The sequence below is a fragment of the Rhinatrema bivittatum genome, chromosome 4 (assembly GCF_901001135.1).
Source record: "Rhinatrema bivittatum chromosome 4, aRhiBiv1.1, whole genome shotgun sequence".
NCBI lineage: Eukaryota > Metazoa > Chordata > Amphibia > Gymnophiona > Rhinatrematidae > Rhinatrema > Rhinatrema bivittatum.
This window is the reverse complement of record NC_042618.1, coordinates 431,161,128-431,233,216: the sequence shown is the minus strand read 5'-3', so window position 1 is coordinate 431,233,216 and position 72,089 is coordinate 431,161,128. Positions and strand designations below refer to the sequence as shown.

Below are 72,089 nucleotides of genomic sequence, written 5' to 3'. Positions count from 1 at the left end.
GCAGCACCCCCTGCTAGTCTAATACTGAGACCTCGCACACCCAGCTCTGCCAATGCACCTCACTCCTCCCCTGCAGCATGCCCTTCTAGTCTAATACTGAGACCTCGCATACCCAGCTCTGCCAATGGACCTCACTCCCCCTGCAGCATCAACTGCTAGTCTAATACTGAGACCTCGCACACCCAGCTCTGCCAATGCACCTCACTCCTCCCCTGCAGCATGCCCTTCTAGTCTAATACTGAGACCTCGCACACCCAGCTCTGCCAATGCACCTCACTCCTTCACTGCAGCATGCCCTTCTAGTCTAATACTGAGACCTCTCACACCCACCTCTGCCAATGGACCTCACTCCTCCCCTGCAGCATCAACTGCTAGTCTAATACTGAGACCTCGCACACCCAGCTCTGCCAATGCACCTCACTCCTTCCCTGCAGCACCCCCTGCTAGTCTAATACTGAGACCTCTCACACCCAGCTCTGCCAATGCACCTCACTCCTTCCCTGCAGCACGTCCTGCTAGTCTAATACTGAGACCTCTCACACCCAGCTCTGCCAATGCACCTCACTCCTTCCCTGCAGCACCCCTCTCCCCACAGCTCTGTCAGTGCACTTCACTCCTGCCTTGCAGTACCCCCTACTTTTCCAGTACTAAGAACATCATAAACAGCTGAGCCAGCGAGTCTCACTCCTGACCTGCAAGTTTAGTATTCTGTTACATTAACAAATTAGTAAACATTCATATATACACAATACAATTATATACAAGTATTATACACAAATATACTGAAAATTAAGAGGTCAATACTCAAAACGCCATTTAGACGGATAACTTAAAAGTTATCCGTCTAAATGGCTACCTGGCTATAATCAAAGCTGTAAGCGGCTAGAATTTAGCCACATAAGTCAGGAGCATTCCAGGGGCAGGTGGGAGGCATTTCCGTAAGGAGCAGAGTTAGTCGCATAAGTTATTCAGAGTTAGCTGCTTAATTTATGCGGCTAACTGTTCACCGTTGAATGTCCCCATAAAGTTAGCCGGATAGCTATTTCTAGCTAACTTTATTAGCTGTTCTACAGCTGAATATCGGCCCCCACCCATATACTGAAATAAACTAGTCTTTTTCCTCAGCACCAGGACCCTCCCCCCTCTTTCAGCAATGCAAGTAGCTGATTGCACCTAGTGGAGCCTCCTAGGAATATGAGACGAGAGAGCAGCAAATGAAGTGGCCAAGAGGCCCAGAGCAGGACAGGGAAACCCTTGGGAGGGTCGGGGTAGGAGGATTTGAAGCACGGCAGTGACTACCATGAAGATTTCAGGAAGGGGAGCGGGCTGAGGCTGGGGTCAGGGCGGCACAGACAGGGTGTGCTCGGCTCCTCTTGGCTTCTTTTCATGGTCTCACCCAGCTCTGACCTGCTTCAGCTGCTGACACAATGTCACGTTTCCGCCTGCAACCTCGCATGTGTAGCCAGAGGCTAAATACAGCTGCCGGTTCCTGGAAGCAGACGTGCCTGGCACCAGTTCAGAACAGCAGAAACCCGAGCTTCCCTGCTCCACAGCCTTTGGCACAGCGCACAGCAATAACTCTTCCAGCCCCACAAGACCCCCTCAATACCACAGGCAGAAAGGACGTGAAGCTGAGGCTGAGGTGAACCAAGCCTGCTGCCTATTTCAGCAGAAGGAAAGAAGGGCTCGGTACAAGAAAATCAGATGTTATGGAGCAAGATATCAGAAAACACACTTAGATCGAATCCCAGAAATACAGACTGGCGATTGGAAGGAGTAGGCAGTCAGAGGGAAGGTGCCCCAGCGATGGCACAGTCCTTTTCTGTGCCACTCACATCCTAATCGGTGCTTTCTCTCAGAGTCAGTGATGGCAGATAAAGACCAGCTGGCACATCCAGTCTGCCCAGTCTAGATTCCTCTGATCTTTGGGTAGATTACATATGTTTCCCACACGTAAATGAATGCCAGCTTCTCCTGCCACCCAATGCCTGTTGCTCAACCTCTCGACCCAGTTCCTATCATTGCTCTAGAGTAGAGGAGTATCCTAGTGGTTAGAGCAACGGGCTGCAGACCATGGACAGCAGGGTTCAAACTCCCACTGACACTACTACAGCTTTGGGCAAGTTTCTTCACCCTTCATTACCTCAAGTTCCAAACTCAGGGCCTCATTTACTAAGCATTTTTCCCCACAGACACAGAAATACCTACAGTACCTGAATGTAATCCGCTTTGAAGTGGCTGACCAGTCACAAAAGGTGGGATGTATTTTAAAAGGTTTAAATGTAATATCTGTCCAAAGCATATCCAAATTCAGTTACAGTGCTGACCTCCACCACCCCCACTGGTGGCTATTCTAGGTCTTGTCGTCTTCCTCTTTCATTCTTACAAGACATTTGTACTTAGCCCAGCACTCAGGTTATCCCAGTGCTGGGAGGGTGGTGACCATTGTACTGTGCAAGTTACACTAGCCTCCTTGTAAATTCCATTTAATTTCATTTTACTATCCTATCTCTCAGTATAAACATTTAAAATGGGTTACAAAAATACCACATACAAATGCAAATACAGTTTCTATTAAAATAAAAAAACAACAAATATACAAAAAAAAAAAAAAAAAGATAAAAAAGCACAAACTTGTGTGCAAGGTATAAAAAAAACCTGAGGGAACAGTACACGGTGGGTGGGGGTCTGAGATCCTAATGTGCGCTCACCAGGACAGACACTTTGGGGTGATTATCTCTGATGATGTAAAGTAGCAAAACAGTGTAACAAGATGGTGGCCACAGCCAGAGGGATAAAAGGAGATGACAAGGTATAAACAGCAGAAACAAGAGGCAATGATGCCTCTGCACAAGGCATTAATAAGACCCCCATCTAGAATATCATGTTCATTTCTGGAGATTGCACCTCGAAAAGGATAGACAGCCTGGAGTTGGTCCAGAAAAAAGTAACCAAAATGGTGCTGGATCTACACCAAGCCATATGAGACTCAAGGACTTAAATATCTGTACTTTAGAACAGGGATCCCCAGACTTTTCATACTGAGGGCCACATATCATGTTTCAAATCACTGAGAAGGCCAGGAAGGAGTTTAGATAGCCAGACTTATTCAGCTAACTAGCGGTTGCTGAATATCCGGTTATACTCAGTGGTCACTAGATAGCCAGATACGTCACTTATCTGGCTAGTACACATTCAGGTACTATCTGGTTAGCGGCTAAACAGTGGTTAACTTAGACCTACCACAGAGCAGGTCTAACTTAGTCAGATATAACTTATCCGGCTAAATAACAAATTGTAGTGTTGCCTTTTCATAGGTAAGGTTCTTACTGTTTTGAATCTGGCAGTTGTGTGTTATGGTATGGCAGTTTTTCTATAGGCTCTGAGTACATCCCCCACCAGTTGCGCTCTCTCTCCACCAGCCCATCTCCACCATTCTCTCTCTCTCTCTCACCAGTCCCCCATCAGCCTCTCCCCCCCTCTCTCTCTCCCCACAAGTCCATCTCTGCCAGTCTGTCTTTCTCTCTCCCATCCTGCCAATCATTCTGTCTCTTTATCCTCCTACACCAGTCCATTCCAGATCCAGCTACATAAGTTACTGAATATAAGTACATTCTTCCACATTTACTGCTGGTGCTTTGCAATTACATGTTTTCCGTTTATATCAGCAATAAGTTTTATTTATTACAAATGTCTGGTGTGCATATAATTATTTCTTGGTTATTACATTAATAACCTTTCTATGTACAACACATAACTGCAGGTAAAAATGAAAGAGAAGCATGTAGGGAGCCGCAAAAAATTTTGGATCTTGAAAAGGGGTCCACGCTCCCAAAAAAAGTTGGGAACCCTTGCTCTAGAAGAAGAGGTCACAGTATGTGGTTCCAAGGAGGCAGACTCAAGAGCAACATCAGAAAATATTTCCTCCCAAGGAATGCAAGGCATGGACTCCTAGTGGAGGTGGTAATGAGTTTAAGAAAATTTGGCATAAGCACCCAAGAATCTTTAATTGCAAAGATGTGAGGGGAAAGGCAGAGACAGATCTAGGCCTAGAGCTAGGGCACTGCAACAGGAGTAAAACTGACTGTAAGGACCATCTATGTCTGCTGTCATATTCTGTGCGTCTATGCCAAAGCACCAGAATTAAACCATCTGTTAAAAATACATAAATAATTATCTAGCTTTGAAAGAAGGCATGCCACCAGATATAAGAAGCACCTTGGTAATCCCTGAAGAGCTGGGCACTTCAGTAGAGGTCAGCAGATTTGGTGGCCCTATGCTAGTGGTTCAGTCACATCACTGAGACTCCCTGAAGCAGACATACAATCAGGCCGATACAGAAAAATGCGCGGGAGAGCCGGCGAGCGCCCGCTCTCCCAGCGCGTGCACAGGCCACTCTCCTGGGCGCGCGATTCAGGAGGGTGGCCTATGCAAATTAGGGCTCACGGTAAAAGGAGCGGGGCTGTCAGCGGGTTTGACAGCTGACGCTCAATTTTGCCGGCTTCAGTTCTCAAACCCGCTGACAGCCACGGGTTCGGAAAACGGACGCCAACATAATTGAGCATCCATCTTCCGACCCGCGGGCTGCGGGCCGATTTTTAATTATTTTTTTTAATTTTTACTTTTTTTTTTACTTTTGGGGCCTCCGACTTAATATCGCTATGATATTAAGTCGGAGGGTGTACAGAAAAGCAGTTTTTTCTGAGGCTTGGCTGCACATTTTATTTTCTGTATCGCGTGGGAATAACTAATAGGGCCATCAGCATGCATTTGCATGTTGCGGGCGCTATTAGTTTCGGGGGGGGGGGGGAGGTTGGATGCACATTTTCGACACGCTATTACCCCTTGCTGTATAAGGGGTAAAGCTAGCGCGTCCAAAACGCGCCTCCAAACCTGGGCTAACAGTGCGCTTCACCGGAGCACACTGTACTGTATCAGCCTCAATGTGATTACAACAACAGAGAAGAGAAGGTGTGAAAGACAAAGAAAGATTATTGAAGCGTGCTGGAAGATGTTGCCACCATGGAGATCGCATGCATTGGATTCAAACCCCTGCCCAAGATCCACACACCACTACTGCTACGTAAACCTTCTTATATGAAGACAAACCAGCTGTAAGAAATATGCTCAATCTACCATCTCTGAGAAAAGCTGTGAGTCTAGCTCCGAATAACAATGGCTCAGTGCTCTGTGGGAGAAACTGTGGGCCTAACTCTGAGCGCAGCTGTCTACAGACTTCGAGAGAGAACCTGTGGGCCTAGTACTGAGCACTGATGGCATGGGCTCTGACAGAACCTGCAAGTCTAGCTCCAATTACTAAAAGGCTTGGGGGCTCTGTGGGAGAAGCTATGGGCCTAGCTCCGAGCACTAATATCTCAGCCTTCTGTTGGAGAAGCTGTGGGTCTATTCCTGAACACTGATGGCTCTGTGGAAGAAGTTGGGTCTCCATGCTATGCAAGAGAAGCTGTGGACATATCTCTAATCACTTGGAATCTGTGGAAGATGCTGTGGGCCTAGTTCTGTGCACTGCTCGCTTGAAGATTTGTGGGAGAAACTGTAGATTTAGTTCTGTGCACTGCTGGCTCAGGGCTCAGTGGGAGATTCTGTGGGCCTAGTTCTGAGCACTGTTGGCTTGGGGCTTGGTGGGAGAAGTTGTGGGTTTAGCTGTGAGCAGTGAGCATCACTGGCTTGGGACTTGGTAGAAGAAGCTGTGGGCCTAGATCTGAGCACTTCTGGTTCAGGCTTGGTGGGAGAAGCTGTGGGCCTAGTTCTGAGCACTGATAGCTTGGGGCTCTGTGGGAGAAGCTGTGGGCCTAGTTCTGAGCACTGATAGCTTGGGGCTCTGTGGGAGAAGCTGTGGGCCTAGTTCTGAGCACTGATAGCTTGGGGCTCTGTGGGAGAAGCTGTGGGCCTAGTTCTGAGCACTGATAGCTTGGGGCTCTGTGGGAGAAGCTGTGGGCCTTGCTCTGAGCAGTAGCAATTCTGAAATGTGACACTGACTCTGTGCTCTGAGACTGGCACTTTGTGGTAATCATATATAAGACATTTTAGCTTCCATTGCCTCAGGTTACTGAAGTGAAGCTGGGTATTGGTAATAGTAACATTTGGTCTCTTCACCCCACTGGAAGCTGTAACACCAGCTATGCACCAGAAATGTGTTCAGAGGCCAATCTTCCCCAATTTGACTGCATGTATCCTTCTGCACAGCTCTGACTGTAAAATGTCTTGGGATCCTGTGTGGGAGAAAGGCAAATGATGATAAGTATTCTGAAGAGAGGGCCTTCAAGTTTGCTTTTCATTGTACATCAGTCACAGCAATCTCGAGGACAGTCCCTCTCCCCTAGTCAGTCAGAGAACCTGTTTCTAAGAGCACTGCTTCTCCCCAACGTGCGCATGTGAGACTTACTATCCATACATTGCCTGGATCAGTGACGGATTTAGAATTTTGACGCCCATAGGCACTGTTGGTGCTGACGCCCCTTTTCCCCCTTTTCCCCCATCCCAACAAGGGACAATAGAGCAGAAGGTGTAAGGCTTACCTCCTCCCCTCATGTCCCTGTGGGGGGTGGAGCGGGATTAGGGAGCAGAGTGGCTTTTCTTTGCTCCCTTCTGTTTCTTCCTTTTCCCTGTAGAGACCAGGAGGGGATGGGATGGAATAGACCAGTTTGTCTTTGCTCTGTCTCTTCCAGCCTCACCCCTCCCTTCCAATTCTCTGCATTGGGGGGCTGCAGCAGGAAGCGGAAGGCTGTTCTCTGATGAGTGAGATTCGGCACAGATGGGAGACAGAAAATCTTATGTTTTTTACTCTTTCGGATAATAGAAGGACTAGGGGGCACTTCATGAAGTTAGCATGTGGCACATTTAAAACTAATCGGAGAAAGTTCTTTTTCACTCAACGCACAATTAAACTCTGGAATTTGTTGCCAGAGGATGTGGTTAGTGCAGTTAGTATAGCTGTGTTTAAAAAAGGATTGGATAAGTTCTTGGAGGAGAAGTCCATTACCTGCTATTAATTAAGTTGACTTAGATAATAACCACCGCTATTACTAGCAACAGTAACATGGAATAGACTTAGTTTTTGGATACTTGCCAAGTTCTTATGGCCTGGATTGGCCACTGTTGGAAACAGGATGCTGGGCTTGATGGACCCTTGGTCTGACCCAGTATGGCATGTTCTTATGTGGGCCTCCTGCCCCCCCCCCCCCCCCAAGATTTTTGCCACCCTAGGCACTAAGCCTGGCCTGGATGGATTTCTATCACACACGCTGGTTAGATCGTTATTTTTGAATGAGAAAGACGATGGTTTTTTTCTGTTTGCCCAGTACTCTGCTGGGGAGGGAGAAGCAGGTGTGATTCTTACCAAGGCTGATGCAAGGGTCTGTAGCGCCTTAGACAGACCAATGTAACAGCGACCTCCCCAAAGCCTACCCTGAGTTCAAAGTGGCCCTCATACAGTGATAGATATATATTGTCCTGTTCTCTCGTTCTCTCTCTCTCTCCCTCTCCTCCCTCCCTCCTGCCATATCGTGCCTGCCGCTTCTTTCTTGCTCCATGACTGCTCTCAGACCTCCTTTGGCCCTAGGCGGCCACCTAGTCTAGCCTAATGGTCGCGCCGGCCCTGACTCTTACTCTCTGCAAAGTAACAGTTGTACTGAATGGTTGGTGCAGGTTTAAACAGCTCTTGGTGGTAGTTATTTTAAGACCTGACAGCTTTCTGAATATTGGGATAATTTCTCCACGGCCACATTCTGGATGATGCTAGAATTTCCAGTCTCACTGCATCGGTAAGAGAAGTCTTGTTACAGATCCTTTTATTTAAAAAGTATCAGCCTAGGCAGACCCTCACTCAGGGCTGGTACAGGCCTCCTACAAGCCTTCAGCTGCTGATTTCGGTTTTGGTGCCTACGTGCAGAGGGTACAGTGGAGACGATCTGCGGTTAGGGATCTGATGGTGTAATTCAGGGAATTTAATTTAATTATCTTACTTCTGGTGGAATGCCAGACATGGCAAGAAGAGACATATCACCACCGGAAAGTGCTGACTGACAGCTCCGTGCTGAAATGTGGAAACTTTCCCCCAGCTCCCAGCAGACATGGTAGGATTTGAATATATTTACAGTTGCTCGCTATGTGTAGAGGCTGAGCGGAGGAGGCAGTGCTGGCAGGTCTCTGGGAAGCTCAGCTTTGATTCGAGTCAGAGACTTATGTCTCTAATTAAAGGCCAGATTTGCTAAAGGGTTTTCCCATTTTTGTATCTATGGGAAAAATGCTTCATTGCATCAGATCTAGAGTTCAGCGTCCTAGGCAAAGCGTTTCATCCACTCTTTAGGAGGGAGCAGGTGACCTAGTGGCTAGATCACAGAATGAAGAGATCTGGGTTCTACTTCTGCTTTCATTGTGATCTTGGACAAGGCCTTAGGGCCTAATGAATGCATAGTCCATAGGCCTTTTAGAGTATGAGCTCTCTGGGGCAGGGATTCAGAGTATCTGTGTGTAATTTGTGGCACAGAGACGGTTATGGTGCATATACACGCTGAAATCATCATCTTGAGGATGTTTATAAGCCTTCTGCCTCTAAGAGACTCACTGCTGTATGGCACCCTGCTCTGCGTTCTGTGGCACAAGCAGAGAAACCGTTCCTGGCCAACCTTACCACTCAACATCCATATGACAAGTAGCAGGTAACCACTGGGGGTTCCTCCTGTTTGCTTAAGCATTTTGGTACTTTTAATATCCAGACTCTCTTAGTGAGGCCTGCTGATTCTTAAATTCAGAACTTCTGAGACCAAACTCCCGCAACGCTTTCTGCACCCGTTTTTAATTGAAATGTTAAAATCCTTGGACAAAAGATGTGCTATTTCCTAGCTGGGCAGGAATCTGACTTGCAGACACTTTTGCTTTAATTTTCTGCTACTTCACCCATTTCTTAAACCTGACTTCGTATTTCCTGGATATGGAAAGTACAGTGCAGGAGTTGTTCCTACACGGCCATGAATCCCTAGACAAGAAACCCTTTGATCGCGTCTCCTTCCTTTCTACTCTATTCCTTTCATAGAGGGAAAAGCTTAATCCAGCAGCTTCAAGGACAGAAATCCTCACATGGCTTGCAGTGGAATTCTTAAACCACCATAATAGCCCATGTAAGACACTGAGCTCCCACATTCAAATGGAAATCCGGAGACATGTTTGTGTCTAGGTCTCTATAGCGATGTGCAGGCTTGTGTATACAGTGTGCATTCATGTGTCTCTTAACTGCAAAGATGCAAAAAGCAAAACTGCTGAAGGGCATTGCCAAAGCTAGAATTCTGAGCTCATTTTCATAGTAACATGGAGACTACCGACATATGCAGGCTCAGTGCGGTGCACCCATATGGGGGTTATATTGAAATGTATTTTGCATATTGTGTATTTTTCTTTTACTGATATTGTATACTGTTAGAGTGTATTTTATGGTTATATATTTTAACAGTACAAACGCAGGGCCCTAATTCGTAAGCACTTTCCCCGGAGACATAAAATGGAAGAAAGCCCTTGGTAAATGATCTCTTAGATTGTGAGTCCTCTGGGGCAGGAAAATACCTCCTGTACCTGAATGTAACTCGCTTTCAGCTACCAATGAAAAGGCGCGAGCTAAACTAAATAAAACAAAAGCATATGACTGTATATCATATTGTATTCTGTTTTCATGGTTATGTATTGAAACAGGCATTGGGTCCATTTTGTGCACAGAAAGCTGTGACTGAAACCTTGATTAGATTAGGCTAGCTTTGTCTCTCTTTCTCTCTCCCCCTGTCTTTCAGATTCAGGAAACTTTATTGGCATGGCAGTTAGCACACGTGTTACCAAAGTAATACATGAAGTCATTAAAAAACGTTCCTTGCCTTGCTGTGCTTATCTGCACATACAGCGAGGGAGGAAGGGAGCAGTTATGATTGCAGTGTTATCTTGAGCCTTGTCTGTCTATGGTTGAACCTTAGCAGACCTCAGGGGATGCCACTTGGTGCATCAATCTTTCTCCCACTCGGGCCCACGGCCACAGACCCAAAAAGGGTTTGAATCAGCACAAATTTGGAATTTGTCAGCAGCGGTGCCAACGTCAAGTCTTCCAACTCGGGGCAATGCTGCCACACCCTCCCCATCAGCAGGGAAAGCTGACATGCTTCCTGCCTGCATGGGAAGCATTAAGACTTTGCAGGATGCAGCTGGTAGAGTGAGTCAGCAGAGAGGAGGTGTAGCAGATTACTTAGAAACCACTCCCTAGGCCACACCGAAAGGGTCAGCAGCCAAGGTGCACTGCAGAGCTGCAGTACACAGATGGCTCATCGCCTGCTTTCCAGCTGCTAGCAAAAACCCATCCCTCACCTTGCCAACTGTGGAAGAGGTAGAACAAGGAGCCTCAAATTAGAGTCCACAATTTCAGTAGAGTCCAACCTTTCTGTAGTATTAGCCTAACTGGGAGGCCACAACCCACCCTCCGTCCTCACCTGCTTGTGCAATAAATTTGAGTGAAAAGGACATCAGACAGTAATGTGAAAACAGCAATGAGGGAACAGAACAGGCATGCAATACTTACTGGATATATATTCAGAGACCTTTGTGCATATTACTATTATGAATTATTTTGGCAAGATCTGTGTTCCTGTCATATTAATAAAATAACCTGAAATATACTCTTGGCTTGTTGTGTATTGCTCTTTCTGTTATATATTGGCAGAATGTTAATGAAAATGAACTTCTTTAGCAAGATGGGTTTCAGTTTAAACTCATCAATACCCCTGAGCACCTCACTCATGCTACTGAATACACTCTCTGTACATACGTTACATGGATGTCAACACCGGAGGGCTAGAGTCCCACAGGATGAGTCACTGACTGAGGCGTGTCAGGTGCAGCCATAGTGCCGGCTGGCACTGTTTCAGGACAGCAATGCCTTGCACGTTCCCATGGCACCTGGGGAGTCAGCAGAAAACATGGTTTACCCTGAGCTGGAAGGGCAGCAGTGTGTATAATTCCAGTTAGAAGCAGGCTTTGGTTGCCTTGCCACGAGATGGGGCAGCTGTGTGCACAATCCTATAGCAATCTAGGGAGTAAGGAGCAAGCACTGTTTATCCTGATCTGAGGTGAGGCAGTAATATGCACAAGCTCACAGTGCCCTGGAGATCCATAGCTTATCTTGCCCGAAGAGGGGGAAAAGAGCAACTGTATATGCAATTCAACAACATGGGGATTTAGAAGCAGGTATGGCTTTCTCTGCCATGAAGCAGAGACCCATGTGGCCGTTAAAGCTCAGGCAACATAACATTATTTTTCTGTAGGACTAATGAGAGGATGGCAAGGCCTATTCCTTGATTGTAACGTTCTGCTTCCAGCTTTGAGTTTCTATTACAACCAATGACAATGCTTTTCATCTGATCAGTTTTCAAATCATGGATTGAGATCCAAAAACAGAAACCCACCTAAAATCCCCACATGAGGACTCACCCTATGATCCAAAAATCAACTCACTGCAGGCTTAATGTGGGAGCCAGATTATCTAATTTTGGGGGGAAGGGTGTCTGCTCCAAAAAGCAAAAACAGGACCCAAGCAGAGTATCTTGCTCCCCTCCTACTGCTTTTAAAACTCAGCAGCAGCACAGTAATCAGGAAGAAATCCAAAATATCTAGGGATAATCTTTGCATCTCACTTTACCCATTCTTTGTCCCCTCCCTCTAATGCTTTCATAGCATCCTTCCAAGGTTCCCCATCGGGGAGCCGCTTATGCTTCCTTAGGGCTCTCATTCCCTACCGCATAGCACCACCAAGAGCTTGCGTAGGAATCTGCAGCCCAATCCACAGCTGGTTTATTCCAGAAACAGATGCAAACTTGTGAGTAATTTTGTTTTGAGAATAGCTTCTCTCATTTTGCCCAGGACAGATGTCAGGCAGAAAAACTGAATTAATTATTTGTCTCTGTCTTTATTGAGGAAGATATTGGGGAAATAGCCATGCTGGAAACATTCTCCGATGGTGATGATTCTGAGCAACTAAAACAAATCTCATTGATAATGGAGGGTGTAATTAAATTGACAAACTAAACAGTAACAAATCACCAGGACTCAAACATTAAATTGTAAACCTGTTATTAGTAATCTGTAACTTATCATTTAAAAAAGGCCACAATACCTGGAGGGTGGCAAATATAATGCCAATTTTTATAAAGGGCTCCAAGGTGATCTGGGAAACCATAGACCGATGAGCCCAATGTTGGTGCTAGGCAAAATAGTAGAAACTATACTTAAGAAAAAAATTATTGGCCATATAGACAGGCACGGTTTAATGGCGAAGAGTCAACATGGTTTTAACAAAGGGAAATCTTCCCTTACAAAACTATAGTTTTTTTAAAAGTGTAAATAAATATGTAGATAAAGGTGAGGAGGTTGATATAGTTTATTTGGATTTTCAGAAGGCACAGAGTCCTATTGTAAATTAGTAATTGGTTAAAAGACAGGAAACATAAGAACATAAGAACATGCCATACTGGGTCAGACCACGGGTCCATCAAGCCCAGCATCCTGTTTCCAACAGTGGCCAATCCAGGCCATAAGAACCTGGCAAGTACCCAAACACTAAGTCTATTCCATGTTACCATTGCTAATGGCAGTGGCTATTCTCTAAGTGAACTTAATAGCAGGTAATGGACTTCTCCTCCAAGAACTTATCCAATCCTTTTTTAAACACAGCTATACTAACTGCACTAACCACATCCTCTGGCAACAAATTCCAGAGTTTAATTGTGTGTTGAGTAAAAAAGAACTTTCTCTGATTAGTTTTAAATGTGCCCCATGCTAACTTCATGGAGTGCCCCCTAGTCTTTCTACTATCCAAAAGAGTAAATAACCAATTCACTTCTACCCGTTCTAGACCTCTCATGATTTTAAACACTTCTATCATATCCCCCCTCAGTCGTCTCTTCTCCAAGCTGAAAAGTCCTAACCTCTTTAGTCTTTCCTCATAGGGGAGTTGTTCCATTCCCCTTATCATTTAGGTAGCCCTTCTCTGTACCTTCTCCATCACAATTATATCATTTTTGAGATGCGGCGACCAGAATTGTACACAGTATTCAAGGTGCGGTCTCACCATGGAATGATACAGAGGCATTATGACATTTTCTGTTTTATTCACCATTCCCTTTCTAATAATTCCCAACATTCTGTTTGCTTTTTTGACTGCCGCAGCACACTGAACCGATGATTTCAATGTGTTATCCACTATGACACCTAGAAAAAGAGGGGAGGTCTAAATGGTCAGTTTTCTAAATGGAGAAAAATCATCAGTAGAGTACTACAAGGGATAGGTACTGAGCCTTGTGCTGTTTAATATTTATTTATTTATTTAGGGGTTTTTTTATACCGGCATTCATGAACTCGTTCACATCATGTCGGTTTACAGAAAACAGGGGTGCGAAGAATACAACCTAAAACATGATAACGTGATGAAGAGAAGCAGTTACAATTAACAAGGGCTAATGAACTGGGATTGTAAGAAATAAAGAGAGATAGTAGAGGTTAATTATATACAGGTATACAATATAAATATGGAGTCCAATATATACGGCTTCTGAGCAGAGAAATTATTGATGGCGCATGTTAGGTGGAGTTCGGGAAGGCTTGCCTGAAAAGCCATGTCTTGAGTCTTTTCCTAAAGGTTAGGAGGCATGGTTCGTTTCTGAGATCTGGAGGGATGGAGTTCCATAACGGTGGACCTGCTGTGGAAAGGGCTCGGTCTCTTAAGGTGCTGTGATTAGTGGTTTTCGTGGGTGGAACAATGAGGCATCCTTTGTGGGCTTCCCTGGTCGGTCTTGTGGATTTGTGTAAACGGGGAGGAATTTGAAGGTCTATTATGGTATGTTGGTGAATGATTTTGTATATCAAGGTGATGGATTTATAAATGACTCTGAAATGAATTGGTAGCCAGTGGAGGTCTTGTAGAACTGGGGAGATGTGGTCTCTTTTCCTAGTGTTTGTCAGTAGACGGGCTGCTGCGTTTTGAACCATTTGGAGCGGTTTTGTGTATGAGGAGGGGAGGCCAAGTAAAGTAGAGCTGCAGTAGTCCAATTTTGAGAAAATGAGGGCTTGGAGGATGGTTCTGAAGTCTTTGGCGTGGAAGAGTGGTCTTATCCTTTTTAAAACTTGCAGTTTATAGAAGCAGTCTTTGGTGGTTTTATTGATGTGGGCTTTGAAGTTCAGTTTATTGTCGATTAGCACACCTAGATCTCTCACATGAGTGGTTTGTAGTTTGGTTGGCAGACAGGCTGTGAGGTTGTTATCAGGAGTTATGAGTAATACTTCAGTTTTGGCGGAGTTTAGTACCAGATTTAGGCTGTTGAGGAGGCTTTTGATTTCTTGGTGACAGGATTCCCAGTATTCGAGGGTTTTTGAGTATGATTCTTTGATGGGGATCAGGATCTGGATGTCGTCTGCATAGAGAAAGTGTATTAAATTGAGGTTGATAAGGAGTCGGCAGAGTGGTAGGAGGAAAATATTAAAGAGTGTAGGGGATAAAGAGGAACCTTGTGGGACTCCGATGGTCAAGGTGTGGCGTGATGATTCTTTATTCTGGATTTTTACCTTGTAGCCTCTGTTGGTTAGAAATATATTCATAAATGATCTGGAAAAGGGAACGATGAGTAAGGTGATCAGATTTGAGGACGACATTAAATTATTCAAAGTTGTTAAAAGAGCAGCAGACTACAAGGTACTGCATAGGGATATTGTGAGACTAGGCAACTGAATGGCAAATGAAATTTAATGTGGAAAAGTGATGCGTATAGGGCTAAATAATTCCAGTTACAGGTACATGATGCTGGGTTCTGTATTGTGAGTCACCCCGTGGAAAAGGATCTGTGAGTCCTTGTGGACAATACATTGAAATGCTTGGTTCAATGAATGGTGGTAGTTAGAAAAGCAAACAATGTTAGGAATGATCTGACAAGGAATGGAGAATGAAACAGAAAATGCCATATTGGTTCTTTATCAAGCCAATGTGCGACCACACCTCGTGTACTGTGTGCAATTCTGGTCGCCCTTTCTCAAAAATGAAATAGCAGAACTAGAAAAGGTACTGATGAGGATGACAAAAATGATAAAGTGGATAGAACATCTCTCATCTTATGAGAACGTCACAGGCTTGGGCTCTTCAGCTTGGAAAAAATTCAGCTGAGAGAGAATAATATAAGAGTGTACAAAATTATGAGTGGGTTGCAATGGGTATATAAAGGATGGTTATTTATCCTTTCAAATAATACTAAAACAAGGGGATTCTCCATGAAACAGCAGATTCAAAACAAATCATATAATGTACTTTTTCAATCCGTGCACTGTCAAGCTGTGGAATCTGTTGCCAGAGAACGTGATCTAGCATAAGCAGGGTTTAAAAGAGGAATGGACAGGTTCTTGGAGGAAAAGGCCACAAAACATTATTAGCCAGGTAGACTAAAGAAACCTATTGCTATTCCTGGGAGTGAGTAACAGGAATTAAGTTTACTTTCAGCCATGCTAACAATCGTTTAGCCTTGTGGCTGGGTCCGGCTCCATTTACATATATATATTTTCTATTTTTTGTTTGATGTTATATTTATAATTTTATAACTGTTCATTGTATGAATTTGTTGTTACACTGTAAACCGGAATGAAGGCATTATGCTATATTTCGGTATAAAAAAAGAATATAAATAAATAAATAAACATGTGTTTAATTCAGGATTAATTACTCCTAGAATAACCAATCCAACAGTAGAATTAGTTACTCGAGTCTGAGTTACTGATAAACTCTTTATCCTTCTCCAGCCCGCTCTTTGTTTCGGTGGAGTCGGGGGAGGGAGCGTGCTAACGGCGCGCTTTCTTTCTCCAGCTCGCTCTATGCTCCTGGGCTAGGGGCGCTCTGTCCTTCGCCCCGCTCTATGCTCCTGAGATGGGGACCGCTCTTTGCTTCTGGGCGAGGGGCACTCTGTCCTTCGCCCCGCTCTTTGCTTCTGGGCGAGGGGCACTCTGTCCTTCGCCCGCGCTCTATGCTCCTGAGACAGAGGCGCTCTGTCCTTCCCCAGCCCGCTCTTTGCTTCTGGGCGAGGGGCGCTCTGTCCTTCGCCCCGCTCTATGCTCCTGAGACAGGGCCGCTCTGTCCTTCCCCAGCCCGCTCTATGCTTCTGGGCCAGGGGCGCTCTGTCCTTCGCCCCGCTCTATGCTTCTGGGTTGACGGCGCTCTGTCCTCCCCCGCACTGCTCTATGCTTCTGGGCCAGGGGCGCTCTGTCCTTCGCCCCGCTCTATGCTTCTGGGTTGACGGCGCTCTGTCCTCCCCCGCCCCGCTCTATGCTCCGGAGCCGCCGCCTGGGGGCGCTGCTCGGCTCGGTCCAGCTCTGCTGCCTCTCTGTCCTTGCTGACGGCTCGGAGGCCCCGGGTGCGCTGTCATATGACCGGCGCCGCCGCTGGAGAGGGAGATTGAGAGACCGGTACCGCAGCATTGTTCTGCTTCCTCGTCGCCATGTTGGCCCTCATTAATCGGTTGCTGGACTGGTTCCGTTCGCTCTTCTGGAAGGAGGAGATGGAACTAACGCTGGTCGGCCTGCAATACTCTGGCAAGACCACCTTTGTCAATGTCATCGCGGTGAGGACCGGAGCTCCCGAGCAGGGGCGAGAGGCATCCCGAGGCCTGGGGTGGGGAGAGGAGGGGAGTGTGCGCGCTTAACCTGGGGTGGAAAACATGAGTGTGTGTGGAGTGGCTCTGCTTAGGCTGGTGGGGGGCGAAGGAGCTCTCCAGCCCTTTCGCCAGCTCGGAATTGATGTCTGTAAATGGGTTAACTGTACGTATATCTTGGCAGGAATGAACCTCATTCGTAAACCAGAGTAAACTTTGTCTGATCTCTTTCTGATACTTACCTCTAATGCCCTTCTTAATACCTGCATTGCTCAAAATAGAGCCGCCTCCTGGAATTCACAGACAAGATATCAAGATGTGCCTAGAAGTTCTTTTTAATAAGACTGGTGGCACCCAATATATTTGGGACCATTTTTGTATTTGCCACATTTTCTTGGTCTCTGCATCATTTGGTACTTGAGGATATTCTCTCATCAAACGATCCGCAAAATAATTTCTTGGTACTTGCACGTCTATTAGCAATGCTGTCCTTGTTCTTTTTGTCTTTTACCACAATTTCTGTTTTTCTTGCATCTAGCTTTTTATCTGTTGGAATGAAAAATGTCCCAGATGACCACAACTTTTTCATTCTGTATAGTTTTGCAATAGTTGTAATCCTAGTGACTTTCTAATATAGAGATGTTAATGTTCACACAGTAAATTTTCCAGTGCATGAGCTGTGCCACCTTATTATGCCCTTCTGTATACAGTCCTTCTGACACTAGTACTTGATATCTAAGGATGAGGCTTGTAACAGTTTTGATTTGCTTTACAGAATCTGAATATCTGTTCTAATATACTTTTTTTTATGCTGATTGTGAAGCATCTTGTTTGTAATCCACTGTCCTGTATTGCAATTATTGATCTTTCATTCTGAGATTTAAGCTCTACTCTCATGGCCATTCCTGAGTCAGGTTTTGATCCATGTGGGGTTTCTAAAGCAGCTCTTTATTTCCCAATTGACTTGCCAATTGACTTTCCTTGTCTGTTGGTCAAATACATTAAATAGCTGCTTTTTTTTTTTTTTTTGTCTTATTTTGCAAATTCCTTTGCTTTTTTTTTCCCCTTTGTGTTCTGGGAAATTCTCACTAATTCCTTCCACTTGTTGAAACAATCATCCAAGCTTAAAGATGGAGCCTGATTTGAACCATTTACTTTTGATGCTGTTGGGTATCATTGAAAGCCTATAATAATTCTGTATGCATAACCTTTCTATAAGGTTTATGCTACCTTCAGTTCTCACCATACACTGATTCTTGAAGGTTACCTGGTGTGCATAAAAACATTTTCTTCCTACATCCAGCTGTTTTAAGATCCTTATTGGGCCCGTCTGCTATTCTAAAAGTAGGAGAGTGCAGGAATTGCAAGTTGATAGCTTGTAACTTATCTTCTGTTAAGCCCCTTTTGAAATTGATTTTGAAATCTCCTATAATAATCTTTACTAGTATTCTTCTCTCAGCCACTTGTGGGAGAAAGTGTAAGAGGAGGGTGACTAGTGGCTAAGGAGCTCTCCAGCCTTTTCACCAACTCTGGTAGGTGATTGCTGGTATTCTGTGACCTGTGAGAGTATGCTGTTGGTGTAAGGTGTCTCCCTGCTATCATCTTCTTTCTGTTTTATAAAATGGAAACTACAGTGCTTCTACACTGGGAGTATTAGCAGTGCAGGAGCAGGCTCCTGAAACAGTGTTTGGTATTTGCTTGAGGTTTTGGTAGGGAAGATTTGGCCCTTGCTTCTCCAGGTCTTCATGAGAGCTCCTCACAGTATATTTGAAAACTAGTAGTAAAAGCCCATCCAAAGACAGGGAATAGTGTGAAATTGAGATGTGGTAGTAAAATCACAACCCCATCCTTCTTTCCTATATCCCCCTTTCCAAAGCCTCTTTGATCCTCTCATTCTCCCTTTCACTAGTCCTGGCTCTTTTCCCCCAATGAACCTCTCATTCACCCTGGTTTGCTCTCCTCTTCCCACTCTTGATCACTCTACCTCTCACTTCCTCCACCCACCTGATGCCATCCTGGGTTCACTACCCCTCCACACCTCTCCCCAATTCTCTGTTCACTCAGTCCCCCATCTCCGGTTGGTTTGTTCTCTCTTTTGCCCTGAACCCCCCTCCCATATGGGCTGTTATCAGTAAAACAGGAGGAGAAGGATGGCAGCCTTGCAGTATCTCTGGCACATCCTCCCAGCTCGGCTTGGGCATTGTGCTTTGAACCATGAACCTTCATTGCAACTACCTGGATTTATTTATTTCTTATAAACCATCCCAACTCACTTGGCCCTACCACTGAAGTGATGGAACATGGTAACGGCTTATTAAATTTAGCTGTATCTGCAGAGAATGATTACTTGAGATGTTCTGCTCCACAGTGAACAACCAGATTTCAACTAGAAGATAACCAGTATGGTATAACAGGAGCCTTTAGCAAGCTGCTTTGTTTTTCTTTATAAAGAGGCACAAGATTGGTTGCACAATCAGATTACTTGTTTGGTTGATATGCCTATGCTCTTACCCTCCCCCCCCCCCCCCCCCCTAAATCTTATACTGACATGTCTAGCTTACATGTTACTATGGGCTTAATTGGATACATTTTGAGATTTTATTTTTTTTCCCCACAGACATAGTTTTGGGTTTCTTATGGGTTTGGGTGATAAACCAATACTACAATCGGGAATGACTCAAACAGCTATACAGTGTCCTAAAAGGTTCCTGTCAATATAAATCTGCCATGTGTAACCTTTCTGCCTTATTCTTTTCTAATGAATACATTTTTTATTGTAAAGCATCCAGAAATGTCGACTTGCTTGAGATTGCTGCTTGGCTTGCACAGAATGTGTAAATATATGTATGTCTTTGTGCTGTTTTACATCTCTGCTATGCTGAGGTGTTTACTGGATGCTCTACTCCAGCAATTCCCCACTGGCCTCCTGGTTTCAGTTTGCTGTCTTATGTGTCTTGTCTCTTGAACTGACCATTCCACTCCTTATTGCTGGTGACTCCGTATTCGATAGCAAGGCTGAAGTTGTTTTCTGAGTGGAGCTTCCTTCCGAACAGGATTTCAGTATCCTCCTTTCGTTCATTTTACAGATGTTTAATGTTGAGAAGGAAGGGCTCTATAAACTGAAGGAAACCTGTATCTGATTTTTTTTATGGGCATTATTCTGGCAGCTTTGAGTTGCATAATCACGCCTGCCTTTCATAGTTTAGCTTTTTGTACAGTTGGGATTCTGTAATAGTGATATTAGGTAATCCTTTCCTTTTTAACTGTTTGCTCTTTCTTTGCTAGATAGTCTTTAGTGGTTTCTTGTTGTATGCTAGGTGGTTTGGAATTTTAAGAACTTTTATCCTGCTTTTGTCTCGAGGGGGGGCTTACAAGACTGCACACCCCAAGAAATAACGTCTGAGAAGTTCCTGATTTATTTTATGTATCCTATTTAAGACTTGTTACCTGCTCATATCCATGGTAATCTATATACGCTTGGAGGCTCCATTCGTTCTGCATGGAGCTGCTTGTGTTATGCTGTACCTGTACATGCGGGTATTAACTGGCAAGTGTCACAACCGTTTTTGGAAGTGAGTTCTATTCTCTAGTAATTCCTCATTTCAGACTTGTTCACATTCTGTTCTTAGACTTCTACCACTCTTTTTTTTTTTTTTTTTTTTTTTTATTAAGACCCAGAGTAGTTTACAGTGCAAACTCAATAACAATTACATCAACATGAGCTGCAATATAAAATAAAAATATTACCCTAAAATAACAAATTCCTTCTTACATGCATGTCTTTCTGCTTGGTGTTCTGGGTTCACAATGTAGTTCTAGTGATACCATATATCAAAATACAGAAGGCATGACTTAGCAATCAAAAAACATAGCTCTGATGGGGGTTCAAAGAAATATAAACACAACTGATCTGACATCTTTCAGAAAGACACTTGGTATGTATCAATATTCTGATCAGTATCCTATGTAGCTTTCTTAAAGAAATTGGTGAGTTGCTAATTTAAAAAATCTGTTAATACTGTTGCTATAAGATGCAGACTGACAGTGATGAATCTAGTGTGACACCATAAAGAAATAAGAACATAAGAAAATGCCATACTGGGTCAGACCAAGGGTCCATCAAGCCCAGCATCCTGTTTCCAACAGTGGCCAATCCAGGCCATAAGAACCTGGCAAGTACCCAAAAACTGTCTATTCCATGTTACCATTGCTAATGGCAGTGGCTATTCTCTAAGTGAACTTAATAGCAGGTAATGGACTTCTCTTCCAAGAACTTATCCAATCCTTTTTTAAACACAGCTATACTAACTGCACTAACCACATCCTCTGGCAACAAATTCCAGAGTTTAATTGTGCGTTGAGTAAAAAAGAACTTTCTCCGATTATAAGAATTGTGCAAAATGTCAAACAGGGCATCCAGTGTATTGCTTAAGAACTGGAAATGGAAGTGCTGATGTTTCTTCAGGAAATGAGGAAAAGTCAGTCTCTATGCCTGGAGTTGCATGATCTTTGCAGATGAACAAGGGTAGATATGAAATGTCAAGTTAATGCGGTGTACAAGGCATGAGGTTTTTCTCTGTAGTCTTCTCAGTTCAGCCAGTGACTTACATCAGGAATCCATGGTCAGCTGATACTGACCCCTGAGCACAAGTAGTTCAAACATAGTCCTATTCCTGACCAGAGCTGAGGCAAACTCACAGAAGATCTTCTCTCCATGTATGCGCCTTTGCAAATATTTACAGTCCTGAAAGCCCCTCATATTCTGCTTGTTAAGTCTTTGCTGCGTTTCATGTTCATTCCCTTTCCTCTGGTTTTCCTGCTGCTTTTCTCTATGCATAAGCAGTGCAGATTAGCAAGTTTATGCCAGCTCTGTAAGGAGCTAATATAATAAACCCATGCTAAAATTGGAATTACATTTTAATGTGGGTTTTATTTAACACACATGTTAAACAGGGGTCCCCCATGGGATGCAAATTGAATAGTAGCGTAAAACAAAAAGCACTCAAATCAGAGAACCTGAAAAATCCACACTAATGCAGAAAAATGCTTTAAAACAGGCATAAAGAGGAAAGTGCTTGAAGTTAGGAGTATAACCAAAATGGTCTTGCATGCAAGATGATGCCCAATGCCAGTTTTGCATGCATGGTCATCTTGATCGCACTCCTTCCAACTTCAAGCACTTGCCTCGTTATGCCTGTGCCTTTTGTTAACTTCTTGACTTGAGGCAAGGCACCAGTCACAAGTTTTCCTGAACAGCTGGACAGTACATGCACAGTATTAAGTGTGCACTGTTCAGCTGTTGGTGCCCATCCAGACAGCCTATGCTTTGGATTTCTAGAAGATGAACAATCTGTTCATTCAGCCCATCTCACCATGACTAGGAAACATGCGTTCTCTATTCATGATCCTACCCTCTGGAATTTCCTGCCACTCAATCAATAGCTGCCTTTCTCAAGATAGCAAAGTATTTAAAAAAAAAAAAAAAACCTCTTGAAAACATACCTGTTCAATAAAGCCTTTCCCATCTCATACTAAATTGCCTTTTTTTCCTCTTTCCAGTATATTAAATGTTAAATGTGAACTGGAGTGATATGTATTGTATACAGGAACTTCCGGTATATAAGAACAAAAAATAAATAAATATATTGCCTCAACTTATTAATTAGTCCTATATTCAGCAATTTCAATACAAGTTCAACAGATTACAAATGTAAACATACATAGTAAGACAACTCTAAGAGTTAATTAAAATTATAGTTAACTAAACTATTTTACTGTTAAAATATTATCCAAAGGCTTGGACAAGTATTACCTTAACCTTTTCCTGAAATCTTAAAAAATCAACCTCCATAATGAGGAGCTGCTAGTGAGAATGCCATCTATTATTTATTTCTTAGTAGATTTGAAGGGCATACTTAAACTTGGCACTAGTAGTGTTTTGAGGCAGTGAATGAAGCAAGCGTGTGAGAACATACCAATGCAGTTTATTCTTTAAACAATGGGTATCCCCAAAAATAACTTTTATATGTGATGGAATACATTTTAAACTGCAATCGGCAGCCAATGTAAGGTTTTAATATTTATGCCCTATTGGAGATTATAAATTAACAGAGTGGATGAATTCTGGCCTAACTACAGACCTTGCAGCAGATATTTCAGCATTCCTAAATCGAGGTAGTTAAAATAATCTACGTGGCTCAATACAGTAGCTTGCACTATGAGACAAAATTCATTAGCTGGTAGAATATTTATTTCCTTTTTCACCAGGACGCATTAGTCTAAGCTTGTAGGAAGCTAATCTAGCCATCTTTTCTCCTGAGTTTTCATAGATAAATTTGAATCTAGAAGTATCCCTAAATTGCAGCTTCGTCCTTTATCTTCAAGATGATATTCAGCATGTTGATTTCAGATACTGCTAATGGCAATTGTAACTGCTCACTGGGTGGTGTTTAGCTGTTGTAGCTTCCTCTGGCGGTTTCTCGCTGCAGTATCCCAACGTCTCCCGATGTCGGACTCTGACTTTAAACAAAGCTGAATCCACCCGCTCGGGTCGTAAGTAAAATTAGTCTCGGAAACAAAGCCTGCCGTCTACAGCATCAGTGGCGTTAAACACAGGTCCAAGAGTCCAGCCCTACCCGGGACCAACGCCGTTTCACCCTCGTGCCCTCTGGTTGTGCCCGTCTTGGTGCCACAGCCCGCATGAGAGAAGGCCGGAGTTTAAAAGCGTAACGCTGGGCTCAGTCCTGGCTCAACAGTCCCTCCCAAACAAAGTTCAGTTCCAGCCCCCACTGCTGGCAATGGCCAAGACCTTGAGTACAGTTCCCTGAAGCTCGGCCTGCTTTCAGGGGTCTAATCCAATCACAGTCCCAGCAGTGCCCTTCCCTTCCCCAGTTCAGGTGTCTCCTACTGAAGGGGAGGAGGCAATCCACCTCAGCTCTGGAGAAAGTTTAAAAGCTGAAGAGAGCAACTTCCAAACAAATACACTTCCTACTCTGCCCCAAACAATCCACCAGGGTTTACTGCTGTCCTTGTGTAGGAGTTGCTTCCTCCTCCTGCCACTCCCACCTGTCTTGTAATCAGCCCAGCACCTGGTTCCTGGCCTGGTTAAACTTCCTCTCCTTTCAGCCCCTTTGCCCTCTGGGAGTTGCAGTCCTCCCCTCCCCCGGCCGAGCTTCAATCTAATTCAGCCCTCCTCTGTATTCCATTCCCTTGTAGCTGTTGCAATGTGACAAATCTCCCATTTACACAGTGCTTTACTGCAGACCCATAGAATTCTGGCTTTTATCAGTATTTAAAAGCATAGCATTATGCAATAAGCACTCCTGTAGGATTCCCGAATATCTACACAGTGTCAGTTGGGATCACGCCATGCTCTTCACTGGGGATAAAAAATTGCACATCCTCTGCATATATTTTATACTGTAAGCCCAATTTAGTTAAAAGGCATTCCAGTGGCTGTATGTATGTATTAAAGAGCTGCTGAGAGCGCAGATCCCTATGCTTTGATTGGATTTGTGTATCTATTCTGTAGTGAAAGTTTTTTTTTATATTTGGGTTTGTCTTGTTTTCTATACCGATTTATGTATGTCTTTATTGTACCCTGCACCAAACTTTTATTTTTGGAAGGGTGGGTAAGAAAACCCTTTGAAATAATCCTAGTTGTAGGTGCCTTCCCAGAGAGCTTATTCTTTTATTTTACTTGCGAGGATGTGCAGGGCCAGTCTTGCATGCAATGCCAATTTAGCAAGACGTAGCAGGAAAAAAAATCAAAGCATAAGCTGTCTGAGGAGGGTGCCTTCAGCTGAACAGTATGCACTTTGGTGCCCTGTGCAGGTGCTCTGCGACCTCCACACGTGTGTGGGGTTTTTTTTTTGTTTTTTTTAAGCTAGCTTGAAGGTGCCTGCCCCAGAGACCTTATGCTTTTGGTTTTACTTGCGATTCCTTGCCATAATGGTCTTTTGGATGCTCTTTGGAGTGGGCAGTTACTGCTAGTTAAAGTGTAAGCTCCTTGGGATGAGCATGATGCATCTAGAGTTAAACACTATACCAAAGTTGGGATGCACAGTGCCAGTGTACTATTTAGCTGTGAGTGCCCACTTCCAGAGCTTACATCGGAAATTAAACTCCTGGGTCTAGAGCTGTGTCCACTCCAAGCAGCTAGACCAGGGGTCGGGAACCTATGGCTCGCGAGCCAGATGTGGCTCTTTTTTGATGGCTGCATCTGGCTCGCAGACAAATCTTTAATAAAAAAGTAAAAATCTAACAACCCCCCCCCCCCCCCCCCCCAAAGACCTGCCAAAAGTCCCTGGGGGTCCGGGAGAGATCTCCTGGACTTGGGCTGTCTGCTGCCAGTAGTCAAAATGGCACCGACGGCCGTTTGCCCTCACTATGTCACTGGGGTCGACCAATGGCAGCGGTAGCCCCTGTGACATAGTAAGGGCAAGGGGCCGTCGACGCCATTTTGATTACTGGCAGCCGACGGCCCTTTGCCCTTCCTATGTCACAAGGGCTACCGCCGTGCCGCCATTGGTCGACCCCAGTGACATAGTGAGGGCAAAGGGCCATCTGCGCCATTTTGACTATTGGCAGCCGAAGGCCCAAGTCAGGAGATCGCTGCTGGACCACCAGGGACTTTTGGGGGGTCAGGAGGGTGGGGGGTTGTAGTAAATTAATTTGGTAGGTCTTGGGGGGGGGGGGGGGGGGGGGAATAGGGAGCCAATGCAGGTCCTTAAGGATAGGGGAGATGTGATCATATTTACGTGTGTTGGAGATAGTTCTGGCTACTGCATTCTGCAGCGTTTAGAGGGGTTTTATGGAGGAGTAGGGTAAGCCAAGAAAGAGGGAATTGCCATAATCCATCTTGGATGCGAGTGTGGCCTGGATGACAGTGCGGTAATCACTGGCATGAAGTAGAGGTTTCAGTTTTTTCATAACATTGAGTTTGTAGAAACCCTCTTTGAGTATAGCGTGTTTTTTTTTTTTAGGTTCAGTTGCTGGTCAATCTGAACCCTAAGGTTACTAGCACAGTGCTGCACGTGAAGCTTCTTGTAGACGGGGTCATTTGTGAGTGAGGGATTAATAGGTAGATGTTGGGATATGAGGAGCAGTTCTGTTTTGGAAGTGTTTAGAGCCAGATGGAGGTTGGTAAGTAAGGTATTGATGGCGGCAAGACAGTTTCCCTAGAATTCAAGAGCATTAGATAGAGAGCCTTGAATAGGTATGATTTGCACGTCATCTGCATAAAAGAATTTGAGGCCGAGTTCCGATAAGAGTTTGCAAAGAGGGGTAAGGTAGATATTAAAGAGAGTAGAAGAAAGGGATGAGCCCTGAGGGACTCCCTGGGAGAGAGTGTAGTAAGTGGACTCAGCATTGCCTATTGTCGAGATAGGAAGAGAACCACTTGAGGGCCGAGCCTGAGAGGCCAATGTCAGAAAGGTGGGAGAGGAGGTGATTGTGATTTATTGTATCGAAGGCCGCCGAAATGTCCAGCAGAGCAAGGATGTAACGGTGACCTTGATCTATTCCCCTGAGGAGGTGGTCGGTTAAGGAAAGAAGAAGGGTCTCAGTACTGACATATTTGCGGAAGCCAAATTGGGAGGAGTGAAGTAGATTGTTAACTGTGAATTGACTACCTTTTCCATGACTTTTGAGCTGAATGGGAGATTGGAGATGGGGCAAAAATTGGCAGGGTCCTTGGGGTCTAGTGAGGGTTTTTTTGAGCAGTGGCTTAACCACGGCATGCTTGGGAGAATCAGGGACGATGCCTGAGGAGACGGAGCAATTGATGATGTCAGGTATGGTGAGGAGGGCTTTGGTTGGGATGGTATCTGAGGGGTGTGTTGCAGGTTTAATCTTTTTAAGGATTGATGCAATTTCTGTGGACGAGACAAGGTCAAGGTCGTTGAAGGAGGCAGATGTTGAGGTAGCGCCTATGGTTACAAGGAGCGAATGGGGTTTAGGGGGAAATCTGAGGAGAATGTTTGTTTGTAATTTTATTATGAAAGTAGCACACCAGTTCTTCACATTTACTGCTGGCTTCGCTGTCAGGAATGGGGGGGGGGGGGGGTATGCTTGGTAAGGGTAGACACAGGTAAAGAGGGCTTTTGGGTTATATTTGTAGTCATGTTTAGCTTTCGGGGTAGCCAGCCTGTAAAGATGTAGGGAGGATTTGAAAATGGATGCTTTTTGAGGGGTAGGGTCTTTACGCCAGGTTCGTTCCTTTTGCCTGAGTTCATTTTTCATTTGTCTTAAATCTGTGGAATACCATGGGTTTTGCTTTTTTGCGGACTGTTTCAGTTCACGTCTGGTGATGGGGCACAGTTTGTTTGCGATATCTAAAGTGATATTGCTCTATGAGTCGAGGGCTGTGTTTAGGAGTTGAGCAGTCGAGTTTCATCAAATCTGGCAAAGGCTGAGATGAGGTCCTCACTGGGGCAAGCTTTTCTGAAAACAATGGAGGTGCTGGAGGGCGGGGGTTGCAAGATTTGGGCGTCTTTATGGAGAGAGAGGATTTAATAATGGAGTGGCCAGACCATGGGACAGGGGTACAAGAGGGCTATTAGAGGAGTGGATACTGGAGTTAATGAAGATGAGGTCTAGGGTGTGCCCTGCTTTGTGGGTGGGGGGAGGAGGAGATGAAATGGGTAAAACCAATGGCATCCAGTGAATTGAGGAAGGCTTCACAGGATGAGGAGCGGGGGGGGGGTGACATCAACATGGAGGTTGAAATCCCCTAAGATAATGGCAGGGGCATCACTATTGATGTTATTGGAAATGAATTTGATTGGGGGGGCATAAGCTAAGCAGATCTGGAGTTCCTGGGATTTGTACAGCCCAATCTCAAGTTTGTATGGGGTGTCAATTTTCACAGGGTTGAGATTTATGTGCTCTTTGACAGCTAAGAGGAGGCCTCCGCCTTGTTTCTTGGGTCTCTGGATGGAGAAAATATCGTAGGTTACAGTGGAAAGCTGGTTGAGAAGGTCAATATCTGAATCTTTGAGCCAGGTCTCTGACGGCGCAGATGTCTGGCTTGCAGTCAACTAGTAAGTCATTCAGTATTACAGTTTTCTTAGATAGGGACTGTGCATTTAGAAGCACAATGGATAGGGTAGTGAGTCCGAGTGGGAAAATGAGGAGGGACTTGCGCTGGGTGACATGGCTGAATAGGGTGGGATGATGAACTCTGCGAGATGGGTAATGGATGCATGGGATAGGGAGGCTTGAGTTGCTAGCCATTATGGAGGCTGAGGAGGTATAGGAGGTGTGATAGGCTGGGGGCAAGGTGGCAGAGGAAACAAGCAATCACAACGGTATCAAGAATTAATCACAGCAGTATCAATGGTTAGTCAGCAGTCATAGAAATCACAGCAGTATCAAGGTGTAAATCGTGGGTGCCATAGGGTCACGAACAAAATTAGAGAGATGCATACACTTATAGCATGGTGAAATGTTAGTTGTCACAAGGGGAGGAGTGAAGTCTTATTGCTGGACGTGAAAGCTTAGGAGTAGTTACCTTGAGCAGACGCCTAGTTTACTTAGAGAGGTTGGAGGCCATGAAGTGCAGGAGAGCGATCGGAAAGAAACTGTGGTTTGGCCTTGCTGTACTGCGGTGAGGCAGGGCAACACAGTGTAGGGTGGGCACGCTCAAAGGGTGCACCAAGTGGCAGGCCCCTTAGGTCATGCTCTTTCGTGTGTGCAGCGCCGCCGAGAAGGGGGCTTAGCTGGTCTGCGATTGGCTGTTGTGCCAGACTCCAGGGACTGGGGGCTGTAGTTCCCGTGTAGGAACGGGGCACCGGCCAGTATTCTATTTACTTTGTGGTTCCAAAAAAGCATGACTCCTTCCGCCCCATCTTGGACCTCAAGAGGGTCAACTGAGCCCTCAAAAGTGCCCCATTTTCGGATGGAAACCCTGAGGGCAGTTATAGCAGCTGTTCATCTCAGAGAATTTCTGGCCTCTCTCGACTTGACAGAGGCCTACCTGCACATTCCGATCCATGCCGAATATCAGAGGTATCTTCGGTTCAACATCTTGGATCAACATTTACAGTTCCGGGCTCTCCCCTTTTGGTCTTGCCACAGCACCACGCACGTTTACCAAGATGGTGGTGGCGGCCGCCCTCTGGCGGGACGGAGTCCTAGTCCACCTTTATCTAGACGATTGGCTAGTGCGAGCCAAGTCTGAGACCTTATGCAAGCTGGCAGTGGACCGCATCCTTGCTCTCCTCTCATCCCTGGGGTGGATAGTCAATTTTTCCAAGAGCAATCTCCGACCTTCTCAGGTTCTGGAATTCCTAGGGGCTCAGTTCGTTACTCGGGTTGGCAAGGTATTCTTGCCGGACTCTCAAGTGTTCAAGCTGATGGATCAAGTCCGAAACTTCCTTTCCATGCCTCTCCCCACAGCGTGGGACTACCTACAGGTTCTGGGGACCATGGCTTCTACGATCAACTTGGTCCCCTGGGCTTTTGCGCATATGTGTCCCTTTTATAGAAAGCTTTGCTCTCCCACTGGAAATTGGTGTCTGAACTGTTTCAGGCACAGCTTCCTCTCTCTGACTCTACCATCAGAGTCATACGTTGGTGGCTATTGCTCAAGCACCTTCTGAAAGGAATATCCCTTCAGACTCCACTATGTATTGCAGTCATGATGGACGCCAGCCTCTCCGACTGGGGAGCAGTCTGCCAGACACAGGCCACGCAGGGGTACTGGTCCCCTGCCCAATCCCGCTGGCACATCAATTGCCTGAGGCTCGGGCGGTTCGTCTGTATTTTAATATTATAATTCACATCAGGAACCTTAGTAAAATATTAGGTGCCCCTTGCTATGGATGTCTAAAGTGGGTTTCTTTTAATCAAGTCAAAATATATAGAACTATTTTTGTGCATTGCAAGCAGTAAATTAGTGTCGCTTATTGCAGCACAGAAAACGTATTTTTTCATGAGCTCTTGACTGCAACTCCACCTCCTGAGGTTGGAGTTTAATGTGTTGTGTTGTTAGTCTGCCCTTACTTCATCCAGGTGTGGGGGTGTAGTATCTAATGTCCTCATCTACATGTAGTTTACATCTGACGGGTGCTATCTGATTCACATTTGTTTGGGCACGTGTTTTGAACGTACTAATCTCCTTATTGCATCATGCCGCTAGGCTGAGTGCACTTTATTGCATTGGCCCCTGACTTTGCCATTATCCTGCACTTGAATATAGAGTGAGCTGGTCTTATGATGAGTTCATGTGTCTCTGCACCCTCTCTCTCCCTTGAAGATGATGGAAAACACTGCTCTACTCCTTCAGGTCTCCATTCTGTTGCTGCTCTTCGTGTTGTCTGCAAAAAGACAAAAACTTTTTTTCCTTCTAACCTTTCTGCTATGTCGCTCAGAAAGATATTGAATAAAACTAACCCTTTAGGCACTCCACTTCTCACTTTTTTCCTCGGGAGTAGGTTTCATTTACCACCATTCGCTGTCACCTGTCAGTCAACCAGTTAGTAATCCATTTCACCTCCCAGACTTCATTTTGTTCATAAGCCCGTGTCAAAAGCTTTGCTGAAATGCAGATAAATTGTGTTCATCCTTTATCTAATTGTTGAATGAATTTTGACATGACGTTTCTCTGGTAAAACCATGTTGCCTCTGATCTGCAACACATTAGATTGTAGATAGTTGACTATCTTTTCCATCAGCCATATCTCCATTAATTTTCCCACCACTCAAGTAAGACTAATCAGCTGTAGTTTCCAGCGTCTTCTCTGCTCTGACTCTTGTGACCACCGTCCCTTTCTGCATTCTTGTGGCCCCATTCCCATTTTCAGATATCTATAGAATAAGTCTTTCAGCAGACTCGCCAGCACCTCTCTGGACTCACTTAGTATCCTAGGATGTATCTCATCAGGCCCCATGCCCTTGTCCACTTTTTTTTTTTTTTTTTTTTTTGCTAGTTCCACCTAATCATGCTGGTTTTGTTTTTTTGTAAAAGAGGTTGTATCTAAAAGACTTTCTATTCTGAGAAGCTTTTGGTAATGTTTAATACAGCAGCTGTCATAACTTGTGAATGTTTTAGAAATGTTTTAATGGTTTTTGTTGTATATATGTTTTTAGTTGTAAATCGCATAGTACAATATTTATTTGTTTTTATGAGTATATAATTTTTTTTTTTATTAAATCCCTCACTTCCATCCATACTCTTGCCAACCATAATGGTCCTCCTCCAGGGTCTTCTTTTAGTGATCACCAAACTGAAATATTTGTTTAATATTTCTGCTTTTAATTCCATTTTGTTCACTTTCACCCAGTTTTCTAGCTCCTCAAGATACCTCCCCATTTTAAGTCTGTAATTTTTGAAATCCAGGACTGAGCTTGGTGTGGCCTGTCTTGCTTGCTAATTAAACTATACTGTCAGATCAAAGGCATTCAGGTGGGCACCTACCCAGACATTAGAGAGAGTATCATCTCCATTGATGAGCACCAGGTTCAGTAATGCTTCTCTCCTCATGGGTTCCATAATTTGAGCAGAGCCCCTTGAAGGGTATCCACGATCTCTTTACTTACAGATTCTGCGGTAGAGATACTCTGACATCCATTAGACTTAAAGTCTCCAATGAGCAACGCCTCTCCCTTCCTTCCCACCTTTTGATGTATTCAGTCACATCAGCACTTTGTGTCTGATTCGGAGGCCTGTAGGCCACACCAGTGTAAACAGAAGTTCGTTTTGACACATCGTAGTGCTTCCTCCCTTTTTTTTCCACATTCCCTGCATCTGTTACTAGGATATTGCTTTTGACATAAGAGCTGCTACTCCTTCCTGGTCCTTTTTCCACAATAGGTTGTAGCCTGGCATGGCCGTATGCCGTTCACAAGACTTGCTGAACCTCATCTCTGTAATAACCATATCCAAGTCTGCCTCCACCATTAGGGCCTGCAGATCTGGAACTTTGTTGCTGAAATTACAAGCATTTGTGCACATCGCTTTCCAGTTTCTCTTGGCTTGCTGCCATTCCTGGGCACTTTTTCTTCTATTACACTTAAAATGGATCAGCTTTTTTTCTCCATTTTCTTTCTGTATTTGTATGTGTTGGGGGAGACCTCCTGATAACATTTTCTGAGTTTCTTGCTTACTATCTCTTCCCTGCCATAGACAGATGTAGATCATGTTTTCTATTTAGTCTTATTCCATTCATTGTTTCAGCCCCTAGTATATCCAAATGCTTCTTTGCACCATGCATTGAAGTTGTCTCTACAGCTTAGCCTTTCCCGCTCCTTTCTGTGAAACTTCTTAAAAGGAAATTCTTTGCCACATGCCCAAGCTGCTTCCCCAGAACCAAGAAATTGCTCTGTACTGCTTGGATGCTGTTTCTAGTGAGATGATCTGTTCCCAGCTGGACGATAAAATCGATTTTTATAGTCTTACTTTCTTTCTCGATGGTACTGACAAACTAGTTCACATTTCTGCCAGCTGATGATGCTGGAAAGAATTTAGCTACTGTCCCTCAAAATAAGTCCCCATGTTAGTGCCTTTAATGATGGCATCTCCCAGCAGGAGGAGTTTTCTGTTAGGATGTTTGGTAGTCTTTTGTTGTTTTTGTGTGTGCTTTGTGTCTCCTTTCAGATACTATTTCAGTTCATTTTACAGTGTAGAAAAGACATTTTTGTATAGGATATCTGAGAGAGTGGGTTTCTTTGTCACAGGTCTTACCCTCCCAGAGCCCCTTGTAATAAATCCAATTTATTCCTGGGTTTCTGAATCCTCTGCAGTATCCACAAATCTCTACCCCCTCTCCCACAAAGTTGGGTAGGCTTTAAAAAAAAAAATAAAAATTCCTCTCTTAGGAGTCGGCTCCATTTTTTAGTACAGACAGTTACAGGCAAATGAGGCAAGCCTTTAGCTTCCAGATGGTCTGCCTTAATATTAAGGTACTGCAATTGTTAAATTGAATAATAGCCATTATGTTTTTGTTTTAATAATATAGAAAGCCTGTTTACCACTCCAGTTTAGTTTAACCTTGTACATGTGCCCTATGGCTATATAAGTAAAATATCTGGTGTTGGTGGAAGATGGGTTAGGGTAGGAGGTGTGTTTGTGTGTGTCAAGGGACTTTAAACCAAGAGATAACTTGCTTGGGTGTGAACCCAAAAAGTTATCTTACCTTTCTAAAAAGAGTGCAAGGAAACATCAAAGAAATCTGTATGAAAGTAGTCCTAGCTCTAAACATTTAGGGGCCGATGCAATACAGTGCGCTCAGCTGAGCCTGAGCGCACTGTATAACCCGTGTCGGATGTGGAGTGAATGTAATAGCGCTCATCACATGCAAATGCATGTGAATGAGCCTATTACTCATTCACGCTGCATGCAAAAAAATAAATGTGCGTCTCAGACACACATTTATTGCTCAGCTATTAACGCCTGCCTGGAGCAGGCGTTAATAGCTGAGCACAGGTAAAAGAAGTACAGAAAAGCAGAAAAATAAAAATAACCCCCCCCCCCAAACTCTGCAGACCAAAGAGTTATGAAGACTAATGCCAGTAAACTGAGTTTACCAGCATTGTTTTTCATAACTGGTAGCCGTGACCCCCTAATTTGAGTATTGCATGGCCACCCCCCTTGCAGGCATCATGTATGCATTAGGAAAGCGGGCATTGACTTTTCAGCGCCCGCTTTCCACACTTTATATTGCATCGGCCCCTCTTTACATTTTAAACAGGATGAAGAGCAAAAAGGTGTGGTGTGTGTTTTGTGTTTTTTTGGTTTTGTTTTGTTTTGTTTTTTTGTTTTCTTAAAGCACTCAAATAACAGATCAAGGGAAAACAGCCAACATAATTTCTTAATCTGTGCATACTTTAGAAATATTATTTAAAAAAGCAGACAGAATAAGAAATATTAAAACCAGCAAAGCAAGCTTATCTGTTGGAGAGTGAGCATAACCTTTTGGGTGGGAACACAAACACCAAAAGCAAGATAATCTTGGGTTAACATTTTTAAAAGCAGTCGCATAAGATGTTTTTTTACTAGATTTGCATAAAGCAAGTGAGGGAGCATGATATTCCCGCTCAGGGAAAACTGTGGCAAGGTGGAAAACATGGACTCTAGAGTCAGAGGAAGAGGAGAAGGGCACAGGAGTGACTTGCGTGATGAGCAGAATTGACAAGGTATACAGGGAGAGGACAGATGGTGGGGAGCTGCAGGGTGAAAGGTGAGTAAGAGGCGCTTGAACTAGGCAGGAATGGATAGGGACTTGAAGAAGTGGGATGATCTTTTTCCAGAGATGCCACACTCATAAGTCGTGCAACTCCATTTTGGATAGATTTCAGTGGGGAGACCTATGAGGAGCAGTCTGCAGTAAGTGGCAGGTGGTGACAGAGCGGCTAAGGGCTCTGGTAGTGTGTGCAGAAAGGCGGGGATGGGTTTTGGTGGTGATACAGAGAACACCATGTTTTTAGCAGGGTTTTGGATCTGTATAGAGAAGTCAAAGGTGACCTCAAGGTTACAGGCTGAGGGGACCGGGAGGATGGCGCGGTTATCATCAAACACAGAAAGGGGAGGTGGGTGGAGTGGGGGGGACATTTAAGGTGAAGGGAGATTGCTGCTCAGATAATGTCAAACAGGCTGGATTTCTGATGAAATGTCTGATATACATGTGGGCATCCTTAGCATAAAGATGTTTGAAATACCATGGGGGAGAGAATCTGTCTGCAGGACAAACCAGTCTGGAGCCCTGAGCTGCAGTTTTAGGGGCTGTGCACGTTCTGTGGCAGGTGAGCTTTCCTGTTGGTCTCTTGTCCTAAGTCTGCAAGAAGAGAAGTAGCTAACTGCTTCCTTCATCCTGGCAGAATAATTAACACTGCAGGGACAAAAGAGCTTTCCCCTTTAGTAGTTTATGTGGAAGGGTTAAAGATGGCTTAAAAAGACACAGCATTACATCCTGTGCAGCCATGGGTTGGGGGTGGTGTCTGTTTTACGTTGGTTCACATTGCCTTCTCTTAGGCAGTCAGATGGTGGAGGCATGTGATCGGAAACTTGTGACAGAGTCTAAGAGCTTCAACAATTCCTCCTTGTCTAATGTGAGAGGAAACTTATCTGCCAGAGGACAAACAGATTCCAGGGGCTGTAATCTTGTGCTGTGCAAGATAAGTCTTTTCAGAATTGTCGCTGTATACCAAAACTTTGGTTTCATGTCAAAATATATCCAACCTGAATTGGACCTTCTTTTTTTAAAGACCGGCAAGGCCGTTTTTCTCCTAGTAGTTGGCAGCATAAGGGGCATTTGGTCTGATGCCCCTTTTATGCCACCAATTGATACTGGGGAAACTGTCAGCAGGCTGCTGCTGGTCTGGTAGTGAGTAATATCTGTGCTGCCATGACCTGCCTAGAAAGAGGATCTGGCACCATGAGCCTGCCTTCATAGCTAGCTGGGGATTCCCCCCCCCCCCTAAACTCCCAGGCTTCAATTGAACTAGCAGAAAGGGAGGGAGAAGCACTACCAGGTAAAAAAAAAAAAAAAGCCAAGGTGACATATAACCTGAGCAGGCACCAGGGGCACACAATCATTATTTTATACAATGACCCATGAGAGAACCAAACCCCTCACATGGATAAAGAAGCCAAATAACAAAGTCGGAGTGCATTAAAGCAACCAGTTAAATCAGCAGAAGTGACTTGGACTAAACATTTGGAAGTGTTTTTCTGAGTCCAGTGCTAACACCTCCATATAATTTTTATCAGCACAGGCTTGAATCTAATCTGTGCAAAATGTCCTGCAGTAGATGCTATTTAGCTATTTCAGCCCCCAGCCAGAAGTGCTGGGCACACTTCTGTCTCTCCCTCCTGGCCAGCCTGCCAGTCGACTTCTCAATACAGAACTGTAAACATGGGCCTTGGGTGGGAGAGGAAGCTTTCTGGACAGGGTTTTCTTAGACTGATTGAATGGAAAGGAGGGCATAACTTTCTGGTGATCTCCTGTGTCCACAACTGGGCTATTGAGATTTGAGAGGAGCATGTTTTTCTCTCCTGTGGCTGGGAGCCATGCAACAGGGATCTTTCCAGAGCCCTGTGTTGCGGGCTCTGAATCCAGCCTCCTGGTGTTGCTCTTATTGATGATCACTACTCCCTCTCAACTCTAACTGACCCGGGGCCTGGAAGAGCTGATCTGGGAGTTTGAACCAGGGACTTTCTGTGCATTATCCATAGAAAACAGCCCAAGGGAGGGGGGAAAAAAGCAACTGCTGCCTGATTCTTGTATTGTAAAGGTTTCTGTTTGCTGCACTTCTCCACCAGTTATGCAATGTTAACTGCAAGGGCAGTGATCTGCCACTCACGGATGACTGTCAGTGTGTGAGTGACGAGGAGATTCCTGCATGCACGCTCATCTTCTCCTTCTGCTTTCATCCAGTCAGGTCAGTTCAGTGAAGACATGATTCCCACCGTGGGCTTCAACATGAGGAAGGTTACCAAGGGCAACGTAACGATAAAGGTACTGTGCACTCTTTTCCAGAAGGATAAGGGATCCTCCAGATCTTGTGATATCCTCTGCAACCAAAGCTTCAATTCACATGTGCTAGCAGTGTGTCAGAAAAAATATATACGCTGACACTTTTTGCAGTTTAAGATTCTTTTAGAGTTCTTTTAAAAAGTTTCCTTTTAAGCTAATTCGGGGCCATTCATCCATGTTGCCTTGTGTGAAGTGCTACATGCTGGTAGCGGAGGGGAGGAAATGGCGCTCCTTTTTTAAGTGCCCCCACTTTCTGACCTAGTTATAGTGCAGGGATGGCCAGCTTTGGTCCTTGAGATGCAAACAGGCCAGGCTTTCAGGATATCTAGTGCATGTAAATCAAACTCATGCATATTCATTGTGGGTATCCTGAAAATCTGGCCTGTTTGTGGCTCTTGAGGACTGGAGTTCTACCCCTGTTTTATAATGCATTGTACAGAGTGAGGCCCCTAACAAGTGGCTGTTATACAGAAACGGATCCACTTTAGGCTGTGGTGGGTGACACGGATCATAGTGGTCTCCCTCAGTGCCCCAAAGATGCTGCTGTGCCACTGATCCTTGAACGCTTGTTGCAGAATAAGCATTAAGGCAGTCTTATGTTGATCTTCTCTGCAAAGCACTCAGGCAGGCCGTACTCACACAAAATACTTATTTTTATTTATTAAAACATTTTAACTTATCACCCAGATCAGTCTAGACAAATGGGTTTTTCTCCCCTAACAGTAGATGGAGGAGAATAGCTTTACTGTACTGCTGGTACATAAGACAATTTAGTCTTATGTAATGCCTACACAAGAGTACATGAAACTGTGTGGGAAAGGGGTGAAGGCAGGGCTATGTATATGGGCATATGAATAACTTTGTGGTGTGATTGTTTTTTACATTGGAATTCGCTCTGTACATTAATTGTGGAAGCAGCGGAATACAAGATTTTATAAATATAGTTGCTCTGTGTACTTTAGATACCTCTACCATCCGCTAGAGACAATCTGCAGTCAGATTTGAAGAGAAGATAGTTACTCTCAGGGGTGTTAGGTTCTGTTTGAGGACCATCCCCTGGTTGAGTGGGTTGAGCAGGTGGTCAGTGGGGCCCCACACTTCTGGTCTGGGCAGCAGTGAGGGATCCTCAGGGGAATTGTATTCTTCCTGTTCTGATCTTTGGAGGGGTGCAGGCTACAAATGTGTTAAAATGCAACAGTTCTGTGGGTCTAATTAATCTATCTCCCTTCCTAGTGGGAATCTTGGCAGTGTGGGCATGGTGGCCATTTTATCGCTTTCCACATGGTGCAGATCAGTTTGGGGGAGGAAGATGGGTGTCCTCTGTTGCCTGTGAGGAAGATGGGTGTCCTCTGTTGCCTGTACTGGGGTGGGTGGGAGGGGGAACCAGAGCTGCATGGGGCAAATCAACAAGTGGATCAGAGTTTCCTGAGGAGGATTCTGACCTGGAAGAGCTTTCTAACCCAGGCTCTGTACTACTGATATACAAAGCATTACCAAAAAAAAAAATGCTGGGACTAGAGGGCCCTCCCCTAAAGGGGAGGGGGGCATGGTACTGCTCCATCCCAAGAAAAGGAGGCTTGAGTTCAGATCAGATGCTTTGGGGAGGCTTCTCCTGGGCATGAGGGTTTGGATAGAGAGCCCTTGGAGGAAGGCATGATCTTAAGATGGTTTATCTATTTAAAAAAAAAAAAGGCTTTTTTGATTCTGCAGGTCCTGGTGGGGCTAGGCATTAAGGTTTAAAAAAAAAACCCCAAAATGGAATTGAAGGGGAGGATCCTATTTTTTGGAGGTATTTAGGGATCCCTAAAGGGCAGTGAAAGCCCTGGTTTTTTTAAGAACTGGGGTACTCTTGATTCTGGGTTAAAGATTGCCATGGTTCTAACCAACCCAAAGTTCTTATATCCTTTGCCAGAGGGTGCTTTGCATTTCCTTAAGTTGCCCAAAATAGGTACCTTTTGTGTTTGGCTATTATCAAAAAGGTCACTATTGCAGTGGAAGGCCGTGCAGTGCTAAGAGATGCTCAGGAAGAAAGATGGAACTTTATCTTAAGGTCTGTGCTGCAGGCCTGCTTGCACTGGGGACAACAGATTCCCTTTCAGAGAGGGAGGTGGAGCCCCTGGAGGCTGGTTTGGCTTTTATAGCAGATGCCTTGTACATTGACTAGAAATATGGTATCTGTGTCGGCTAGGAGATTGCTCTGCTCTGGCTGCGGCTATTTGGTCCAAGTCTCAGCAGCTTGGTAATCCCCCTTTTCCCTTTACGTACCTGGATCAGTCCAGACTGTGGGTTGAGCCTCCTGTCCAGCAGATGGAGACAGACCAAGAGCCCCTGGGGAGAAAGTGCAGGTGATCGAACCCTGCACTCTACTGAAGGCAGTAGTTTTTCTTTGCAGTCTTGTCCTGCCAGTATCTGGAAAGTATGAACTTGAACTCACAGACCAAATTCTTTTACTACATTTTTTTTATTTTTTATTTTATTTATGCATCCCTGTCTGGACTCTTGAGGAATTAGACGTCTCGGGGCAAGGCAGCATAGTCGGGGGGGGGGGGGGGGGGAGTGACTGGACCACCAGTATTGCCCCAAGCTATAACAGTCACCGGGGAGAGAGCCTAGGTTGAAGAAATTCAAGGGGCAGGAAGACAGAACTGACTCCCTAAACACAGAGGAACTAAGTCCCTTTTTTTTTTTTTTTTTAAATTGTAAATTAATATAAATCAAATACTTGCTTGAGCTTGCCCCAAGGAAGAAAGAAAAGGACCCCGCAGGGTAAGGGCAAGCTAAGAAGGAAAGGGAACCGCAGGGTGAGCTGTTCCACCTGCTGGAGACAGAAAAATACTTGAAGGGCTGCGGGGTAGGCTCTGTCCTGATATTAGGATACCCTTTCAGTTTTGGTCTGTCTCAATCTGCTGGACAGGAGGCTCAACCCACGGTCTGGACTGATCCGTGGTACTACAGGAATGAAAATTAACAGGTAAGAACTATTTTCCTTTCATGGAAAGCTGCTTTTTGGGGAAGATTTGGAGAAGTTTTGACAGACACCTTGGGAATCAAAATCCCATCAGTTGCCAGAGGATGAATCCAAAGGGATTTGTAAAAACTTCCCTAGTAGACAAATGTTTAGGGAGATCAGGCATTATCGCCCCGGGGTGGGTTCTTCCTTGCTGCGCCAGTATGCAGCCAAATCTCAGTCCTTTTGGAATGGTCGGAGAGGACTGCGAGAGCCCTCTGGCTCGGCCTCGGGGAGCCTTAAGAGTTCTCAATGAAGTTCCCTTGGTCCACTCTCCAGGTGTGCCTATAGAGAGGCGCGTGGGCCACTTTTTTACAGGGAGTGGGCCAAAATGAAAACGGTGGGGTTTTTTGGGTTTTTTTTTTTTTTTTACTTATGTACTGAGAATGAACAACACAACTAGAATCCTACCATTCAGAAAGCAGTGAAGCAATGAAGGCTAAGTAACAATGGTACCATTTACAAATATTGTTTCATAGTTTTTAATAGTAAATTCTACAAATTACAATGTGCACAAATCATTCCCATCCATAATATATCGGGCTTGGTAGTGTGTCTGTCAGTGCTCGCGCTTGTTCCCCAGCCCGCCTTGGAGGCTCAAACACTCCAGAGGTACGAAGGACAGCGGCCATCGCGGGACAAGCAGAATATAGCAGAGGAGACCCTGGCATGCCGCGAACGGAGTGCGTCCCGCGGCACACGCTGCATTCGTGGTGAAGATGAAGGCTCGGGTGCGCCGATTGCGGTGAAAAGGGATGGCACGCCTGGCCTTCATCTTCACCGCGAACGGCACAGGTCCCATGGCATGCCAGTGAGAGAATGTGTGACGGGGGGGGGGTGTGGGGGAGGGTGGGTGAGGGGATGCTTGACTGGGTTTCAGAGAGGGAGCCTATATAAGGGGGAGGGGGGATGCCTGTGAGAGAATGTGTGAGAGGAGAGGGTGTGGGGGAGTGCGTGGGATGCTTGAGTGTGGGTTTGAGACACAGCCTATATGAGGTGATTTGTGTGCCAGAGAGTGAGGGAGCCTGTATGAGGGGGTGTGTGTATGTGGAATGGACACTCTTACAGTGAATTTCTAGGGAAATTCTGCTCAGAACAAGAGCAGATGTGCCAATAAAGCTCACCGCCCAGGCGTAGAACGGGTACAGTTGCTAGTATTTTATAATATTTAAATATCCATTTAGATCCCGTATACTTGCACATCCATCTGTGCCACGAGGGGAAAACTATACCATCATATCATTGGTGGTTCATAAATAATGCAGATAAACATTTTGGTTATCCTAAAACGCCATTCCCAAACACAGGAATATCCACTCAGAGCATTGGATCTTATGAGGCAACATAGTCATTACATAAAAATCTAGTATCCAACTTTTCCACTTGCATCCAATCTTTTAATTCCTAAAAGGGAAAACGTACTGGGCAATGGACAAAACTTGTACACAAAAAGTGCCTTTTTGTGTATGACACTTACAACATACATCAGTTTGTATGGCTCTCATTTTATGTGCCTTGCATCAATATTTCATGTGCAGTTTAGCATCAGTTGTTTCATACGCTATATTGAATCACTTGCTGAGCCAGTGACCAGGAACGGGCAATGGCCGTGAATAAAGGGGTATCCTCAACGCTAAAATACAACACATTTTGGTACAATTTGCATTTTAACTTCTGTTATGCTAATAAGAGTGGGCTCTTTCTAATGTAAGAGACAGTTATACCTTAGAATTTGCTTACCCAGTAGTAGGGGCCTTCATGATCTTTGTGCTTCAGAGGTAAAGAAGGGGGCAATGTGGTCCATGCTAGAATGCCATCTTTTAGAAGAGGTCTGGCAAGGTACTCTATTTACTTTGTGGCTCCCAAGAAGGAGGGCACATTTTGGACCTCAAGAAGGCATAAGAACATGCCATACTGGGTCAGAGCAAGGGTCCATCAAGCCCAGCATCCTGCTTCCAACAGTGGCCAATCCAAGTCACAAGTTCCTGGCAAGAACCCAAACACTAAGTAGATCCCATGTTACTATTAGTAATAGCAGTAGCTATTTTCTTTCTTTTTTTTTAATTTATACTTTAAGTTTTTAAACAATTTAACATTGTAAAAAACACAAAATATTTTGTTTTGAGGAAATAACATAATGGACACTTGCCTTTATTACCAAAAATAATCAAAACAATAATATTTAGTCCACATTATGGGAGGTATCTCAAAAGATGATTATAGGAAAACTGTAATCTCACCTTACAGAAAAATAGGAGAAAATGACATTTTCTTGCAGTTACATTTCTCAACCTAATTCTTTATCTGCCAGAAAGGACTCTAAGTGGGAAGGATCTTGGAAGATAAATTTATTCTTCTGATAGACTACAGAGCATTTACATGGGAATTTTAAATAGAATGTTGCTCCAAGGGCAAACACTCTAGACTGTAAAGTCAGGGATTGTTTCCGCCTTACTTGTGCTGCTCTGGCTACATCAGGGAATATTTGGATCCTTTGTCCACAAAAATTATAAGCTTTTATTTGCAAAATATTTTTGTAAGACCTGATTCTTATCTCTCTCTACAAAAGGTAACTAACAATGTTGACCTTTGCGGTATATCATCGAGAGATGCTTCCAAAAATGAAGTTAGATTGGGAGAATGCTGACCCACTTGTGTCCTTAATCTCTCAGCCGAGAGGTCTCTCCTCCAAATTCCTCCCAGCTATTTTCTAAGTCAGCTTAATAGCAGGTAATGGACTTCTCCTCCAAGAACTTATCCAATCCTTTTTTAAACACAGCTATACTAACTGCACTAACCACATCCTCTGGCAACAAATTCCAGAGTTTAATTGTGCGTTGAGTGAAAAAGAACTTTCTCTGATTAGTTTTAAATGTGCCACATGCTAACTTCATGGAGTGCCCCCTAGACCCTGCCATTGTTGCTGATTTATTCTTCCAAGTGTTGCTTGGGTTTTTCTGTTCATTGTGCATATCAGCCAAATGTGGGGCACACTTCTGCACACGCATTCTGTCCTTCAGGTGCCAGTGGACCGCAGCTTCTGGAAAGCTCTTGGGCCCTAGTTGGTTTTTCGGTTGCCTTTATAACACCAAAAGAAATCATGTAGTCTCTGTCCAAGAGTTCTTGTAGACTTTTTTTTCCTGTATCCAGGAGGTTCTAGACCTACTGTCGTCTTGAGTTTACTGATCTGAAAACCTGCTTGTAATGTTTTACGTGATACAGAATGTTTTTCTTACTGGCATTCGCATCTCTTCCCCTGCCTTGGGCATCTTTGCTACGCATTGGTGTTTTTTGTTTCTTTTCTATGGTTTTCTTTGTAGAAACCAACTCTTCTTGCTTAGACCCCCTTGAGGGTCAGCTGCCTGACAGGCAAAAGGGAGAGGTGGTGCTTTTATATGAGCTATAACATGGACTGAGGGACTCTGCCTAGGGGGCAGGGTGATAACTACAGCTGCACATGCTCAGTAGGGCATGTTTGAAAGTTCTAGAATATTTGAGATCAAAGTTCTGGACCTGGCTCCATCCAGTGGTGTCGCCCATGTGTGATGACTAATATCTTGCTGTCCTCTGCGAATACCTGTTACAGGTAAGTAACTGCTAAATTAAAAAAATAAAAAAAAATCATGGGATAGGAGGCATCATCATCCTATGAATTAGGAACTGATTAAAAGACAAACGGAATAAACTAAATGGTCAGCTTTCCAAATAAGTTTATTTGTTGAGTACATCAAGGATCTTTACTTGGTTTTGTGCTGTTTAACTAGGAATAAAATGGAAAAGGCAACAAGTGAGGTGATCAAATTTACAGATGAAATTTTTTCTGAGTTGTTATAACAGTGGCTTGTGAAGAATTGCAGCAAGACCCTTGTGAGACTAGGAGACCGGACATGTAATGTGGAAAAGTGCAGTATGATGCACATAGGGGAAAAAATAATCCCAACTACAAGTACATAATATTGGGTTCTATAATGGGAGTCACACCCGGGAAAAGTATCTTGGAGTTGTCGTAGACAATGTGTTGAAAGCCTCTGCTCAGTTTGCAGTAACGGTCAAAAAAGCAAATAGTTTTAGGAATGGAGACTAAAACAGGAACTATCATCATATTGCCTTTGTATCTAGCCAGGTGCAAGTTAATCTGGGGTATTGTGTGCCGCTCTGGTTTCCCCCATCCTAAAAAAAAAAAAAAAAATTAAGCAGAACTAGAAAAGGTGCAAAAGAGGGCATCAAAAATAAGTTATGGAACAAGCTCCCTTACGATGAGGATACACAGGTTAGTGTTCTTCAGCTTGGGATCATGATGGTGAGCGGAAACATAATAGCTTATAAAAGCATGAGTGGTCTGGAACAGGTGAAAAAAAAAGTTATTTACCTTTTCAAAAAAAATCTGCCATGAAACTAGCAAATTTTAAAATTGCAGAAAGTATTAACAACCCCCCCCCCCCCCCCCCCCCACACACACACACTTGATGGACCATTGAGAAGAGAATATGGTGAAAGTGTTTACTACAGCAGAGTTTAAAAAAGGTTTTAACAAGTTCCTGGCAGATAAGTCTATAAAACAAAGAGCCCTTGTAATCCCTGGGAGTGAGTAACTGGAAATAGATCTACGTTTTGGAATCTGCTGGGTACTTGTGACCCAGACAGGATGATGCTGGGCTTGATTGGACCTTGGTCTAACCCAGCATGGAATCTCTTATGTTCTAGGAAAAGGGCATAGAAGGCATCAAAGAGTCCTTTCCTGCATGGTAAAATCCATACTGGTCAGACTAGTCCAGAGGGTACAGAAACAAGTGGAGGCCCTGATGGTGTGTTGTATCATTTTGTGCTGCTTCAGAAGTCATCGTAATCTTGTGTACATGAGTAAGCATAACTAAAACTTCTTTAGCACCAAAAGTCACCATGGATTTTAGGCTCTTGGTTAATGATTCTCATTAGCCTCTGTGTTTTTTGTTTTCCCTCCAGTCATGTGCTGGATCGGTTTATATTTCCTGGTTGCTTGCTGTTGTGCCCTACTGGTTTTCCTGGGGCCCCTTTTGGGTAGACATGAGCTTTTTGGGACTAGCTTCTTTTTTTTTTTTTTTTTTTCTTTTCTCCTACAGATCTGGGATATTGGAGGGCAGCCTCGGTTCAGAAGTATGTGGGAGCGATACTGCAGGGGAGTCAATGCCATCGTGTAAGTTGCCTTTCCCTTATCCCATGGAGGCTTCCCCCCCCCCCCCCCCCCACTGAAAAAATGTCAAACACTTAGTTTTCACATAGATAAGCAGCTGAATTAGCCATGCTGTCTGGATACGCCTTCTGTGCCACTAGGTGGCGGAGCGCTCTCTCAGGGACTGATTTTAAGATGTGCGCCCATTTTTATAACATGCAGCGCACATGTTATAAAATCCAGGGTCGGCGTGTGCAAGGGGGTGCACACTTGTGCACCTTGCGTGTGCCGAGCCCTAGGGGAGCCCCGATGGCTTCCCCCCCCCCCCCCCCAACCTTTATTTTGTTAGTTGTGCCTGCCTCTGGGCAGGCGTAGGTTGCGCGCGATCCCCGGGCCCAGCAGCAGTGGAGCGGCCTCTGGCCACGTCCCACCCTCTTTTCAAGCCCCGGAACTTGCACGCGTCCTGGGGCTTGCTCGCATTGCCGGGCCTATGCAAAATAGGCTTGGCATGCGTAACCCCCTCTATGCGCATGAGCTTTGAAAATCTGCCCCTAAGTCTAGCAAAGTCTTTCAGCTAGGTGCTTCCTCATATTTTCTCTGATTTACCTCAGGCTTCTCAGTTTTTTTCCACACAGCTCTGCTCTCCTGTAAGAACTTTGTGAAGTTAAAGAAAGAAAACCAGCTTTAAAACTTCAAGCTTTGGTTAAAATTTACAGACACATGCCACGTCCTGGCTTTAAATTTTGCTCATGTGGCAAAACTATGTCTGCCACAGATGGCCACATTTTTTTGTTATCTTTGTCTGGGACCCTCCCATGACCAGATAAATTGTGCGGACTGTGGACATGTCCCCACGTGCCCAGCATCAGCGGGCTGCCAAACTGCAAGATCTACAGTTAAAAGCTTCGGGCTCTTATGCCCCTTCTGAGGCCTCGGTGTGATCCTCCCCAGGCCCAAAAAGGAAGAGAACCACCCCTTCATTGAGGAGAGCTTACTCTGTGGACCCTCCTACATCAGGACACCCGCAGTTGCTCACCTGGCTGGAATCTGAGCACGGAGCGGGAGATACGTTGGCGGCATCGCAGCCACATGCCTCACTGATGCATCTACTCCCTGAAGACAGACACGTCGAAGCTGCTTTGAAGCATCGCCGCATCAAAGTAAGGCCAAGCGGTCGACGCACTGGCACAAGGAGGCTTCCGTGCCAGAGCTCTACCATATCGACACAGGGACATCACCACAGCGCACCCTCGACTCAGTGCACCACAGACACAAACTACATGCATCTGTGCACAGTTGACGCAGCCATACCACAGCCAGCCCAAAAAACATTATTCGGGCCATAAGAGGCCTAGGGAAGTTTCGCCATCATCAGTAGTAGATCTGGACAGGGATATTTCACCATTCCGTTCATCATTCACTACTCTTTCATCACCGGAAGAAATGTCTTCCACGTCCCTTCACTCTGAAGTGCCTCTGGCTCCCGACCAACCTCTGGCTATTCCACAACTTCTGCCATTGAAACCGCCTCCCCAGAAGCAGTGGCCACTACAGGAAGAGCTTCGTCCCACTCCAACACAACCTTTGCCGATGCCTTCAACTTCAGGCTTAGCTACGCAGGCCATGGCTCAAATTACCACCATACTGACTCACGGGCTGATACAGTACAGTGCGCTCTGGCGCGCACTGTTAACCCTCAATTGGATGTGCGTTTTCGACACGGTAGCGTTACCCCTTATTCAGTAAGGGGCCGAAAATGTGCGCCCGCAACATGCAAATGCATGATGATGGCCCTATTAGGTATTCCCGTGCGATTCAGAAAGGAAAATGTGCAGCCAAGCCGCACATTTTACTTTCAGAAATTAGCGCCTACTCAAAGGTAGGCGCTAATTTCTTCGGGCACTGGGAATATGCACAGAAAAGCAGTAAAAACTGCTTTTCTGTGCACCCTCCGACTTAATATCATGGCGATATTTATTAAGTCGGAGGTCCCAAAAGTTACCAAAAGTGGGGGGGGGGGGGGGAAAAAAGAAATTGAAGTCAGCTTGCGGGTCGAAAACCGGATGCTCAATTTTGCTGGCATCCGGTTTCCGAACCCGTGGCTGTCAGCGGCACCTCTACAGAGAGAAATTCAAGATGACTTCGCTCAGATCCATCCTTCCCTTCCCTATCTTCATTCAAGGAATTGGATGTGCTCACTAGACCTGAAAGATGCATATGCACATATCCCAATGCACCCCAGTTCCTGGCGGTACCTCTGCTTCCAAGTGAACAATCAACCCTTCCAATACAGTCCTTCCATTTGGCCTTTCTTCTGCCCCCAGAGTTTTTACCAAATGTCTAGCAGTGTTGGTGGTGCACCTTTATCATGAGGGGGTGCAAATATTTCCTTATCTGGATGATTGGCTCTTCGTAGCACCCAATTGAGACCTACTGAGATCCAATCTTTTCTCCTTACAATTTCCTGCCTTGACAACCTAGGTCTACTCATCAATTACGAAAAGTTAAACCTAGAACCCACTCAGACATTACAATTCATAGGGGCCTTCATCGACACAATTCAAGAAAAGGCTATCCTCCCTCCTCAGAGAGCATTAGCCCTCTCCACCCTAGCTACGGATCTACTGCACAGCACATCAACACCAGCTCGCCAGATACTGTTCGGGACGCATGGCAGCATCCATATATGTGGTCCCACATGTCAAACACATGTGTCGCCTGCAATGGGGCCTAAAGAAACAATGGATCAAATTCCTTCATCCACTGTCTACTCCAGTTACCTTGACCGACAGCATGAAAAAAGACCTCCAGTGGTGGCTTTTCCCGTCAACATTACAGACAGGTTCACCCTTCGACCCCCTTCGACAACAGATAATACTCACCACAGATTTATTTATTTTGATTTATTTAAGAACTTTTAATATACCGATGTTCGTGAAAAACATCACGCCGGTTTACAATTAACTCAAGGTAGGAGGAATTACAATGAACGAGGTGCGGAGAGTGGGAGCAGGCAAGAAAAAGGGGAAGGGGGGGACGAGGAGAGAGAAAGGGGAAGAGGGTAGAAATAAAACAGAAGAGCAACCATGATAACAAAAATAACTTACTTACAACAGTTCAATTAAAATTACTTCAACAGGGCGGAGTAAATAGGATTAGGTTCATGTGCGGCTGCAGGAAACTACATAAGCATGCGTCCCCCAAGGGTTGGGGAGCTCATCTGGATCAATTAACGACTCAAGACCTATGGATTGCATACGAATGAACACAACACATAAACCTACTAGAGCTCAAAGCAGTGAAAAACGCCCTTCAAGCCTTCGCAGAATCTTTGAGGGAAGATAGTAATGATTCACATGGATAACCAGGTGACAATGTTCTACATAAACAAGGAAAGAGGGTCCGGTTCTTGGAACCTTTGCAAAGAAACTGTCCTGATCCTGGAATGGGCTCACCAGCAGTCCATTTCTCTTCAAGCAACTTATTTGCCTGTCATCCAAAACTCCAGAGCAGACAAACTCAGAATTTTTCATCCCCACATGTGGGAACTAGATCAGACAGTAGTTAAACACATCTTCTCCATATTGGGTCTCCCTATTATTGACCTCTTTGCGACAAAAGACAACAGGAAGCTGGAGACCTTTTGTTCAGTCTACCCGAGCCCTTGTCAGCTCGCTCCAGACGCCTTTCTCGTGAGTTGGTCTCACGACCTACTGTATGCATTCCCTCTGATTCCACTCATATCCCGTATGATCTAGAGATGCATCGAAGACCGAGCAGATTTAATTTTGATAGCACCAGCATGGCCCAGATAACCCTGGTACAGCTGCCTATTTCACCTATCAATTTGCGACCCAATACCCCTAAGCAGCAGCCCCCAGCTTCTCACCCAGGACAAAGGATCTCTTCTTCACCCTCTTCACTCGTCCCTACACCTCATGGCGTGGAGATTGAATGGATTGCATACCAACACCTAGACATTTCGCCTGATCTTCAAAACCTATTACTATCCTCTAGGAATCAGTCAACAAGAATTAATTACAATAGAAATGGGCACACTACACTTCCTGGTGTTCGACCATGGTTATTAACCAGTTAACCTTCTCACTTGAACAACTCCTTTCCTACCTCCATCTACTCTATACAAGAGGCCTTGTGACATCCTCGCTACATGTCCATTTAAGCGCTAAAGCAGCTTACCACAGTCCATTTAAGCGCTATAGTAGCTTACCACACGCCTCTTAATGGAAATCCCATCTCATGTCATGAGCTAGTATCCAGATTCATGAAGGGTGCCGTCCACCTTTTACAGAAACCACTGGTACCGTGGGACTTTAATATTGTCATTGAACAACTAATGCTTCCACCCTTTGAACTTGTCATCTCCGGTACCTATCATGGAAAGTGCTTTTTCTAGTAGCTTTTAACTTCTGCGCGATGGGTTAGTGAATTACAAGCCTTAGTCCACTACCCCCCTTATCTTCGATTTTGCCATGACAAGGTAACTTTACGGACTCGCCCCAAATTCTTGCCAAAGGTGATATCCAGTTTTCACATTAACCAAACCATAATCTTACACATTTTTTATCCAAAACCTCATGCGAATGATAATGAAACTCCACACTATGGACTGCAAACGTGCGCTAGCCTACTATAAGCAGCGCACCCATTCACCTTCCAGACCTCAACTTTTTCTATCCTTCAATCCGAATGCCCAAGTACGTCCAGTAACGAAAAGAACTCTTACCCATCTGGATATCAAATTGAATTCGATTTTGCTACCGGCAACGCTCGCAAACTCTAACTACAACTCCGAAAGCACACCAAGTACATGCATTAGCAGCCTCAATGGCTCATCTTCATGATGTTCCAATCATAGACATTTGTAAAGCGGCAGCTTGGTCATCACTGCACACTTTCACATCCCATTACTGTTTAGATAAACAAAGGATGATGTACTAATGGGCTGGACTATCTTACAGAAGAGCACACATTCCTCACACACACAGCCTTCATAGGATCTGTCTGCCACAAACTTTGGTATTGAGCTACACTTCTAATTCACTACTCTTGCTCAATACATCAGCTGGGGACTCCCAGACAGTATGGCTAATTCAGCTGCTTATCTACGTGAAAAGAGCAAGTTTGCTTACTGTAAATGGTGTTTTCTGTAGATAGATGAATTAGCCATGCTGACCTGCCCGCCTCCCCAGACAGTTCCAGCATACACTGCACTTGCTTTGATACTGACTGAGGAGCCTGAGGTAAATCAGAGAAGATATAAGAGGGAGCACTTAGCTGAAAGACTTTGCTAGACTTAGAGCTCCGCTGCCTAGTGGCACGGAAGACATCCCCAGACAGCATGGCTAATTCATCTATCTACAGAAAACACCGTTTACGGTAAGCAAACTTGCTCTTACTGCCACAAACTTCAGGCCAGATCTAGCACTATGGCACTTCCTGTCTAATGCATTAGGATCCAAGTGATCTGAGCAAGGGACAGCCAGCTGCACATATTCTGAATGATCTTGCTGGCAGAGGAGTGGGATGGAAGTGTAACCTCAGATGCCTGTTTAGCTGGGACCAAGCACCACCTTTGTGCTTTTCTCTGGGCATGGTGTGTCTTTTTTTTTATAGTTCTTTATTTTTCAAGTTTTCACACATACATTACACAAAATGTTTAACTTGTATACAGAAATAATACTGAGTATAGGAAATTCACTTTAACAATATTTAAAGCACTTCTATCACATCCTTCAAAATATTCAGTATTAATTAAAAAGAAACCTTAAGTGAACCCACTTATTATAGAGCGAGTAAAAAGTAACATATAATCTAATTATAAGTATAGGAAAAAGTAAGACAATCTTCTATTTATTTATTTGCCTGAGTATCATTTCCCAACAAAACTCTAAGATGGTCGGGGTTAGTAAACTGGTAGTTATGTCCCTTATACTTTATAGCACATGTACACGGATATTTTAGCATGAAATGTCCCCCGGCTTCTATCACTTCTTTCCTATACGCCAAAAATTTTTTTCTTCGAACTTGCGTATCTTTAACAAAATCTGGATATATCCAGATTTTCTGTCGGTAATAAGTTTTTTCCCTATTCCTAAAGAAAAACTTTAAGATATTCTCTTTATCTGAGATTAATGCAAATGTTATAATCATTGTACCACGATTTTCAATCTTTAGCTCTTCCTGAGAAGTCATCAAAAAATCTGTGAGAATGATAAGAAACAAGAACAGATCTTAGAAAAGAAAATAAAGCGCATAGAGATGAAACCCGGAACCGTAACAATGGAAACGTTATGGAACTATATTGCAAAATTGGACTCTTCAATTATGAAACTTGCAGATGTAGTCCAGGAGACTAATGTTGTAGTAAAAAAGAATTCTGAGATATTAGATACTCAACAAAAACAAATTTGTGATATAGATAAACGTGTGGTGCAGGTAGAGAAAATCCAACATTTACAAATAAAATCAGATACAGAACTCCAGAGAAAAATTGAATATTTGGAGAACTATACTAGAGCTTTAAACCTAAGGGTTATAAATTTCCCGAAGCTGGACAAAATAAGTCCAGCAGAATTGTTTAAATCATATGTTAGAGAGGTATTAAAAATCCCTGAACAAGGAATGCCTATTATTGCAAGAGCTTTCTTTTTGAAGAGCTCAGTAAAGATCAAAGGAAAAGAATTAGACCAGCAAGGGAAAGAACAGGAAGCTAACCTGCATGGTGTGTCTTTGTCCACTTTTCAGGGCTGTAGCTGTATCTGCTCTGATATTGCAGGGTCCCTGCTAGAGTCTTTTGTGTGAGAGCTAGCAACAAAACAGCTGTTTGTAGTGATAATGAGAAGATAATGAAAACCTGAATGGAATCTACATCAGTGATGCTATGTATCTGCTTTCTAATACATATATTTTGTAGGTACATGGTAGATGCAGCAGACCGTGAAAAGATTGAAGCATCTCGCAATGAGCTACATAATCTATTAGACAAACCCCAGCTTCAAGGGATCTCGGTAAGTGGGCTCCTTTTATTCCTCTCCTATGCCATTTCATTTCTTCAAACTATACACAATGCTGTCTGATTTTTCTGCTCCCCCTCCTTGTGCCATGTCTGAGTTTTCTGTATGTGGATAGTTCATGTTCTTGTTTTTTCCCTCAGTATAGCTCCGCAATGATAACTGTCTCTTCCATTTAGGCATTTTGTTTGTGAAGATAATGGATACCTGCTGTTGACATTTTTCCTTTACTTTTAAGGAAAAATATTCATTATAATAGCTGGGTGTACTGATATATCCTCAGAGGACAATCAGACTGGTGTATTTCATACAATTTTCTTTGACAAAAGTTGTAAACTAGTCTAACCTACAGATCCAAAGCTATGACAAAGGGGAACCACAGAGAAGAACCTGTTCTATCTAGTTAAATTTCTTAACTAACCTTCCAAGGTTCAGGGTGGGGTTCAGTAAAAACATCCATAATTTAAAAACAGATAGTACAGACAAAATAACATATGCCTCTAAAATTCTTAAACAACTAATCTCAAGTGCTTGCAGTGTATGCCTTCTGAAATAGTCCTCAAGACCTTTCTTTCTTGAAAAACATTGTATCTGTAATAGACCTTCTTTCCAGGGTGAGTTCCAAAGCACAGGTTTGGCAGTCAAGAAGGCACGTTCTCTCCTTTTCATTAAGGAACCCTAACTTCAGTGAGGGAACATCCAACAGTCCATGATGTGAGGATCTTAGCTATTGACTTGGAGTGTAAAATTTCAGTACAACAGAAATCCACGGAGAAGAGATTCTCGGAAGATAAGCAGAATGGCAGTCCTCACATATGGGTGATATTATCCAATGGAGCCCAGCATGCAAAACTTGCGTCAAAATTTCTAGAACTTTGACTGAACTTCAATGAGCATGTTCGCACATTCAGTATACCACACGTCCACTTATGGTCCCCTTAGTCTTTTTTTCTGCAGAGCCTTGCGTCTCGTGGTGGGGTGAATCTCAATTTTTACCTGAACTCTTTGAATTTCATTGAAGTGCTTTTTTTGCCATTTGTTTCACGTTTCCTTGTGTGGTTGAAGGGGGGTCCCCCTGTTTCTTCCATTAGCGTTGTAGATTGCTCTTTGTCATTGAAAACCTTTCTCGGAGGACAAGTAGGATGATGGTCCTCAAATGTGGGTTACATCAGATGGAGCCCCAAGGTGGAAAAATTATATCAAAGTTTTCTAGAACTTTGACTAGGCACACTGAGCATGCCCTATTCCATGCATCCATATAGGGTCCCTTTCCAGTCTTTCCATGGACCTGTAAGCTTCACAATGTGAATGAGCTCACTTTGGCAACTTTTGGTCTTGTGGAAAACTTTGGTTTATCTTGCATGGGTGGTGGGGGGGGTGTTTGCGGTTTTTCCTCATTTCTTCACTGGGTCCCTCTTGGTGCCCTCCCATAGATTCTCTTAGGGGTTTCGGTGATTCATATAAATTTCCTTTCGTGGTTGTTTTGTTTTTTCCCCCATGGTGGTAGTGCATCAGTGCCTGCCGGCCATAGACGCCCCATTGACATCGCCTTTAGTTTATGCCCCTTTTTGTTTCAACCATCCATGACAATGTCCAGTTTTCAGTGTTTCCCCCAGTGCTAAAGGACCATGTTCATCACAGATCTACATGTGTCCTCTGCCTGGGGACATTGCATGATGTCCGGGGTTGCAGCTTATGCACCCAGATGACCCTGAAAGGATGTGTGCTTTGACTCGACAAGATGGAGCAGCTCTTTGGGTCGAAATTGTCCAAGCCATCAACATCAAAAGACCAAGGAGCCACAACAATGGACACTGAGCCATTGCCCCAGCGGGACTGTTGTTTCCAGCGATGCTGCTGGCGGTTGGTCTCCAGCACCCCATCTATATTCTTATCTCCTCCAGGCCGAGGACGTTGGGTTCCTTGTCATTGGCCTCTGCACCTAGAAAAGACCAGATAGAGCATCAAGGGAAGCCGAAGAAGCATCGGCAATGGTACCGGGCATAGGGATGCACTAGCATTTGCCGTGATGCCCGCAAAGCGACCCCTGTGGTGAGGAGTGCCATTAGTGCCAGGGGTCTGCGACTGTTTCCACGACTCCTGATGCTAGTCACTGATCCACATTGAGGGTCCAGAGAGGATCTGGCCACCCCTCCTTCCTCCCAGTCTGAGGCAACGTTCGAGGAGGAGCTGGAATGTAGAGTCCAGTTGGCGGTGGACCAGATGCTTCAGTTCTGTGGCATTGATGGCACCGGACTTGGTGCTGCCCATCCTCTTACTGCTTCTGGAGAAGCTCAATCTGCTCCTTGGTCAGTTACCGACCTAGCTGGTGCCAGTTCCCAGGACAGCATATGTGCCCAGCGGGACACAGGCCTTCCCCCCCCCCCCCACTGATAGGCTGGACATTGCCAGTTCCTCTGAGGAGGAAGCTATGCTGAGGCTTGCTTTCCCATATCTGGACAATTGGCTGGTCAAGAGCATGTCTCAGCAGGTTCTAACCATGCATGCTTCCACCCTGGGGTGGGGAGCTCATGTAGATGGGCTCAATACTCGGTCTCTGGTCTTCCCAGGAACATTCTTGTCAATCAGCTTCCTGGAGCTTCGGGCGATCAGGTATGCGCTTTGGGCTTTTGGATATCAGTTGTCCAGCAAAATTGTCCTGATCCACACTGCCAGCCAAGTAACTGGGTATGTCAACAAGCAGGGAGGCATGGGTGTTATACCTCCTGTCAGGAAGCAACCACATCTGGTCATGGGCCCTGTCCCATGGGATGGTGCTCAAGGCTATGTAACTGGCTGGGACGGAGAGCATGGTAGCAGATAGGCTGAGTCGAGCCTTCACACTTCCATGAGTGTTCTTTTTGACCTGGGGGAGCCCAGACATAGATCTGTTTGCATCCCCCTGCAACAGGAAGGTGCCTCTGTTCTGCTCCCTGTACGGGTCAGACAGCATACCAGCCTCTGATGCCCTTGCCTGACACAGGGGCAAGGGTCGTCTATATGCGTATTTTCAGATTTCCCTTAGTGGCGAAGACTCTTTTGAAGCTTTGTGAAGACGGGGGCTATGATCCTCAAGGCCCCTCATTGGCCGGGATAGGTCTGGTCCATCCGGAGACGAATCAAGTCTGGGGACTTCCCCAATCTCATCCCACAAGATCAAGGCGGGCTGCGGCATCCCAACCGCTAGGCCTTGTCGCTCACAGCCTGGATGTTTAGTGGTTAATCTGTAGCCGCTTGATCTTTTGGAGGCTGCTGATCTGTAAACAGAGGTAGCAAGTTTGAAGTGGAAGCTCTAGCTTAGCCCTCCATTCTTCAAAGGGATAAAAAGATGTTCCCTTCCACATCTGACTTAAATGAAAACTCTTGATTGTACCACAGTTCCACATTTGGGGAGAATGTAATTGGTGAGAGTTGGGCATTTGCAAATAAGTAATTTGTGTATTGGGGGGGTAACCTCTTCTTCTTTTTTTTTTTTTTTGCTCTTAAGCATTTACAATCTGTTTCCAGATCTTCAGGGAGCGCAGAATCAGTGGGTGTGATCTACACTTTTTTTATTTAGGATATTTGTGTCCAGCAGTTAGAATAAATCAGCCAAGTTGTGTCCCAGGGTAGAATAGATTGCTCTAGTTTTGATCTTTCCCACTCCCATCCAGCCTCTTAAACTAAGTAATTTGGCAGCAAGGTACTACAGAATGAAATTGGGGAAACTCCTGCCTTTTGGCATTTGCAGTGTTGTCAAACCAATCTGCAAGACTTTCGTGTGCTATAAAGATGAGATCCCTGTAGTAATACAAAAAATGGATTTAGAACATTACAAGGAATCTGAAATAGGTATAAATAGGTATAATGTTGGTAAAATCGCCATTTTTTTTTTATAAGGTTGACTCTACCCAGCAATGATATAGTTAAGATGGCCTATCTAAATCTTCCTTTAATCTTTGAAGTGTAGGGTCATAGGTTAACCTAAGTAACTCTCTAATGTTTGAGATTTGAATAAGATAGAAACTACCTTGTACAGTAATCGGGTCAGACATTCTGGAATCTCATGGCTAGGACCTACAGGTATAAGCTGTGATTTAGAAAAATTGATCTGATGCCCTGAAATGGAGCTATATTCCTCAGGAGCTGACTTGGAAATATTTGTGAGGAAAAATTAAAATATCTGCATAAAGATGCATCTTTCTATGAAACAGGAAGCCTCAAAGCACTGTAGAAGTCCTGTTCATATGCGCCAGGGGTTCCATGGCCAAATTAAACAGTAGCGGAGACCAGGAACATCCTTGCCAAATTCCCCACAAGACAAGATTAAAAAAAAAATTAGTGACAATTCTAGCCCTAGGAGAGCAGTAGAACACCTCAGTCCAAGTTCCAAACTGTTCTGGTATGCCAAAATATTGCAAAGCAGAACATCCAGGTGATCCTATCTAACACCTTGCCTGCATCGCACGATATAATTAATCCCGACTTCTGATTCTGCCTGGCTAAGTGAATAACATCCAACAACATGAGGGAACTGAGACCTCCCTTTCATAAAGTCAGTTTTGGTTGTGATGCATTTGCCAGAGTCCAAGTTGTAGATTTTTTGCTTTACATCTGCGTTTTAGAGAAATGGGCTTGTAAGAGGCATAGTCCAGAGTGTCCTGACCCTTCTTATAGATCAAGGCATCAGTAAGGGAGTCAGAGCCCCTGCAGAGAGCTCATACCTGTAAAGGCCCCAATTATAGCCAGAAATTTTCCCTGAGACACTCTCTAAAAATCCACAGAAGAACTGTCCCGGCTGGGTCCCTTGGGTAAGGCAAACATTGCTTTGTAAACTTCCAGCTATGTGATTGGGCCAGTCAAAGATGCTGCCTTAGAACCGGAGGTAAAGTCCATCCATAAACTGTAAGATATCTGCTTCTGTAGCATCACTGGTTGTAGAATGTAGTTCTGAGAAATGTTCCCGGAAAACTTAATTTATTTTTTTTCTTGAAGATTTTGAGCACCCCGCTTGTCACTCTCTCTGATACTACAGATAACTGTGGATGGTAAAGTTTGCTTAGCTAATTTAGCTACTACTGATCCTGACTTTTCTTTCCAAATTCATAAAACCTTTGATGCCTATATCGAAATAATTTCATTTTGAAAAACCAGTAAGGTGTTGAACTCCTCCCAAGCCAGTTTGAGTTCCTTATGGTTTAGCATTGCACTGAAGCTTGTCTTTTGTTCCAACAAAGCAATTTTCTCGAGCATTTTTGCTTTTGTTAGCTAGTTTACGCAATAACTTCTTCTGCTGAGAACCGCTTTGAGCATTTCCCAGCGCAGTTTAGGGTTGTAGGGTTCAGATGGGTGTATTTCTACAAACGTGTCTATTATATCATTAACCATCTCCCCACATCCTCTGGCAATGAATTAGTTTAAGGTAGTCGGTGTAGCTGGGTTTAGAAAAGATTTATATAAGTTCCAAGGGGAGAAGTCCATAAACTATTAATCATATTGACTTGGAGAATAGCCACTGCTTATTACCAGTTACCAGTACCCAAATTAATATTTGGGTACTTGTAACTTGGATTGACCACTTTTGGGGTGGGGGGAGGATCCAGGAGGTGATAGATCCTCAGTCAGACCCAGTATGGCAAATTCTTATGACCTTCCTAATGTCCAGGGCAATGGGAAGTGGTAGATGGGACAGAATCCTAGGCAGAATGTCACTGTGCACTAGAACTATGGATTGTATCAAACTACCCAGAAAGTAATCTATTCTGCTGAACGAGTGAGTTTTATGTCTTCCATTTGGTTCGCATTCCCTCCAGAAATCTTTTGAGAGCAAAAACTTTTAAGAGTATCCTGCAACTCAGACATGTGGAATGGCTCCCTCCTATATTAGATCTGTCTGCTAGGGCTGAGACATGCATTCCAGTCTCCCCTACTCAGGTTGATCAAACTAGTGTCATACTTGTAATTCCTTCTAAAAATCAGCATGGCCACATTTAGGGCCATACACATTCAAGGAAAATTTGGTTCTTACCTGTAATTTTTGTTCCTGGAATACCACTGATAGATCCAGGCTCCTGGGTTTATTCCTCCTTTCCAGCAGAGAGACCTTTGCACTGGCATATAACCCGGGGTGCCACCTGCAGTCCCTCAGTATTGGTCTGTACCCAAGCCAATGTTATCCCTGCAACAACTTTAACACATAACTCTCTTCACAAATGAGCAAGAGGAAAACAAAGGTTTAAAACACCACCAGAAAACTGCTTGCTTAAAAAAAAAACCACCCTCCAAACCAGGAGAACAAACCTGAAATCTTAAGCAGTTTGCATCCTGTAAACAGAATCAAGTCAAATACAAGAGGACTCTCCCCCCACACAGGATGGGACTCTGGACTGATCCGTGGTATTCCATGAACGAAAATTAGCAGGTAAGCACAAGTTTTCCTTTCCTGTTCATACCTGGATAAGTCCAGACTCCTGGGATGTACCCAAGCTTCCTTAATTTAGGGTGGGACTGCAAGAGTCCTGCTCGAAGAACACTCACCAAAGCCCGTGGACTCGATTGGACGCGCGTTTTCAACGCGCTAGCGTTACCCCTTATTCAGTAAGGGGCCGAAAATGCGCGTCCAATCCCCCGAACCTAATAGCGCCCGCAACATGCAAATGCATGTTGATGGCCCTGTTAGGTATTCCTGTGCGATTCAGAAAAGAAAATGTGCAGCCAAGCCGCACATTTTACTTTCAGAAAAAGGTCGGCGCTAATTTCTTCAGGCACCGGGAAAGTGTACAGAAAAGCAGTAAAAACTGCTTTTCTGTGCACCTTCCGACTTAATATCATGGCGATATTAAGTCGGAGGTCCCGAAAGTTACCAAAAGTAAAAAAAAAAATAAAAAATGTTGAAGTCTGCTCGCGGGTTGAAAACCGGACGCTCAATTTTGCTGGCGTCTGGTTTCCGAACCTGTGGCTGTCAGCAGGCTCAAGAACCGACGCTGTCAAACCCGCTGACAGCCGCTGCTCCGGTCCAAAAGGAGGCGCTAGGGATGCGCTAGTGTCCCTAGGCCTCCTTTTACCTGTTTTACCGCCGGGCCTAATTTGCATACTGAATCGCACGCACAGGAGAGTGGGCGTTCGCCCGCTCTCCCGCGGACTTTACTGTATCGGCCCAATTGTTAGGTAAATTTTTAAACCCTGTGGGCATATTTTTCAAAGTAACTCCTAGCATGATGGTGGCAGACTGCCCCTTTCAGTGTGGATAGGTGCTTTTTCTGGCAGAGGATGAGGGTAGTTGTCTGCTTTCAGTCTTATCCAGGTTGCTTTTTTAAATGACCCATGGGAAGGAACTCTTAATCTGAGCAAGCAAGAAGTGCACTGCTGCTTTGAACCATTTTTTTTTTTTTTTTTTTTTAATAAACTGGCTTTGCTGAATTGGGTCATGTCCTCTAACCCCTTAGCAATAAGCTAGTGCTCCTCAAGCAATAAGATAATAAGAAATTGCCATACTGGGTCAGACCAAGAATCCAAGCCCAGCATCCTGTAACAAGCAGTGGCCAATCCAGGCTTACAAGTACCTGGCAAGTACTCAAACACTAAGAAGATTCCATGCTACTGATGCCAGTAATATTCCATGTTACCGTTGCTGGTATTTGCAGTGGCTATTCCCTAAGTAAATTTGATTAATAGCCGTTAATGGACTTCTCCTCCAAGAACTTATCCAGACCTTTTTTTTTTTTTAAACCCAGCTACACTAACTGCACTAACCACAACCTCTGGCAACAAATTCCAGAGCATAATTGTGCGTTGACTGAGAATTTTCTCCGATTAGCTTTAGATGTGTTACATGCTAACTACATGGAGTGCCCCCTAGTCCTGTTATCTGAAAGAGTAAATAACTATTCACATTTACACGTTCTAGACCTCTGTCATATCCCCCCTCAGCCGTCTCTTCTCCAAGCTGAACAGCCCTAACCTTTTCAGCCTTTCCTCATAGGGGAGCTGTTCCATCCCCTTTATCATTTTGGTTGCCCTTCTCTGTACCTTCTCCATTACAACTATTTCTTTTTTGAGATGCGGCAACCAGAATTATACAAGTACTCAAGGTGCGGTCTTGCCATGGAGCAATACAGAGACATGACATTTTTTTTTTTTCCATTTTTTATTCACCATTCCCTTCCCTTCCTAATTCTTAACATTGTTTGCTTTTTTTTGATTGCTGCAGCACATTGAGCCAACAATTTCAATGCAATGAATGACTGAAGCCTGCCGCTCTCTCATGCATAGCACAAATCTCATTGATGTAAAAGAGTTTGAGAACTGATTCTCTGCATTGTATGGTGGTCTTGATCTGAATTCATTTTTTCTGTTTTTCTTTTTTTTAAGGTTTTAGTGCTTGGAAATAAGCGAGACCTCCCCAGTGCACTGGATGAGAAACAGCTCATTGAGAAAATGTATGTGTCTCATATTAATATTAATTCCAGGAATTTGTAGGCGTGGGTGCTCTAGAACTAAGCCTCGGATGCTGCTCAGCACCCCTGGCTCAAGAATATTTATTTGGTTTATATTCAGGCACTTCAGAGCAGATTACATTCAGGTGCTGTAGGTAATTTCCCTTTCCCCAGAGGGCTCACAGTCTAAGCTTGTGCCTGAGGCGTGACTTGCCTAAAGTCCCAAGCTTCCCTGGTTTGCAGCCAGCTACTCCTCTCCCTATTTGGGGGGGGCAGATTTTAAAAGCCTACGCTCGTAAATCCTCGTGGATTTACTCGCACCGAGCCTACTTGGCATAGGCCCGGTGACGCGTGCAAAGCCCCGGGACACAAGTATGTCCCGGGCCAGGTGTGGGTGGTCCGGGGCGTGGCCAGAGGTCTCCGTAGGGCTGCTAGGCCGGGGGATCACACGCAACCTACGTCTGCCCAGAGGCAGGTGCAACTTGTAAAATTAAGGTTAGAGTTTTTTTTGGGGGGGAGGGGGGGGGCGGAAGGAAATGACCCCAGATTTTATAACATGCGCGCGGCTGCGCACACGTTATAAAATCAGGCGTACGTTTTAAAATCCGGCCCTTGGTGTCTACCCCAGAGGCCTTAAAAGTAGCATTGATGCCTGTTGAAGTGATGCATTGCTGTTTCTGAAAGTCTATTCTTATAGGCCAAGAGATGGCTGAGACCCCCTTCTAACAACCTTCCTGTGGGGACTGGTGGCATCCCTGTAACACCCTGTAACACCTGCATCCCTGTAACACCGGACCTTAGGGAATGCAAAAGCTTTATAAACTGTGGAGTGTGTGTGGTCCATTGCCCTTTCTTTCCAACTGGCTGAGAGCCAGGGAAAACGGGATTCAAATCTCACTTCCCCATTGACGCTCCTTTGTGAACTTGGACAAGTTCATTTTTCTCCACGTGCCTTGGGTACCCACTTACATTGTAAGATCTCTTGAGCCTTGACTTATTGGACCTGAATAATATTGTAAGCTGCCTTGAGCATTATTTTTAATTAGAAAGGCAGGCTAAAAATACAAACTAAATTGCAAGTTATGGCTAGAGGCCCTAGTTTGCCTCTGAAATTGAGCCATTGGTAATGAGGAAATTTTCTGATTTGCTTAATTATATTCCAAGAAACAATTTTTATTTAAACAGGATGGTTCCAGCATGGCCAAATGTGCTATCCTAGAGCTTAGCTTTGCCTGAGGCTATGCTTGTATGCCTGCCTCTTGCAAAATATGAAGGCTTTTTTAAATTTCATGTTTCCAGTCTAGTAACAAAGCATGGAATGAGAGCTTGGAGATCTGTAAGGCATGATGTTATCTATTCTTGTCTTGCACAGGAACCTGTCTGCCATTCAGGACCGAGAAATCTGCTGCTATTCAATATCTTGCAAAGAAAAGGATAATATAGGTAACAGCAATGCAGAAATAAATATTTGAGAGCATGAGGTCACAGGATCAAGCTCCAAAGGGGGTAGACCGAGTAACTTTTAGAAAATATTCTTCACCGAGATGGCAAAGGGCAAAGGGTTAGAATTCAAGAACTCCTGGGATAAACATAGAAGATGCTGGTTTCAGAGTTGGGGAAAGCCAGAGAGAGCAGCTGGTGGTCTGTGGCATTGCATAAGCAAGCAAACTGGGCAGGCTAGATGGGCCTTCTGGTGCTTGTCTGCCATCAGATTCTGTGCTTACTCTCTCATAGGGCTTCTTTAAAACTAGTAGCTGGCATTGTGTGGGGATTCACAGCAGAATGCAACCTGTGTGCCTGACCAACCTCTCTCTCCCCTCTCTCCAGATATTACACTGCAGTGGCTTATCCAGCACTCAAAATCCCGGAGAAGCTGAAGTCCCTCCCGGACTCCTCATCTAACCGAACCCAGGGAATTGTTCGGCACTCCCTCTGTGATGGTGACACATTCACTCTGACACCTGTTCACACAGCCCTTTCCTCCTGCAGCTCCATGTGCTTGGATTCTCACTGTTCATTTCTCGTGTGCAATGCTGAGGACTTGTGCTCCCTGTTTTGATCCCAAAGAATCCACTAGAGCAGTCTTGACACGTCAGCACAAACAGCATTTAGTATCGGGGCTTTCTAAACTGGGTATAGCTGTCTTCTTTTCCTCTTAACTTCTTGACTGTATCATGTTGTGCAGTCCTCTGTTCTGACCATTGTGGGCCTGCTTACCCTGTGGCATAGGTGAATGCACAAATTTATTATAATGTGGGCTAGGGCTTTCAAAATGCATTGTTTAAATGTTTTTTTTCTTTTATATAGCACAATTCCAATGCCTATAAAGGGAATTCTAGATATTCTGTCCATCCAGTCATAGGCTTCTTCACAGGTGGGTGGGTGTGTATTGTATGGGTTTTTTGTTTTTTTTTTAGTCCAGAGGTGCCAGACCTCACGGGGAGGGAGGGGGGCCAGGGAAGGACAGCATGGATGAGAGATGTTCTCCAGTCCAGAAGCCAGCTTTTGTGCTCAGAGTTGGTGATGCATGTTCCTTTCTCAATGCCAACAATAAAACTGCTCTGACCAGCGGACTTGGGAAAGGTCTTTGTCTGGAAGCAGAACCGCAAGGCCTGGTGCAAGGTAGACTGGATGCGTAAGCGCCGTTACCGCCGAGCAGATCATGCATCTTCTGGGATAAGACTGACTGGATAGAAAACGCAACAGGCTCAAGACTTTTTTTAGAATTTCTTTTTCTGGATTTGATGAAATTTTAAATCCTTAAGTCCAGAGCTTTTCTGCTCACGTTTCTAGTTATTCAGACAACCAGTAGAAATTTGGAAGTTCTCAATGAGCAGTTTAAATTGTTGCCTGAACTTTTTACACTTTTATTTCTTAACTTCCATATTTAAATCACAATATTAATGTAAACATTTAATACACGGAATGTCCTTTAACTTTCTTAGATTCTACATTGGCTGGCGATCATCGGGTGCCTTGGTTTTAAATTGCTTTTTAGTCTGTGTACATTTTGAATATTTGAAGTGCAGTAAGGCCAGGAATTGGTCCCTGGTGTGCTGACCTGCCCCCATCTGCCACACACATGGTCTGGTCTTGCAATCTTGTATCTGTGCAAAGTGAGCACATGGGCTGTGTGCAGGTAGCATGCAAGAAAATGCTCAGGGGAGGGGGGCTATGGAGACTTCTTAAGCCTTTGGGGGATGTAAAAAACCAGCACAGCACTTGAGCACCTCACCTATGCCAAGATCTTTCCTTCTAGACCTTTTGCAAAGTTTAAAGAAACTGTGTTGCCCCTTGACCTTGAAAGTCTTTTTCTGGGCTATTCGGCCTTTTAAGGAGGTTGGGTTTTGAGTACATTTTGTCTCTTTAGGCTGCTGGGGGGGGGGGGTTTCTCCTAAGGGGAAAGGGATTTGTAAATGTCACAGGCATTCACCTGTTGGGGCATTTTTGTGACGTTATGGGGATTATGTGAATGACTGAAGTCACTTATGCTTGCAATGTTTGTGTTTCATAGGGACTGCTGCTCAAAGCTTCTTCACCCAAAGTCCTGACTGGCTTTTGCCAAGAGCTTTTTTTTTTTTTTTACACATGTAGCTCTGTCGTCTTTAGTGATGAAATAATTTACTCGTTTTCCTCTTTTGGTGCTGCAGCCTCTGTTGGTATTACTGCTCTGTGATTGTGCAGATCGATGCTGGCCATTAGTTGAGCAGAATACTGCAAACTGGTTTCTTTTTGAGATCAGAAATATGGACTAGAAATCTGTAAGCTGATTTATGGGGAACTGCCCTTTTTGGAGTGCTGCTAATCCATTGCTTGTCTTGAAGCGTTCTCTCATTTAAACCAGATTGCTTCCCTCCAGTGAAGGGCAGTGGAGATGATGGATTGGTGGCAGAATATATCAGGTCTCCACACCCTAGAGGTACATTTCATTACTTTAGCTGATGCTCAGGCCCTACCAAAGACACCTGCACTTAAACCTATGGGGGCTTTCTTTTCCCTTGGCTTTCTCTTCCCTTTTCCCTAAACTAAGAGGAGGTGCTGAACTATTTCCACAGGTAACTTGGGAAGTAAGGGCCCCAGTAAGCTTCACTCAGCAGATCTCGTGGGCACTAAAGGGCTGAGATGCAGCAGTGCTTGCATTGTTGCCGATATCATGATTACATGTACAGTGGTCTGGTTTCCTTTAATGTACTGGATGGTATATGCCCCTACTTGCTTATCTGTTGCCTCACACTGTGTGTGATCATATACATAAAATATATTTTAAGCAGCACTTGTATGTAGAGCTAGGACTAATTGAATTTATGCATGATGTGATGGATGACACCTGGTAAACAGTTGTGTGATGTGCAAATCTGTAAGTTCTTTCTGTGCATGGCAGGCAGGGTAGTCTGCTGAACCTGCCATGGCTTTACAGCCCGGCCACCCAACAAAGCAGACTGTTCAGTCAGTCTGGTTGTAGTACAGGAATGGAATAGATGTCTATATTACCTTCTGAGAGCGTTTTTGTCTTTAAAAAAAATAAAATAAAATAAAAAAATTGTGCCTTTTTTTGAGGTTGTTGGTGCTCCTGCACTTTCCCATGTTTTGATATCGGTTGCAAAGAACATGAATTTTAATCATTTTTCTATAGTGTTAAAATATTCTAAGAATTTAACATTTAAAACTCAGCTGGTGTTCACGTCTCGTGTAATTCTGGCACGGAAAGGTTGCCTGAGCGTAACGGTGCGGCTCGCTTGGGGAGAGATTTCTCTCCTAAGCGGCTGGTAACATCGCTAGCTCCTGTCAGCTACTCCAGTTTGTGTCCCTAGCTGATAAATGCTTCTGCTTCTTTCACTGCTGTAGGTTTAGTTGGGTGGAGCATGGTGCGATGAATCCCTGCTGGCTGCTTTAGATGACAGAAGAATATAACTTGCTGCTGTAGCTCATCCAGTTAATTCTCATCCTGCTGTTTTTCCTATTTCATCTTTTCTATTTTTTTTTTATTTTTTTTTTTGCTTTTGCCTGTGGTCTAAAAAAACGGAGGCTGGCATGTTTCTGCTTTTTAGTGTGGGACAGGGCTAGACTCTGGTCTGGGACTAGTTACGTGCTGTTTTCTTTGGCCTTTTTGCCACTTTTCAGCATTCTTGGGCATCCAAACACTATCACATCTGATTCTGTGAGCATTAATCGCAGCATGAAGACTAAGATATTACTCAACTTTTGTAAATAAGTGATCTTTTTTTTTTTAGGTGAATGCATTTGTCTGTATACTGCTTTTGTTCTTAGCTTTATTCAATGAAATCATGTTTTGGGGGGGGTTGTATTAAAAAGCTTACAATGGATTTATATTGGGCTGGTTTACAGAATGGTTGCTCTGCATGGTCCATGTGATTTATTACAAGCTCTGTGAAGGTGTAATAATAAAGCTAGAGCCCAGAATTGGGATCAGTTTGGTTTACTTGACTTGCTTCTGTTTGAACTTGCTCATTTCCTGTATTCTCTGACCAGAGTTGCCAACGGACTGTAACATTAAAATCAAAGCTGGATTACTATCCGTATGTTGCACAATAAATGACAACACAGACTTTTAGGGGTGTGTCCTTTTGCTTTTCTACAAGTCAAGAGTACATGAGCATAGCAATACCCTTACTTTTTAAAAACCAACACCAGCTGGCCCCTGCCACCCTTCTTTCCATATCTGTTCTAAACATGTCCCTCTTCTGCTACATTGCTGATAACTGTGCCAGCTGGCTCCAGACTTTCACTACTGGTTTTTACCCCCTATTGCATGCTGGACTATGTAGTTCTGATACACCTACCCATTTACTAAGCAAAGCAAGACTCTGCGTCCCTGTATGCAGTGGGGAAAATACAGGCCTGCCTCAGCTTCTGTTACTACTATTACTTTATCCCTTTTGGTGCTATTCTATGTTCCTCTGGCTTTTTGAGACAAGTACTTTAAATGAGGGGTTGTATTATGTTTCATTTTTTAATGCTTGTTTATGTTCAGGTTTTAATTAGGATAGCACGGTGTGAGTTACCCTGGCTGTAACTGCTGCCCTGTCCATGCTAGCCCAGTAGATGGTCTAGGTCCACAATCTCACCTCTTAAAAAGGATAGTGGGCTGGTCTGTACCACTTAAGATCTTAGACTGGCACATATTACTAAAGAAGATAATTTCCAGACTTCACGATACACTGCAGTCCTGCTGCTGAAAAATAAACATTAATGCTGATGTGAAATTACCGCTAAAATAGTGGTGTTCAAGCAATAAGTGTATTCTCAACACTCAATACCTTGTGAATCATAAAAAATAGTGCAATTGTGGAAGAGCCAATAGACGTGGCTGATAAGCCCCCGAGGCAGCTCCTAGAAGAGCGAAACTCTGCCAGAGTTGGGCAAGATCCAATAAAGCCTTTTTTTACCGATCCTTCTCTTTGTGTTTATCGCTAGTTTACAGTAGGCTACAGGCAGAGTCTTTTGAATTTTAGTTCATTAGGTGAACATTTTGTGATCATATGATATAACATTAGTACAGTTTTGACAGTGGAAGTACTGGTGTGTCTTTGTTTTCTGATGTTATCCACTGGCTAAGCTTAATTTGACCTAACTTTATTGTACAGATTTTTAGTATTAGCCCTCTCGCTGATGAGCTGTGGCTCATTTGCACTGTCACTAGCTGGGTAATGGAGTGGGTGTTGCTTTTAGGTACTTATTGGGACCTTTTTAAATCATTGTGAACATACTGCTGCATTAGGGGCAGGTTCTAGTCTCTTGAAAAGCTGCAGTATCATGTGTAATCCTGGGGACAATTTTTCTAAAGAGAGGCAAGTGGAGGAAGTGACATCATCCACCTAAGATGGCTGCTTGAAAATCTTCTCAGTCACTCTTCCTCATATTTTAAGATTTAACATCCATCTTCCCATTACAAAAAGCGAAATAGTGTGGGGAGATCTGCAAAAATACTCGTATGATGCCGGCGGATGGAGGTTTGTGGCCTGGGGGGGGGTGTCAACATCCATAGCAGAGTTAGCGAATGAAGAGATTGCATTGGAGCCGACAACGGCAGTGCTGGAGATGGAGGATAAACTGCTTACAAAGAGACTTTCAATCTTGGTTTCAAGACATAAAGATGGAAATCAGGATGCTTAAGGAGGAGTTTTGGGAGACTGTCGGATATACATGCGGACCTCATGGAACTTGGCAAAAGGGTTGAAGATACTGAAGGGCAACAAGAGGAACAGGCCTCTCAAATTAAATCTTTACTATCAGCACAGCAAGAGATCATCCATGTCCAAGAAGAAGCATTAAAATTGGAGGATATAGAAAATAAAACATGCTGGAATAATCTACCATTAAGAGGCCTACCGGAGGAAGCAGCTTACGCAAATGTGCCACAAATTGCACAGCAAATAGGCAGAGACTTCATCGGAGGAAGAACGCTTCTCCCAGATAGTAATTGAAAGAGCCCACAGGGCCCTGGGGGCCATATCCAGGAATGCACCGAGAGACATTGTTTATATGCATGCACAGCTTTCTAACTAAGGAGGTGATTATGAGGGCCACACCCAAGTTGGATAGGGTTGAATGGGAGGGAGATGAGCTTTTCTTCTATAACTATCTTTTACCAACTACTTTAAAAAGACAAAAGATGCTACCACTAACAGCAATATTACGGAAGGAGAGGCACAAGTACCGATGGCTTTACCTGTAGCGCCTAGCTTTCACCATCAATGGAATCGTGTCAAAGGTGAAATCACTGGAAGAGGTGGCATCCATTGAGGTAGCAGGTCTCTAGCTGTTACCAGGCGAAAAGAAACAAGCGATGGAACAGCCCCTACAGGAACAAGCGAAATGGCAGCGAGCAGGCAAAGAAGGTCACAGTCTCAGAAGGAAATCAGTGGAAACAATACTACAGCCGCCAACGGCAGAAGCACCAGGACCTCAAGAACAACTCTCCACCTGAGCTATCTTCCCAGGAACTTGAGGCAAAACTTTGAGGTTAACATGTTTTAATTTTGCAGGATTTCAGTGATCCACTGGGGGGAGTAACTATGTACAGCTGAAAGACTATGTTAAGATTGAGCGGCTCTCACAGCTGTGCACGGCAGACCACATGACTGGAACGATCGGCTCACCGGGGGATGCCTGATCCCCCGATAGGCCAATCCACCCCTGCTCAATTCCATGTAAAAGAACTCTTAAATTTAAATCCCACCCCTGAAATTAAAAAAAAAAAAGTATGATGCTGAGGGCTTCACTTAACGATGTTTTACACAGGAGAGTAACTTCATCTATATTTTCACTAAAACCTAGGCTCTTTCTATATGGCAATAAAGTGGGGAAAATAATGTCCTATCTTGTGAAAGGGGAATGAAAACCAACCCATATTTCTAGCCTCTGGGATAAATCAGGGAAAACAGTATCATCAGCAGAGGAGACTATTACTCTTTTCCAATCCTATTATCAGCAGTTATATACAGCAGACAAGGAAGAGATCAGTTTATGCAGCAGATCTTGTTGCCAAAACTTACCATTAAACAGGAGGCCCAGCTGAATACCCCAATTTGAGAAGAAGAAATCTCTGTAGTGATTCAAGGTCTTCAGAGTCTCAAGGCCCTGGGACCTGATGGGTTGCCCCTTTTCTTTTATAAGACACTGAAGACAGAGGTGGTCAGTAGCATGACATCCTTATTCACAACTATGGTCCACCAGGGTTCCATGCCTGAGATACTTCAAATGGCCACAATTATCGTTCTGCCAAAATCTGGTAGGGACCCCACAACCACTTTGGCCTATAGACCGATTTCTATACTCATTGTTGATATTAAGATATATGCCATGTCAGGCTGGGTTCGTGAAAGGGAGGTGATCAAGTATAAATATTAGACGTATCACCCAGTTGTTGCATCTCTGTCACATAAGCTGGGATATTCGGGCTTTTACCTACAGGCTGTCCAGGTATTACATTCTAATCCTGGGGCAAGGGTTCTGGTGAATGGACGCCCCTCAACCCCTTTCTCATTAACAAGAGGCACCCAACAGGGATGTCCCTTGTTGCCACTCTTGTTCATTCTATCACTAGAACCCTTGGTGCATGCTCTTCAGAGTAGTTTGGACAAAGCTACAACTCTTGATAGAAATATCTTACAGAATACGTTTCTGGTTGCAGATGACATCTTACTTTTTATCCTCTAAGCCAGAGCTTTCCAAAGCGGGTGTTGCGACACTTTAGAGTGTTGCCTGCAGTGTGCCGGTGTGTCGCACAAGCCCGGTGCACGTGACAGGGCGGAGCAAGTGCTATACCAAGGAGAGATCAGGGAGAACCAATGCGGCCACCGGTGGACCTCATCCCACTGGCGGCTGAGTAGTGAAGTATCGCTGTGTTGTGCCGGAGACACACAGCAGGAAGATCGTAAGGGCCGTGGTGGAGCTCACGTCACCACGACCCGAAGAAAAAGGTCGCGTCTAAACGTGCAGGTGCTCCTCCTCCTTCCTGCCCACGTGGACCCGGAAGAAAAATGTTGCCGGAGCCACGCGGGCAAGAAGGAGGAGGAGCATCAGCCGCGTGCAGAAGAGGAGCAGCGTTGTTGCAGCGGGATGAGAAGAGGAGGAGGTCCAGTAGCAAGGCCGCCGCTGCGGATCGGCCCGAGAAGATCAGGGCCGCTGCAAAGCCCATCCTGCAGCGACCCGTGAAGAGGGCCAGAGGCAAGAGAGAGGTTGAGGGCCCATAGAGTGTGTGTATGAGATGAGCTGAGAGATTGTGTGTCTGTGTGTGGGAGTGAGGACCTGAATGTTTGCAGAGACAGCGTGTGAGAGAGACGTGAAAGTGAGAGCCTGTGTATATGAATGATTGTATGAGTGAGAGCCTGTGTGTGTGTGTGTGTGTGAGAGAGAGAAAGCATGTGAGAATGAGAACCTGACTGTGTGTTTGAGGGAAGAAGAGAGACGAGAAAAGAAATAGAAAAAAAGACAATATGAAAGGAATTGGCACAAAAATAAGAAAGGGAAGGTGGAACAAAAAAAGCCTGTGGCCAACCGATTAGAAAACTAAGATCAGACAACAAAGGTAAAAAAAAATAAATTACTTTTTACTGATCAGCGCCTCCACAATAGCCATGCGGCATCAGTGGCAGCAGAGGAATGAGAGAGGCTCCGAGGTTGCTGGTAAAAGAAAGAGAGGGGGTCTGCCTTTAGTGTGTGTATGTGTGTGAATGCATGGGTGCCTGCCTGAGGGTGTGTCTGTGTATGAGAATGAATGGGTGTCTTCCTGGTGATTGTATATGTGAGAATAGGTGCCTGCACACACACATACACCCAGTGGTGTATGTGTGTGTGAGAATGAATTGGTGCCTGCCTGGGGGATGGTGATGGAGTGGTGGGAGAATGCCTGGGTGTGTGTGTTTGTGTGTATGTGAGGGAGCCAGAGAGAGTGAGAGCATGAGTGTGTATGAGAAAATCCAGGGGAGTAAGAGTTTGTGTGGGGGGTGTGTGTGGAGGGGAAGAGAGTGTCTTAGAGCCTGAGAGTGTGTCAGTGTTTGTGAGAGCGAGAGGTTATGGTGGATATAAGAGCATGAATGTGTATGTATGTGACAGTATATGTGTGAGAGAGAATGGACATGTGAGTATGTGTGTGAGAGAGAGGATAACCGTCTAATTCTTGACAATATCAAGGTGACTGGAAATCAAGAGCTCCCACATATGGAGAGCAGGGGCTTTTTAAAATCCTTATTAGTTTTAATTATTGGGTGTTATTTGATATATGTGCTGTTTTGAAATATTTTATTGATGTTTGGGAAATTGTAAAAAATGTATATGATTTTAATTAATAGAAATTCTATTTATCAGTAGTTTTAAAATATTCTTTTATTAGTATGGTTTTACTATTATAACTGATGCTTTATGTTTTTTGATTTTAGTTTTTATGAGGAATGGTGGTTCTGTTTTTCCATTGTTAATACACAGAGTCTGGCATCTTGGGGTTTCCATTCAGTTTTTGTCTAATTTGTGCTCCTTTATTTTGTATTCTGTATTTGGTGAGGGTCTGTCTCTGCTCTGTGTGTGTGACCATGATGAGAGATTCTGCTAGCACAGGGATTTATAGCAATCTGGTTTGTTTTGTTTCCTCAGTAGGTGGTGTATTGGTATTCTAGGACCCAGTGTAATATTTACCCTTGCTTTCTCACAGGTAGGGTTATTGTTGTTTGAGTCCTTGGTGTTATTACTGTTATGTTACAATGGGATTGCAGTATAGATTTTGAGTGTCTTTTTTGCGGGGTTTTGTGTTAGTTCACAATGTGCCTGGCCGTGGAAGGTGTTTGTGCTGCTGTTACTGTGAGGTGACACCAGAATTTGAAAATATTTTTTAGTATGATGAGCTGTAAGGGAAACATCCAAGCTCCATTGCTTGGGGGAATTTCAGTGGATGCACAGAGTTACAGAACTGGAGGTGCAGGATTTATATTGACATTCTGTCCCTTCCTATATATTCCAGACTTCACTCTCATAGCCATATAGAATTAGTGGAATGAGGCTATCAAATAATTTTATAGTGTGAAACTGGCCAGCTTTTTAAAATTACGCAGAAGACCCTTTGGACTTTTTTATTAACACCAAATATTCAAAAGCTGTGTTCATCCCATCAAGCTCATATATCTTATTAAAGAGGTAAATTGAATAACACAATAACTTTGTTTTATTATTGTTACTCATAAATTATAACAATAACATTAATCTTGGAATATTATATATTTTTAATATAAATGAAAAGTTTTCACAAGATAGGTTGTGTCATGAAACATTTATGTATATATTTAAGGAAACATACATAAATTGTCGAAATACATTTCGTTCATTTAACCTTTAACCTCTGGTTTGCTAGTAGTCTGAATTACTGTGTCATGAAATTATGTTTGTCTAAAAAGTGTGTCACCAACATGAAAAGTTTGGAAAGCTCTGCTCTAAGCACATAAACTCCTCCTGAGAATTTTGGAAATATTTGACAGTTTTGGTTCTTTTTCAGGTCTTAAATTAAATTTGGAAAAGTCTGAGGTGTTAGACATATTGGGACATCTACAAGCGACTTGGCCGGATACTTCCCTACATTAGGTAACAAATTCGCTCAAATATTTGGGGTTATATCTTCTGTTACAATCATCTGTATCCCATGCAGTGCTGGGGGTCTTGGCTTAGCTCTGGAACCGGAATCTGGGCTTAGATTTGGATGAAGATGACTTGATGGCTGCTCTAACTGACTTTTATAAAGCTATTCCAGTGGTTGGTCTGAGGGAGCAATAGGGATGTGCAACCAGAAAATTTTCGTTGCATTCGTGATACGTATTCGTCGGGGGTCATTTCC

At 44.2% G+C, this 72,089-nt stretch overlaps 1 protein-coding gene across 1 annotated transcript; it reads left to right on the top strand.

Annotated features, from left to right (window-relative positions):
• Positions 1-16,376: 16,376 nt before the first annotated feature.
• On the top strand, positions 16,377-65,321 carry ARL8B (ADP ribosylation factor like GTPase 8B). Its single transcript, XM_029601459.1, has 7 exons — positions 16,377-16,640; positions 36,047-36,127; positions 44,252-44,325; positions 51,239-51,332; positions 59,685-59,752; positions 61,122-61,192; positions 61,577-65,321. The coding sequence occupies exons 1-7, from the start codon at positions 16,518-16,520 to the stop codon at positions 61,624-61,626; spliced, it is 561 nt and encodes a 186-aa protein (XP_029457319.1). The 5' UTR covers positions 16,377-16,517; the 3' UTR covers positions 61,627-65,321.
• The last annotated feature ends 6,768 nt before the right edge of the window (positions 65,322-72,089 follow it).

Bases quoted from the DNA above. Each gene is read 5' to 3' on its own strand.
- ARL8B (XM_029601459.1), top strand. From the start codon at position 16,518: ATGTTGGCCCTCATTAATCGGTTGCTGGACTGGTTCCGTTCGCTCTTC. The intron at 59,753-61,121 runs GTATGTGTCTCA...TGTCTTGCACAG, and splicing joins AAACAGCTCATTGAGAAAAT to GAACCTGTCTGCCATTCAGG. The intron at 61,193-61,576 runs GTAACAGCAATG...CCCTCTCTCCAG, and splicing joins CAAAGAAAAGGATAATATAG to ATATTACACTGCAGTGGCTT.